This window comes from Leuresthes tenuis, unplaced genomic scaffold, assembly GCF_036924035.1.
Source record: "Leuresthes tenuis unplaced genomic scaffold, fLeuTen1.0.hap1 SCAF_10, whole genome shotgun sequence".
NCBI lineage: Eukaryota > Metazoa > Chordata > Actinopteri > Atheriniformes > Atherinopsidae > Leuresthes > Leuresthes tenuis.
In genome coordinates, this window is record NW_027325364.1 from 25,811,326 (window position 1) to 25,879,992 (window position 68,667).

The 68,667-nt window shown below is 43.8% G+C and overlaps 18 non-coding genes across 18 annotated transcripts; 12 read left to right on the forward strand and 6 right to left on the reverse strand.

The window, feature by feature from the left end:
- The first annotated feature begins 6,676 nt into the window (after positions 1 to 6,676).
- Positions 6,677 to 6,790, forward strand: LOC140317440 (U5 spliceosomal RNA). The gene has a single exon (XR_011917754.1). It is a non-coding gene; the product is annotated as a U5 spliceosomal RNA (small nuclear RNA).
- Positions 6,791 to 7,098: 308 nt separating this feature from the next.
- On the forward strand, positions 7,099 to 7,282 carry LOC140317067 (U2 spliceosomal RNA). The gene has a single exon (XR_011917416.1). It is a non-coding gene; the product is annotated as a U2 spliceosomal RNA (small nuclear RNA).
- A 2,308-nt stretch (positions 7,283 to 9,590) lies between these two features.
- Positions 9,591 to 9,704, forward strand: LOC140317183 (U5 spliceosomal RNA). Its single transcript, XR_011917518.1, has one exon. It is a non-coding gene; the product is annotated as a U5 spliceosomal RNA (small nuclear RNA).
- A 316-nt stretch (positions 9,705 to 10,020) lies between these two features.
- On the forward strand, positions 10,021 to 10,211 carry LOC140317224 (U2 spliceosomal RNA). Its single transcript, XR_011917557.1, has one exon. It is a non-coding gene; the product is annotated as a U2 spliceosomal RNA (small nuclear RNA).
- A 2,635-nt stretch (positions 10,212 to 12,846) lies between these two features.
- Positions 12,847 to 13,037, reverse strand: LOC140317027 (U2 spliceosomal RNA). The gene has a single exon (XR_011917380.1). It is a non-coding gene; the product is annotated as a U2 spliceosomal RNA (small nuclear RNA).
- A 316-nt stretch (positions 13,038 to 13,353) lies between these two features.
- Positions 13,354 to 13,467, reverse strand: LOC140317428 (U5 spliceosomal RNA). The gene has a single exon (XR_011917743.1). It is a non-coding gene; the product is annotated as a U5 spliceosomal RNA (small nuclear RNA).
- Positions 13,468 to 30,406: 16,939 nt separating this feature from the next.
- Positions 30,407 to 30,520, forward strand: LOC140317313 (U5 spliceosomal RNA). Its single transcript, XR_011917638.1, has one exon. It is a non-coding gene; the product is annotated as a U5 spliceosomal RNA (small nuclear RNA).
- A 308-nt stretch (positions 30,521 to 30,828) lies between these two features.
- LOC140317063 (U2 spliceosomal RNA) lies at positions 30,829 to 31,012 on the forward strand. Its single transcript, XR_011917412.1, has one exon. It is a non-coding gene; the product is annotated as a U2 spliceosomal RNA (small nuclear RNA).
- A 2,281-nt stretch (positions 31,013 to 33,293) lies between these two features.
- On the forward strand, positions 33,294 to 33,407 carry LOC140317201 (U5 spliceosomal RNA). Its single transcript, XR_011917535.1, has one exon. It is a non-coding gene; the product is annotated as a U5 spliceosomal RNA (small nuclear RNA).
- A 316-nt stretch (positions 33,408 to 33,723) lies between these two features.
- Positions 33,724 to 33,914, forward strand: LOC140317236 (U2 spliceosomal RNA). Its single transcript, XR_011917568.1, has one exon. It is a non-coding gene; the product is annotated as a U2 spliceosomal RNA (small nuclear RNA).
- A 2,635-nt stretch (positions 33,915 to 36,549) lies between these two features.
- LOC140317250 (U2 spliceosomal RNA) lies at positions 36,550 to 36,740 on the reverse strand. Its single transcript, XR_011917580.1, has one exon. It is a non-coding gene; the product is annotated as a U2 spliceosomal RNA (small nuclear RNA).
- A 316-nt stretch (positions 36,741 to 37,056) lies between these two features.
- On the reverse strand, positions 37,057 to 37,170 carry LOC140317389 (U5 spliceosomal RNA). The gene has a single exon (XR_011917708.1). It is a non-coding gene; the product is annotated as a U5 spliceosomal RNA (small nuclear RNA).
- Positions 37,171 to 60,242: 23,072 nt separating this feature from the next.
- LOC140317315 (U5 spliceosomal RNA) lies at positions 60,243 to 60,356 on the forward strand. The gene has a single exon (XR_011917639.1). It is a non-coding gene; the product is annotated as a U5 spliceosomal RNA (small nuclear RNA).
- Positions 60,357 to 60,664: 308 nt separating this feature from the next.
- LOC140317040 (U2 spliceosomal RNA) lies at positions 60,665 to 60,848 on the forward strand. The gene has a single exon (XR_011917391.1). It is a non-coding gene; the product is annotated as a U2 spliceosomal RNA (small nuclear RNA).
- Positions 60,849 to 63,149: 2,301 nt separating this feature from the next.
- On the forward strand, positions 63,150 to 63,263 carry LOC140317426 (U5 spliceosomal RNA). The gene has a single exon (XR_011917741.1). It is a non-coding gene; the product is annotated as a U5 spliceosomal RNA (small nuclear RNA).
- A 315-nt stretch (positions 63,264 to 63,578) lies between these two features.
- Positions 63,579 to 63,769, forward strand: LOC140317262 (U2 spliceosomal RNA). Its single transcript, XR_011917591.1, has one exon. It is a non-coding gene; the product is annotated as a U2 spliceosomal RNA (small nuclear RNA).
- Positions 63,770 to 66,424: 2,655 nt separating this feature from the next.
- On the reverse strand, positions 66,425 to 66,613 carry LOC140317038 (U2 spliceosomal RNA). The gene has a single exon (XR_011917390.1). It is a non-coding gene; the product is annotated as a U2 spliceosomal RNA (small nuclear RNA).
- Positions 66,614 to 66,929: 316 nt separating this feature from the next.
- On the reverse strand, positions 66,930 to 67,043 carry LOC140317429 (U5 spliceosomal RNA). Its single transcript, XR_011917744.1, has one exon. It is a non-coding gene; the product is annotated as a U5 spliceosomal RNA (small nuclear RNA).
- Positions 67,044 to 68,667: the final 1,624 nt, after the last annotated feature.

A 68,667-nucleotide genomic window follows, 5' to 3' on the forward strand; every position in this document is an offset into this window, starting at 1 on the left:
ACTATTGATTGTGTACAGTCGGGTATTTTATCCTTTTCTTACCCGCTTTTTAGCCAAACAACTCTGATCTTGCTTTTGATGATGTAAGGTTGGGCATTCAGACCTTGCTTCACCTGCTTTTCACCAAATATAGTCGGACATTCACACCTTCTTGCAGCCGAACACTTCCGCTCCACCTTTTAGTGTTCTATCACACCTTTTTTTTCACCGCATTTTATACATTTTGGTTGGAAATTTTCAACCAATTTCATCCGAAGACCTCTCCTCCCGCTTTTGTTAATATATTTGAACTTTAGTTTGACATTCAAACCTTCTTGCAGCTGAACCACCTCCGCTCCCTGTTTTGATCATATATGGTCTGGCAATACTACCTTTTCTTACCCGTTTGTGAGTAATTATGGCTGGACATTCACACCTACTTGCAGCCGAACACAACCTCTCTCGCTTTTGATGATGTATGGACCGGCATTTTTACCTTTTCTAACACATTTTTCAGCAATTATGGTCGGAGATTCACACCTACTCACAGCCGAACAACTCCGCTCCCGCATTTGATGATGTATAGTCGGGCATTCTCACCCTTTCTCATCAGCTTTTTGCAAATTATGATCTGACATTCACACCTACTTGCAGTCGAACAGCTCTGCTCCCGCTTTTGATTATGTTTGGTTGGATATTCGAACCTTTTCTTAACTTCTTTTTACATATTTTGGTTGGACGTTCACACCTTCTTGTAGCTGAACACTTCCACTCCTGCTTTTGATGATGTATGGTTGGGCATTCACACCTTTTTTTTGCCCATTTTTCAGGAATTATGGGTGGACATTCACACCTTGCAGCTGAACACCTCCTATCCCACTTATGATCATGTGCGGTTTGATTTTCGAAAAGTTTCTTTCATGTTTTCTAGCAATTATTGATGGACATGTAGACCTTCTTGCAGCTGAACACCTCCGCTCCCGCTTTTGATCATACATTGTCAGGCATTCGCACTTTGTCTTACCCACTTTTTACAAACTTTAGTCGAACAGTCACACCTTTTTGCAGCCGAACACCATCTCTACCGCTTTTGATGATGTATGGTCCAGCATTCTTACCTTTTCTAACACATTCTTCAGCAATTATGGTCGGACATTCACACCTACTCAGAGCCGAACACCTCCGCTCCCGCATTTGATGGTCTATAGTCGGGCATTCTACAGCGGAAAAGACTCATTCTTATGTTTGGTTAGATATTCGAACCTTTTCTTAACTGCTTTTTACAAACTTTGGTCGGACGTTCAGACCTTCTTGCAGCCGAACACCTCCGCTTCCGCTTTTGATGGTGTATATTCGGGCATACGAACCTTTTCTTACCCGCATTTTACAAACCAAGGTCGGACTTTCACACCTTCTCTTAGCTGAACAACTCCGCTCCCTCTTTTGATTGTGTACAGTCGGGTAATTTAACCTTTTCTTACCCGCTTTTTACCAACTATTGTTGGACATTCACACCGTCTTACAGCGGAACACCTCCGCTCCCTCTTTTGATGGTGTATGTTCGGGCACTCGAACCTTTTCTTACCCGCTTTTTACAAACTATGGTCAGACATTCAAACCTTCTTGTAGCGGAACACATCCACTCCTGCTTTTGATGATGGGTATTCAAACCTACTTGTTGCCCGCTTTTCATTAATTATGGGTGGACATACACACCTTGTCGCAGCCAAACACCTCCGCTCCCTGTTTTGATCATGTATGATTGGACATTCGCACCTTTTCTCACCCGCTTTTTACTATGGTCGGCCATTCACAGCTTCCTCTCCACCATACTTGTATGGTGGGATATTCACACCCACTTGCATCCGAAGACCTCCGCCCCCACTTTTGTTGATATTTAGTCGGTCATTCGCAGCTTACCCGCTTTTGGCAAACTATGGCCTTCTTGCAGCCAAACACCTCTGATCTCGTTTTTGATGATGTAAGGTTGGCCATTCAGACCTTGCTTCACCTGCTTTTCACCAAATATAGTCGAACAGTCACACCTTCTTGCAGCCGAACACTTCTGCTCCACCTTTTAGTGTTCTATGGGGTATTCACACCTTTTTTTTCACCGCATTTTATTGATTATGGTTGGAAATTCTCACCCACTCTTATCCGAAGACCTCTCCTCCTGCTTTTGTTAATATATAGTCGGGCATTCAAACCTTTTCTTACCCGCTTTTTACAAATTATGGTCGAACATTCACACCTACTTGCAGCCGAACACCTCCACTCCCGCTTTTGATGGTGTATAGTCGGGCTTTCGAGCCTTTTCTTCCCCGCTTTTTATAAACTTTAGTCAGACATTCACACCTTGCAGCTGAACCACCTCCGCTCCCTGTTTTGATAATGTATGGTCTGGCAATACTACCTTTTCTTACCGGTTTGTGAGTAATTATGGCTGGACATTCACACCTACTTGCAGCCGAACACCACTTTTCCAGCTTTTGATGATGTATGGTCCGGCATTCTAGTCTTTTCTAACACATTTTTCAGCAATTATGGTTTGACATTCACACCTACTCACAGCCGAACACTTCCGCTCCCGCATTTGATGGTGTATAGTCGGGCATTCTCACCCTTTCTCATCAGCTTTTTGCAAATTATGATCTGACATTCACACCTACTTGCAGTCGAACAGCTCTGCTCCCGCTTTTGATTATGTTTGGTTGGATATTCGAAACTTTTCTTCACTGCTTTTTACAAACTTTGGTTGGACGTTCACACCTTCTTGCAGCCGAACACCTCCGCTTCCGCTTTTGATGGTGTATATTCGGGCATACGAACCTTTTCTTACCCGCTTTTTACAAACCAAGGTCGGACTTTCACACCTTCTCTTAGCTGAACAACTCCGCTCCCTCTTTTGATTGTGTACAGTCGGGTAATTTAACCTTTTCTTACCCGCTTTTTACCATCTATGGTCGGACATTCACACCGTCTTACAGCGGAACACCTCCGCTCCCTCTTTTGATGATGTATGGTTAGGCATTCGCACCTTCTCTTACCCATTTTTCAGTAATTATGGGTAGACATTCACACCTTCTTGCATTTGAACACCTCCTCTCCCGCTTATGATCATGTGCGGTTTGATTTTCGAAAATTCTCTTCCATGTTTTCTAGCAATTATTGATGGACATTCAGACCGTCTTGCAGCTGAACACCTCCGCTCCAGCTGTTGATGGTGTATAGTCGGGATTTCGAGCCTTTTCTTCCCCGATTTTTACAAATTATGGATGGACATTCAGACCTTCTTTCAGCCGAAAACCTCCGCTCCCTCTTTTGATCATACATTGTCGGGCATTCGCACCTTTTCTTACCCGCTTTTTACAATTCATGGTCGGACTTTCACACCTTTTAGTAGCGGAACAACTCTGCTCCCGCTATTGATTGTGTACAATAGGGTATTTTAACCTTTTCTTACCTGCTTTTTGCCAATTATGGTTGGACATTCACACCTTCTTACAGCGGAACACCTCCGCTCCCTCCTTTGATGGTGTATGTTCGGGCATTCGAACCTTTTCTTACCCGCTTTTTACAAACTATGGTCAGACATTCAAACCTTCTTGTAGCCGAACACATCCACTCCTGCTTATGATGATGGGTATTCAAACCTACTTGTTGCCCGCTTTTCATTAATTATGGGTGGACATACACACCTTGTCGCAGCCAAACACCTCCGCTCCCTGTTAGGATCATGTATGGTTGGGCATTCGTACCTTTTCTTACCCATTTTGCAGTAATTATGGGTGGACATTCACACCTTCTTGCATTTGAACACCTCCTCTCCCGCTTATGATCATGTGCGGTTTGATTTTCGAAAATTCTCTTCCATGTTTTCTAGCAATTATTGATGGACATTCAGACCTTCTTGCAGCTGAACACCTCCGCTCCAGCTGTTGATGGTGTATAGTCGGGCTTTCGAGCCTTTTCTTCCCAGATTTTTACAAAATATGGATGGACATTCAGACCTTGTTTCAGCCGAAAACCTCCGCTCCCTCCTTTGATCATACATTGTCGGGCATTCGCACCTTTTCTTACCCGCTTTTTACAAACCATGGTCGGACTTTCACACCTTTTAGTAGCGGAACAACTCTGCTCCCGCTATTGATTGTGTACAATCGGGTATTTTAACCTTTTCTTACCTCCTTTTTGCCAACTATGGTCGGACATTCACACCTTCTTACAGCGGAACACCTCCGCTCCCTCCTTTGATGGTGTATGTTCGGGCATTCGAACCTTTTCTTACCCGCTTTTTACAAACTATGGTCAGACATTCACACCTTCTTGCAGCCGAACACTTCCGCTCTACCTTTTAGTGTTCTATGGGGTATTCACACCTTTTTTTTCACCGCATTTTATAGATTATGGTTGTAAATTCTCACCCACTCTTATCCGAAGACCTCTCCTCCTGCTTTGGTTAATATATAGTCGGGCATTCGAACCTTTTCTTACCCGCTTTTTACAAATTATGGTCGAACATTCACACCTACTTGCAGCCGAACACCTCCGCTCCCGCTTTTGATGGTGTATAGTCGGGCTTTCGAGCCTTTTCTTCCCCGGTTTTTACAAATTATGGTTGGACATTCAGACCTTGCAGCCGAAAACCTCCGCTCCCTCTTTTGATCATACATCGTCAGGCATTCGCACCTACTTGCAGCCGAATACTTCCGCTCCACCTTTTAGTGATGTATGGTTGGCATTTGCACCTTTTCTTACCCTTTCTTACCCTACTGATTGCTTAAGATTAAGTTGTTTTTTCTCAAACTACAACATTTTTTTAATTGTTGAAACTTGATTTGAAGTGGATAAATAAGGAGGACAAACAGTTTTGAGTCAGGCTGATAGAAGGAATTAATTTTATAGCAAAATCTGTATTTCGTCATATGTCGAGAGATGCTTATTGCTGAAGAAGTACAAAGTACAACGTTGTTTATCGTTGAAACTTGATTAGACATGAATAAATATGAAGGACAAAGCAGTCTTAACTTGGTTAGAGTTAAGGTTTTATAGGAGAATCCGAATTCGTGCATAACTCGTAAAATAGAGCTTATTTTCGGATTCCTGAAGAATGAGTCTGGTTCTTTCTCATAATACAAAGTTTGTTGTTTATTGTTGAAACTTCATCAGAAGTGAAGAAATAAATGAATGCCTATCAACAAATGTGGGATCTAAATTCTAGTGCTTCCTCTAAAATAATTTCCTTTCTCAATTCAGAAATGTGTGTGTGTAAGTTACAACACCCGTGACACCAAAACGGCTTTCTTTTCTCTCTTTTCTCTACACTCTGCACTGTGAGAACACACACCAAATCAGAAAGGCTTTTTTCTCTCTTTTCTACATTATGGACTGTGGGGACACAAAACCGCTCTCTCTTTTTTTTTTTGATTGTGTGCCAGGGCGTTGTCTCACGTATTAGATTATGCTTACGATACGAATGGGTTTATCAGTCACATCAGAATCCATACATACTGATCCTCCCGTAATAAAATGGTCGGATCTTATCAAACACACTTTGTTTCTTGTGACAATCAAGTCAGCGAAACAGCGTATACACGTCAAGACACTGAATCAAGTTTGCCACAAGAACTCATAAGTTTGGCAGTATTGCTCTGCCGTCAGCAATCATACACCCATTTTATTTTCGTGAGACATGTGCAGGCACCTGTTCATCTACTGTTCTATCACTATGAATTAGTTTATCTATTATCAATAAGGATACTTCTACAACTACTATCAAAGTATGTCCAGACTTCTTATGTTGTCAGTTGCTATATATGAATAAGTGGGTAGCTACTGACAAGCATTAAGCATGTCACACAGCCCAAACATATAACATTTCAGGACACACCACACAGTTAACAACCACCGTGAAGTGTCAAAGCCCAAACATGTAACATTCAACAGGACACTTACACAAGACATTCTAATCAAACAGTCAGACAACATACAAGAACATATACCCCAGCCGGCATTGCTCCCTGCCTATTTTCCTACAGCTCACTATGTGTGCGCACACCTTTATTCACAAACTCTTCAACTTATACTCTTTTACCAAAGCTGCTACAGCTCGATTGGCCGAATACCCTTAGATCCTATTTCGGTGAATTTGACATCTGCCTTACATGTAACAGATTAGCGGTTTAGCAGTTTTAATTTAGTTTGAGTGAAGGAATTCATTTTATAGCAAAATCCGAAATCGTGAAGAACTCATGAAAGTAAGCTTATTCTCGGATTCCTGAAACTTTAGATTTGCTCTTTCTTTTACTGCAAAGTACAACGTTGTTTTTTTTTTGTTTAAATCTTTCTAGACATGGTAAATATGAAGGACAAAGCAGTTTTAACATAGTTTGAGTGAAGGAATTCATTTTATAGATAAAATCCCAAGAGTCTGCTGAGAAAAGAGAGTGAATGCGAAGTAGACTTTAACACGGCTCTGGGAGCGAGCCGAGTGTGGGCTAACCGGGAGAATTGCTTGAAAGAAACGCGACACCGAATGAGCGGTCAGAACAAAGCCTCAATACGGTGTTCCCGTGGTGTTTTTGTTGCTGCCTTGTCGATTGCACAGGGGCAAGCGTTTCAACCAAGCAACGCTCACCATGGGGAAGGTGGCTATGGCAACTAGCCTGATGCCCTGCTCCCGCAGTGACGGATAATCGGACTCTGGTTTCTCTTCATAACGTACAAGTCTTTCACCTTTTGCTAAAGACTTCTGTGGAGAGCAGCACTAATGAGTTGTTTCTATTTTTGGCAGGCTTTACCTTTGCGGGTGAAGCCCTTTCTGTCTGTGCAAAAGAAATCTTGTTACTGTGCAGAGTGACTTCTCTGAGTAGAGTCGCCTTACTTGTTGCGATTGTGCCGATGTTCGAAGCTGGAGTGCAAAGTTGTTGCTTGAATGGTGCTTGCTGGAGCATGCGGGAGTGCAAAGTTATACCATTTAAAAGGGCTGAAGAGTGCTCAGTGCAGCGGGTGGGCGGAGGTGCAACGTGACACTCTGGCCACCTATGGCCATAAAAAGAACACTGCTACAAGTGCGCATTGTGCCAGCAAGGGCCCTCGGACCTGAAACAGTGGACAGTTATCGCTTCTCGGCCTTTTGGCTAAGATCAAGTGTAGTATCTGTTCTTATCAGTTTAATGTGTCCTCTATACGAGGACTACATATTAAATGTATTTTTAAGAATAGGAGTTGAAAAAGAAGCTTGCTCCGTTCACTCCAAGCATCGACCCAGTACTGCAGTGCCGCTGGGAACGGTGCGCTCTTCTCTGCTCTTGTGAAAAAGCAAACAGCGGTGCAGGATGGAAGTTTCAGGGAGCCCAAGATGAAACTTTCTTTTAATCTGCTGAGAAAAGAGAGTGAATGCGAAGTAGACTTTAACACAGCTCTGGAAGCGAGCCGAGTGTGGGCTAACCGGGAGAATTGCTTGAAAGAAACGCGACACCGAATGAGTGGTCAGAACAAAGCCTCAATACGGTGTTCCCGTGGTGTTTGTGGCTGCCTTGTCTTTTGCACAGAGTAAAAGACAAGGCAGCCATCGAATAGGGCCCGATTGTTCCTACTTGGTCAGCCGAGGAGCAAGGGGGGGGAGCAAGCGTCTCAACCAAGCAAATCCCACCAAGTAGGAACAATCGGGCCCTATTCGATTGCTGCAACACCTGAAAGAGATATTGATGCGAGACCCGATCAAAAGCTTTTTCAAAGTCTAAATTTAAGATGACAAGCCGGGTGTTTCTGTCTCTAGCGTAATCAATGATGTCTCGAATCAGTACGAGGCTGTCGGTGAGTTGTCTCTCTGAGATGGCACAAGCCTGGTCTGGGTGAATTACCTCCTCTAAAACAGAGGACATCCGTGTCGTTAAAACCTTGCTAAAAAGTTTACAGTCAAAGTTTAAAAGTGTGATGGGCCTCCAATTCTTTCGGTCAGTCTTATCATTTTTATCAAAAGTGAAGAAATAAATGAATGCCTATCAACAAATGTTGGATCTAAACTCTAGTGCTTCCTCTAAAATAATTTCCTTTCTCAATTTAGAAATGTGTGTGTGTAAGTCACAACACCCGTGACACCAAAACGGCTTTCTTTTCTCTACACTCTGCACTGTGAGCACACACACCAAATCAGAAAGGCTTTTTTCTCTCTTTTCTACATTATGGACTGTGGGGACACAAAACCGCTCTCTCTTTTTTTTTTTATCGTGTGCCAGGGCGTTGTCTCACGTATTAGATTGTGCTTAAGATACGAATGGGTTTTATCAGTCACATCAGAATCCATACATACTGATCCTCCCGTAATAAAATGGTCGGATCTTATCAAACACACTTTGTTTCTTGTGACAATCAAGTCAGCGAAACAGCGTATACACGTCAAGACACTGAATCAAGTTTGCCACAAGAACTCATAAGTTTGGCAGTATTGCTCTGCCGTCAGCAATCATACATCAATTTTATTTTCGTGAGACATGTGCAGGCACCTGTTCATCTACTGTTCTATCACTATGAATTAGTTTATCTATTATCAATAAGGATACTTCTACAACTACTCTATCAAAGTATGTCCGGACTTCTTACGTTGTCAGTTGCTATATATGAATAAGTGGGTAGCTACTGAGAAGCATTAAGCATGTCACACAGCCCAAACATATAACATTTCAGGACACACCACACAGTTAACAACCACAGTGAAGCGTGTCAAAGCCCAAACATGTAATATTCAACAGGACACTTACACAACACATTCAAATCAAACAGTCAGACAACATACAAGAACATATACCCCAGTCGGCATTGCTCCCTGCCTATTTTCCTACAGCTCACCATGTGTGCGCACACCTTTATTCACAAACTCTTCAACTTATACTCTTTTACCGAAGCTGCTACAGCTCGATTGGCCGAATACCGAATAATCCTAATTCGGTGAATTTGACATCTGCCTTACATGTAACAGATTAGCGGTTTAGCAGTTTTAATTTAGTTTGAGTGAAGGAATTCATTTTATAGCAAAATCCGAAATCGTGAAGAACTCATGAAAGTAAGCTTATTCTCGGATTCCTGAAACTTTAGATTTGCTATTTCTTTTACTGCAAAGTACAACGTTGGTTTTTTTGTTTAAATCTTTCAAGACATGGTAAATATGAAGGACAAAGCAGTTTTAACATAGTTTGAGTGAAGGAATTCATTTTATTGATAAAATCCCAAAAGTCTGCTGAGAAAAGAGAGTGAATGCGAAGTAGACTTTAACACGGCTCTGGGAGCGAGCCGAGTGCGGGCTAACCGGGAGAATTGCTTGAAAGAAACGCGACACCGAATGAGCGGTCAGAACAAAGCCTCAATACGGTTTTCCCGTGGTGTTTTTGTTGCTGCCTTGTCTTTTGCACAGAGTAAAAGACAAGGCAGCCATCGAATAGGGCCCGATTGTTCCTACTTGGTCAGCCGAGGAGCAAGGGGGGGGGGGGGGGGGGGGGGTGGGGGGGGGGGTTTGGGGGGGAAAGCAAGCGTCTCAACCAAGCAAAGCTCACCATGGGGAAGGTGGCTATGCCAACTAGCCTGATGCCCTGCTCCCGCAGTGACGGATAATCGTACTCTGGTTTCTCTTCATAACGTACAAGTCTTTCGCCTTTTACTAAAGACTTCTGTGGAGAGCAGCACTAATGAGTTGTTTCTATTTTTGGCAGTCTTTACCTTTGCGGGTGAAGCCCTTTCTGTCTGTGCAAAAGAAATCTTGTTACTGTGCAGAGTGACTTCTCTGAGTAGAGTCGCCTTACTTGTTGCGACTGTGCCGATGTTTGAAGCTGGAGTGCAAAGTTGTTGCTTGAATGGTGCTTGCTGGAGCGTGCGGGAGTGCAAAGTTATACCATTTAAAAGGGCTGAAGAGTGCTCAGTGCAGCAGGTGGGCGGAGGTGCAAAGTGACACTCTGGCCACCTATGGCCATAAAAAGAACAGGGGTGTTAGCGGACAAGTGCGCATTGTGCCAGGAAGGGCCCTCGGACGTGAACCAGTGGACAGTTGTCGCTTCTCGGCCTTTTGGCTAAGATCAAGTGTAGTATCTGTTCTTATCAGTTTAATATCTGATATGTCCTCTATACGAGGACTACATATTAAATGGATTTTTAGCAATAGGAGTTGAAAAAGTAGCTTGCTCCGTTCACTCCAAGCATTGACCCCGTACTGCAGTGCCGCTGGGAACGGTGCGCTCTTCTCTACTCTTGTGAAAAAGCAAACAGCGGTGCAGGATGCAAGTTTCAGGGAGCCCAAGATGAAACTTTCTTTTAGTCTGCTGAGAAAAGAGAGTGAATGCGAAGTAGACTTTAACACGGCTCTGGGAGCGAGTCGAGTGCGGGCTAACCGGGAGAATTGCTTGAAAGAAACGCCATACCAAATGAGCGGTCAGAACAAAGCCTCAATACGGTGTTCCCGTTGTGTTTTTGTTGCTGCCGCTGTTTGCTTTTTCACAAGAGCGCACCTGTTGAGAGGGGGCCTGGGGGGGCCTGGGTGATGGTGGGTCTCAGGCCCGGGCTGCTGCGACTGGTGTGACCGGGTGGTTTGTTTGTTTGTTTTTTGTTGTTGTTTGTTTGTTTTTTGTAGAGGTCCTCCGGAGTGGGGTTGGGTTGAGTGGGGTGGGGCGGGATGGGTACCTTCTGGGGGTACAGTAGCTCCCAGAATATGGTCGCTGCAGGCCCCGAGCCTGGTGGACATCAGGCCCTCCTGTCCTGTGTTGGCTCCCTTTTAAAAAGTACAGAACTTAGAACAGGTCTAGTCCCTGGCTTTCGGCAGAACTGTCTTCTTTACTTTTTTTTTTTTTCCCCTTATCGTGTTCAGCATTATGGCAGCAGAATTGTAGTCTGAATACCTTTGATGCCAAACAGATTTGCTTTGCCAAGGGAAGTTTTATAAATGTAAAGCTCCCCTTGATGCCCATTTATTTATTTCTGTTTACAATATATGACATGTAATAGAACTGAACCGGACCGGGGGACAAGGAAAGAAGAAGAGGAAAGAAGAGAAAAACAGAACATACATCGCATACAACACAGCTGTGGATATAGATGACCTGAGACGACATGATAATACATCAACTGCTTAGCGACCATGCTACTGGACTAATGAATGTGGTTGTGTGTGTGTGAGAACATGCAACACCCATGGCACAGGACCTACATGATAACCGTGCTTAGTTATGAGTGTATAAGCGTACAGGGCCACAATCCACAGCCCCCCCAAGCAATCAGAAGCAGGCAGAGAGGGCCACAAGACCCAGGCCACCAGCAGCCCCCACAGAGCACAGAACCCAGGAAGCCCACCGCAGGGGCAACCACGCATCCACCCAGAAGACTGCAGAGGAAGCCCCCGGAAAGAGCCCCCATAAGCATAGGGCAGAGGCCCTCCGGGAGCCAGGGGCAACAGCCCACCGACGTCGCCAGGCCCCAGCCGCCCAGACATGGGCCATGCACTGGATCCGGGCCCCAGGAGCCCGAGCGCCCCCAAACCCCCCGACAGAGGCCCCACCCAATACCCAGGAGGGCCAAGCGCCCCAGACAGCCACACAGTGGGTCAGCGCCTGCCCCAGCACCCCTGGCCAAGTGCCCTGGGAGTCAAGACGTGCCCACAGGTGGGTGAAGTCGCGAGCAGCGGAGAGAGGCCACGCCGCCCCCCCCCATCGGGAGAAGCACAGGCAGGCCAGGCGACAGCAAGTCCAAGATCCAGGCCCAATCATTACCACACACACTTTCATGTCCCATACATCCACACGTCCTCCCTCCCTCGACTCCGCTGGGGTGTAGTGCAGCGGGCACACCAGGGGGCCAGCAGCCCCCCAGCCACCACAGACCCCAAACCAGCAGAACAATTAATTAATCCTCCTGGCCCCTCCCGCCCCGAGCAGCAACCAGGAAGCAGGGGTGTGCGAAGAAGACCCCTCCCCTCACCCTTCTGGCTCTTCAATATTTTCTAATAGTGAGCAATTAAAATTGAGGGGCAGCCAAACTTGTAGAACTGGGAGCGTGGCCCTCTGGGCAGCCTACATACCCAAAGAGCCCCGCCCACCAGATGCCACTCAGTGTAACCACCCCCCAAGACCTAATGTGTGTGTGTGAGTGTGTTTGATAAGTAGTAATGTCTAAGGTGTAATTAAAACAGGGGTGGGAACTGCAGAGTGCAACTACTGCAGAGTCCACTACACCCCACCGAACACACACGCCCCCAAAACCCTTCATGTGTGAGTGTGTGCTGTGTACAGGAGCCAGAAGGGAGAATGGGGATATACACTGGGGGCAGCCAGGGACTGGCTGCAATAGGCATCCCCGCTACCAGGGAGCCAACACAGGACAGGAGGGCCTGATGTCCACCAGGCTCGGGGCCTGCAGCGACCATATTCTGGGAGCTACTGTACCCCCAGAAGGTACCCATCCCGCCCCACCCCACTCAACCCAACCCCACTCCGGAGGACCTCTACAAAAAACAAACAAACAACAACAAAAAACAAACAAACAAACCACCCGGTCACACCAGTCGCAGCAGCCCGGGCCTGAGACCCACCATCACCCAGGCCCCCCCAGAGCCCCCCTCAACAGGTGCGCTCTTGTGAAAAAGCAAACAGCGGCAGCAACAAAAACACAACGGGAACACCGTATTGAGGCTTTGTTCTGACCGCTCATTTGGTATGGCGTTTCTTTCAAGCAATTCTCCCGGTTAGCCGACACTCGGCTCGCTCCCATAGCCGGGTTAAAGTCTACATCGCATTCACTCTCTTTTCTCAGCAGACTAAAAGAAAGTTTCATCTTGGGCTCCCTGAAACTTGCATCCTGCACCGCTGTTTGCTTTTTCACAAGAGTAGAGAAGAGCGCACCGTTCCCAGCGGCACTGCAGTACGGGGTCAATGCTTGGAGTGAACGGAGCAAGCTACTTTTTCAACTCCTATTGCTAAAAATCCATTTAATATGTAGTCCTCGTATAGAGGACATATCAGATATTAAACTGATAAGAACAGATACTACACTTGATCTTAGCCAAAAGGTCGAGAAGCGACAACTGTCCACTGGTTCACGTCCGAGGGCCCTTCCTGGCACAATGCGCACTTGTCCGCTAACACCCCTGTTCTTTTTATGGCCATAGGTGGCCAGAGTGTCACTTTGCACCTCCGCCCACCCGCTGCACTGAGCACTCTTCAGCCCTTTTAAATGGTATAACTTTGCACTCCCGCACGCTCCAGCAAGCACCATTCAAGCAACAACTTTGCACTCCAGCTTCGAACATCGGCACAGTCGCAACAAGTAAGGCGACTCTACTCAGAGAAGTCACTCTGCACAGTAACAAGATTTCTTTTGCACAGACAGAAAGGGCTTCACCCGCAAAGGTAAAGCCTGCCAAAAATAGAAACAACTCATTAGTGCTGCTCTCCACAGAAGTCTTTAGCAAAAGGTGAAAGACTTGTACGTTATGAAGAGAAACCAGAGTACTATTATCCGTCACTGCGGGAGCAGGGCATCAGGCTAGTTGGCATAGCCACCTTCCCCATGGTGAGCTTTGCTTGGTTGAAACGCTTGCTCCCCCCCCCCCCCCCCCCCTTGCTCCTCGGCTGACCAAGTAGGAACAATCGGGCCCTATTCGATGGCTGCCTTGTCTTTTACTCTGTGCAAAAGACAAGGCAGCAACAAAAACACCACGGGAAAACCGTATTGAGGCTTTGTTCTGACCGCTCATTCGGTGTCGCGTTTCTTTCAAGCAATTCTCCCGGTTAGCCCGCACTCGGCTCGCTCCCATAGCCGTGTTAAAGTCTACTTTGCATTCACTCTCTTTTCTCAGCAGACTCTTGGGATTTTATCAATAAAATGAATTCCTTCACTCAAACTATGTTAAAACTGCTTTGTCCTTCATATTTACCATGTCTTGAAAGATTTAAACAAAAAAACCAACGTTGTACTTTGCAGTAAAAGAAATAGCAAATCTAAAGTTTCAGGAATCCGAGAATAAGCTTACTTTCATGAGTTCTTCACGATTTCGGATTTTGCTATAAAATGAATTCCTTCACTCAAACTAAATTAAAACTGCTAAACCGCTAATCTGTTACATGTAAGGCAGATGTCAAATTCACCGAATTAGGATTATTCGGTATTCGGCCAATCGAGCTGTAGCAGCTTCGGTAAAAGAATATAAGTTGAAGAGTTTGTGAATAAAGGTGTGCGCACACATAGTGAGCTGTAGGAAAATAGGCAGGGAGCAATGCCGGCTGGGGTATATGTTCTTGTATGTTGTCTGACTGTTTGATTTGAATGTGTTGTGTAAGTGTCCTGTTGAATGTTACATGTTTGGGCTTTGACACTTCACGGTGGTTGTTAACTGTGTGGTGTGTCCTGAAATGTTATATGTTTGGGCTGTGTGACATGCTTAATGCTTGTCAGTAGCTACCCACTTATTCATATATAGCAACTGACAACATAAGAAGTCGGGACATACTTTGATAGTAGTTGTAGAAGTATCCTTATTGATAATAGATAAACTAATTCATAGTGATAGAACAGTAGATGAACAGGTGCCTGAACATGTCTCACGAAAATAAAATGGGTGTATGATTGCTGACGGCAGAGCAATACTGCCAAACTTATGAGTTCTTGTGGCAAACTTGATTCAGTGTCTTGACGTGTATACGCTGTTTCGCTGACTTGATTGTCACAAGAAACAAAGTGTGTTTGATAAGATCCGACCATTTTATTACGGGAGGATCAGTATGTATGGATTCTGATGTGACTGATAAACCCATTCGTATCGTAAGCATAATCTAATACGTGAGACAACGCCCTGGCACACAATAAAAAAAAAAAAGAGAGAGCGGTTTTGTGTCCCCACAGTCCATAATGTAGAAAAGAGAGAAAAAAGCCTTTCTGATTTGGTGTGTGTTCTCACAGTGCAGAGTGTAGAGAAAAGAGAGAAAAGAAAGCCGTTTTGGTGTCACGGGTGTTGTAACTTACACACACACATTTCTGAATTGAGAAAGGAAATTATTTTAGAGGAAGCACTAGAGTTTAGATCCCACATTTGTTGATAGGCATTCATTTATTTCTTCACTTCTGATGAAGTTTCAACAATAAACAACAAACTTTGTATTATGAGAAAGAACCAGACTCATTCTTCAGGAATCCGAAAATAAGCTCTATTTTACGAGTTATGCACGAATTCGGATTCTCCTATAAAACCTTAACTCTAACCAAGTTAAGACTGCTTTGTCCTTCATATTTATTCATGTCTAATCAAGTTTCAACGATAAACAACGTTGTACTTTGTACTTCTTCAGCAATAAGCATCTCTCGACATATGACGAAATACAGATTTTGCTATAAAATTAATTCCTTCTATCAGCCTGACTCAAAACTGTTTGTCCTCCTTATTTATCCACTTCAAATCAAGTTTCAACAATTAAAAAAATGTTGTAGTTTGAGAAAAAACAACTTAATCTTAAGCAATCAGTAGGGTAAGAAAGGGTAAGAAAAGGTGCAAATGCCAACCATACATCACTAAAAGGTGGAGCGGAAGTATTCGGCTGCAAGTAGGTGCGAATGCCTGACAATGTATGATCAAAAGAGGGAGCGGAGGTTTTCGGCTGCAAGGTCTGAATGTCCAACCATAATTTGTAAAAACCGGGGAAGAAAAGGCTCGAAAGCCCGACTATACACCATCAAAAGCGGGAGCGGAGGTGTTCGGCTGCAAGTAGGTGTGAATGTTCGACCATAATTTGTAAAAAGCGGGTAAGAAAAGGTTCGAATGCCCGACTATATATTAACCAAAGCAGGAGGAGAGGTCTTCGGATAAGAGTGGGTGAGAATTTACAACCATAATCTATAAAATGCGGTGAAAAAAAAGGTGTGAATACCCCATAGAACACTAAAAGGTAGAGCGGAAGTGTTCGGCTGCAAGAAGGTGTGAATGTCTGACCATAGTTTGTAAAAAGCGGGTAAGAAAAGGTTCGAATGCCCGAACATACACCATCAAAGGAGGGAGCGGAGGTGTTCCGCTGTAAGAAGGTGTGAATGTCCGACCATAGTTGGCAAAAAGCAGGTAAGAAAAGGTTAAAATACCCGAATGTACACAATCAATAGCGGGAGCAGAGTTGTTCCGCTACTAAAAGGTGTGAAAGTCCGACCATGGTTTGTAAAAAGCGGGTAAGAAAAGGTGCGAATGCCCGACAATGTATGATCAAAAGAGGGAGCGGAGGTTTTCGGCTGAAACAAGGTCTGAATGTCCATCCATATTTTGTAAAAATCTGGGAAGAAAAGGCTCGAAAGCCCGACTATACACCATCAACAGCTGGAGCGGAGGTGTTCAGCTGCAAGAAGGTCTGAATGTCCATCAATAATTGCTAGAAAACATGGAAGAGAATTTTCGAATATCAAACCGCACATGATCATAAGCGGGAGAGGAGGTGTTCAAATGCAAGAAGGTGTGAATGTCCACCCATAATTACTGCAAAATGGGTAAGAAAAGGTACGAATGCCCAACCATACATGATCCTAACAGGGAGCGGAGGTGTTTGGCTGCGACAAGGTGTGTTTGTCCACCCATAATTAATGAAAAGCGGGCAACAAGTAGGTTTGAATACCCATCATCAAAAGCAGGAGTGGATGTGTTCGGCTACAAGAAGGTTTGAATGTCTGACCATAGTTTGTAAAAAGCGGGTAAGAAAAGGTTCGAATGCCCGAACATACACCATCAAAGGAGGGAGCGGAGGTGTTCCGCTGTAAGAAGGTGGGAATGTCCAACAGTAATTGGCAAAAAGCGGGTAAGAAAAGGTTAAAATACCCTATTGTACACAATCAATAGCGGGAGCAGAGTTGTTCCGCTACTAAAAGGTGTCAAAGTCCGACCATGAATTGAAAAAGCAGGTAAGAAAAGGTGCGAATGCCCGACAATGTATGATCAAAAGAGGGAGCGGAGGTTTTCAGCTGAAAGAAGGTCTGAATGTCCATCCATAATTTGTAAAAATCGGGGAAGAAAAGGCTCGAAAGCCCGACTATACACCATCAACAGCTGGAGCGGAGGTGTTCAGCTGCAAGAAGGTCTGAATGTCCATCAATAATTGCTAGAAAACATGGAAGAGAATTTTCGAATATCAAACCGCACATGATCATAAGCGGGAGAGGAGGTGTTAAAATGCAAAAAGGTGTGAATGTCCACCCATAATTACTGCAAAATGGGTAAGAAAAGGTACGAATGCCCAACCATACATCATCAAAAGCAGGAGTGGATGTGTTCGGCTACAAGAAGGTTTTAATGTCCGACCATAGTTTGTAAAAAGCGGGTAAGAAAAGGTTCGAATGCCCGAACATACACCATCAAAAGAGGGAGCGGAGGTGTTCCACTGTAAGAAGGTATGAATGTCTGACCATAGTTGGTAAAAAGCGGGTAAGAAAAGGTGAAAATACCCGACTGTACACAATCAATAGCGGGAGCGGAGTTGTTCGGCTACTAAAAGGTGTGAAAGTCCAACCCTGGTTTGTAAAAAGCGGGTAAGAGAAGGTGCGAATGCCCGACAATGTATGATCAAAAGAGGGAGCGGAGGTTTTCGGCTGCAAGAAGGTCTGAATGTCCAACAATAATTTTGTAAAAACCGGGGAAGAAAAGGCTCGAAAGCCCGACTATACATCATCAAAAGCGGGAGCGGAGGTGTTCAGCTGCAAGAAGGTCTGAATGTCCATCAATAATTGCTAGAAAACATGAAAGAAAATTTTCGAATATCAAAGCACACATCATCATAAGCGGGAGAGGAGGTGTTCAGCTGCAAGAAGGTGTGAATGTCCGACCATAGTTTGTAAAAAATGGGTAAGAAAAAGTGCGAATGCTCAACCATACATCATCAAAAGCAGGAGTGGATGTGTTCGGCTAAAAGAAGTTTTGAATGTCCGACCATAGTTCGTAAAATGCGGGTAAGAAAAGGTTCGAATGCCCGAACATACACCATCAAAAGAGGGAGCGGAGGTGTTCCGCTGTAAGACGGTGTGAATGTCCAACAATAGTTGGTAAAAAGCGGGTAAGAAAAGGTTAAAATACCCGACTGTACACAATCAATAGCGGGAGCGGAGTTGTTCGGCTACAAGAAGGTGTGAAAGTCCGACCATGGTTTGTAAAAAGCGGGTAAGAAAAGGTTCGAATGCCCGAATATATACCATCAAAAGCGGAAGCGGAGGTGTTCGGCTGCAAGAAGGTGTGAATGTCTGACCATAGTTTGTAAAAAGCGGGTAAGAAAAGGTTCGAATGCCCGAACATACACCATCAAAGGAGGGAGCGGAGGTGTTCCGCTGTAAGAAGGTGTGAATGTCCGACCATAGTTGGCAAAAAGCAGGTAAGAAAAGGTTAAAATACCCGAATGTACACAATCAATAGCGGGAGCAGAGTTGTTCCGCTACTAAAAGGTGTGAAAGTCCGACCATGGTTTGTAAAAAGCGGGTAAGAAAAGGTGCGAATGCCCGACAATGTATGATCAAAAGAGGGAGCGGAGGTTTTCGGCTGAAACAAGGTCTGAATGTCCATCCATATTTTGTAAAAATCTGGGAAGAAAAGGCTCGAAAGCCCGACTATACACCATCAACAGCTGGAGCGGAGGTGTTCAGCTGCAAGAAGGTCTGAATGTCCATCAATAATTGCTAGAAAACATGGAAGAGAATTTTCGAATATCAAACCGCACATGATCATAAGCGGGAGAGGAGGTGTTCAAATGCAAGAAGGTGTGAATGTCCACCCATAATTACTGCAAAATGGGTAAGAAAAGGTACGAATGCCCAACCATACATGATCCTAACAGGGAGCGGAGGTGTTTGGCTGCGACAAGGTGTGTTTGTCCACCCATAATTAATGAAAAGCGGGCAACAAGTAGGTTTGAATACCCATCATCAAAAGCAGGAGTGGATGTGTTCGGCTACAAGAAGGTTTGAATGTCTGACCATAGTTTGTAAAAAGCGGGTAAGAAAAGGTTCGAATGCCCGAACATACACCATCAAAGGAGGGAGCGGAGGTGTTCCGCTGTAAGAAGGTGGGAATGTCCAACAGTAATTGGCAAAAAGCGGGTAAGAAAAGGTTAAAATACCCTATTGTACACAATCAATAGCGGGAGCAGAGTTGTTCCGCTACTAAAAGGTGTCAAAGTCCGACCATGAATTGAAAAAGCAGGTAAGAAAAGGTGCGAATGCCCGACAATGTATGATCAAAAGAGGGAGCGGAGGTTTTCAGCTGAAAGAAGGTCTGAATGTCCATCCATAATTTGTAAAAATCGGGGAAGAAAAGGCTCGAAAACCCGACTATACACCATCAACAGCTGGAGCGGAGGTGTTCAGCTGCAAGAAGGTCTGAATGTCCATCAATAATTGCTAGAAAACATGGAAGAGAATTTTCGAATATCAAACCGCACATGATCATAAGCGGGAGAGGAGGTGTTAAAATGCAAAAAGGTGTGAATGTCCACCCATAATTACTGCAAAATGGGTAAGAAAAGGTACGAATGCCCAACCATACATCATCAAAAGCAGGAGTGGATGTGTTCGGCTACAAGAAGGTTTTAATGTCCGACCATAGTTTGTAAAAAGCGGGTAAGAAAAGGTTCGAATGCCCGAACATACACCATCAAAAGAGGGAGCGGAGGTGTTCCACTGTAAGAAGGTATGAATGTCTGACCATAGTTGGTAAAAAGCGGGTAAGAAAAGGTGAAAATACCCGACTGTACACAATCAATAGCGGGAGCGGAGTTGTTCGGCTACTAAAAGGTGTGAAAGTCCAACCCTGGTTTGTAAAAAGCGGGTAAGAGAAGGTGCGAATGCCCGACAATGTATGATCAAAAGAGGGAGCGGAGGTTTTCGGCTGCAAGAAGGTCTGAATGTCCAACAATAATTTTGTAAAAACCGGGGAAGAAAAGGCTCGAAAGCCCGACTATACATCATCAAAAGCGGGAGCGGAGGTGTTCAGCTGCAAGAAGGTCTGAATGTCCATCAATAATTGCTAGAAAACATGAAAGAAAATTTTCGAATATCAAAGCACACATCATCATAAGCGGGAGAGGAGGTGTTCAGCTGCAAGAAGGTGTGAATGTCCGACCATAGTTTGTAAAAAATGGGTAAGAAAAAGTGCGAATGCTCAACCATACATCATCAAAAGCAGGAGTGGATGTGTTCGGCTAAAAGAAGTTTTGAATGTCCGACCATAGTTCGTAAAATGCGGGTAAGAAAAGGTTCGAATGCCCGAACATACACCATCAAAAGAGGGAGCGGAGGTGTTCCGCTGTAAGACGGTGTGAATGTCCAACAATAGTTGGTAAAAAGCGGGTAAGAAAAGGTTAAAATACCCGACTGTACACAATCAATAGCGGGAGCGGAGTTGTTCGGCTACAAGAAGGTGTGAAAGTCCGACCATGGTTTGTAAAAAGCGGGTAAGAAAAGGTTCGAATGCCCGAATATATACCATCAAAAGCGGAAGCGGAGGTGTTCGGCTGCAAGAAGGTGTGAACGTCCAACCAAAGTTTGTAAAAAGCAGTGAAGAAAAGTTTCGAATATCCAACCAAACATAATCAAAAGCGGGAGCAGAGCTGTTCGACTGCAAGTAGGTGTGAATGTCAGATCATAATTTGCAAAAAGCTGATGAGAAAGGGTGAGAATGCCCGACTATACACCATCAAATGCGGGAGCGGAGGTGTTCGGCTGCAAGTAGGTGTGAATGTTCGACCATAATTTGTAAAAAGCGGGTAAGAAAAGGTTCGAATGCCCGACTATATATTTACCAAAGCAGGAGGAGAGATCTTCGGATAAGAGTGGGTGAGAATTTCCAACCATAATCTATAAAATGCGGTGAAAAAAAAGGTGTCAATACCCCAAAGAACACTAAAAGGTGGAGCAGAAGTGTTCGGCTGCAAGAAGGTGTGACTGTTCGACTATATTTGGTGAAAAGCAGGTGAAGCAAGGTCTGAATGCCTAACCTTACATCATCAAAAACTAGATCAGAGGTGTTTGGCTGCAAGAAGGCCATAGTTTGCCAAAAGCGGGTAAGCTGCGAATGACCGACTAAATATCAATAAAAGTGGGGGCGGAGGTCTTCGGATGCAAGTGGGTGTGAATATCCCACCATACAAGTATGGTGGAGAGGAAGCTGTGAATGGCCGACCATAGTAAAAAGCGGGTGAGAAAAGGTGCGAATGTCCAATCATACATGATCAAAACAGGGAGCGGAGGTGTTTGGCTGCGACAAGGTGTGTATGTCCACCCATAATTAATGAAAAGCGGGCAACAAGTAGGTTTGAATACCCATCATCAAAAGCAGGAGTGGATGTGTTCCGCTACAAGAAGGTTTGAATGTCTGACCATAGTTTGTAAAAAGCGGGTAAGAAAAGGTTCGAGTGCCCGAACATACACCATCAAAAGAGGGAGCGGAGGTGTTCCGCTGTAAGACGGTGTGAATGTCCAACCATAGTTGGTAAAAAGCGGGTAAGAAAAGGTTAAAATACCCGACTGTACACAATCAATAGCGGGAGCGGAGTTGTTCGGCTACAAGAAGGTGTGAAAGTCCGACCATGGTTTGTAAAAAGCGGGTAAGAAAAGGTGCGAATGCCCGACAATGTATGATCAAAAGAGGGAGTGGAGGTTTTCGGCTGGAAGAAGGTCTGAATGTCCAACCATAATTTGTAAAAACCGGGGAAGAAAAGGCTCGAAAGCCCGACTATACACCATCAAAAGTGGGAGCGGAGGTGTTCAGCTTCAAGACGGTCTGAATGTCCATCAATAATTGCTAGAAAACATGAAAGAAAATTTTCGAATATCAAACTGCACATGATCATAAGCAGGAGAGGAGGTGTTCAGCTGCAAGAAGGTGTGAATGTCTACCCATAATTACTGAAAAATGGGTAAGAAAAGGTGCGAATGCCTAACCATACATCATCAAAAGAGGGAGCGGAGGTGTTCCGCTGTAAGACGGTGTGAATGTCCGACCATAGATGGTAAAAAGCGGGTAAGAAAAGGTTAAATTACCCGACTGTACACAATCAAAAGAGGGAGCGGAGTTGTTCAGCTAAGAGAAGGTGTGAAAGTCCGACCTTGGTTTGTAAAAAGCGGGTAAGAAAAGGTTCGTATGCCCGAATATACACCATCAAAAGCGGAAGCGGAGGTGTTCGGCTGCAAGATATTGTGAACGTCCGACCAAAGTTTGTAAAAAGCAGTTAAGAAAAGGTTCGAATATCTAACCAAACATAAGAATGAGTCTTTTCCGCTGTAGAATGCCCGACTATAGACCATCAAATGCGGGAGCGGAGGTGTTCGGCTCTGAGTAGGTGTGAATGTCCGACCATAATTGCTGAAGAATGTGTTAGAAAAGGTAAGAATGCTGGACCATAAATCATCAAAAGCGGTAGAGATGGTGTTCGGCTGCAAAAAGGTGTGACTGTTCGACTAAAGTTTGTAAAAAGTGGGTAAGACAAAGTGCGAATGCCTGACAATGTATGATCAAAAGCGGGAGCGGAGGTGTTCAGCTGCAAGAAGGTCTACATGTCCATCAATAATTGCTAGAAAACATGAAAGAAACTTTTCGAAAATCAAACCGCACATGATCATAAGGGTAAGAAAAGGTTAAAATACCCGACTGTACACAATCAATAGCGGGAGCGGATGTGTTTGGCTACAAGAAGGTGTGACAGTCCGACCATGGTTTGTAAAAAGCGGGTAAGAAAAGGTGCGAATGTCCGAAAATGTATGATCAAAAGAGAGAGCGGAGGTTTTCGGATACACGAAGGTTTGAATGTCCTACCATAGTTTGTAAATAGCGGGTAAGAAAAGGTTCGAATGCCCGACTATACACCATAAAAAGCGGGAGCGGAGGTGTTCCGCTGTAAGACGGTGTGAATGTCCGACCATAGTTGGTAAAAAGCGGGTAAGAAAAGGTTAAAATACCCGACTGTACACAATCAATAGCGGGAGCGGAAGTGTTCGGCTACAAGAAGGTGTGAAGAAGATGCAGTAGAAGAAGTTGAAATCCAAATACACATTGATAAATATGAAGGACAAAGCAGTTCCCACTTGCCCATTAGAAAATAAGCTTATTCTCGGATTCCTGATCCTTCAGTGTTGCTCTTTCTTCTACTGCAAAATACAGTGTTGTTCTTTGTTGAAGTCGATCTAGACATTGATAAATATGAAGGTAAAAGCCATTTTAACATAGTTTGAGTGAAGGAATTGATTTTATAGAAAAAATCCCAAATCATGCAGAACTCCTCAAAAGGGGCGTATGGCTTAATCACAAGTGTGGTTCTTTCTCATTCAGGGTAGTATGAGGAAGTTTATGCTTGAAATATATGTAGAAATGGGTACATATGAATGACAAAGCAGTGTTAACTTAGTTTGAGAGAAGGAATTCATTTTATACATAAAATCCCAAATCATGCAGAACGTATGAAAAGAAGCTTATTCTCGGATTCCTGATCCTTCAGTTTTGCTCTTTCTTCTACTGCAAAATACAATGTTGTTCTTTGTTGAAGTCGATCTAGACATTGATAAATATGAAGGAAAAAGCAGTTTTAACTTGGTTTGAGTGAATGAATTCATTTTATACATAAAATCCGAAATCGTGCAGAACTCATGAAAATAAGCTTATTCTCGGATTCCTAAAACTTTTGATTTGCTCTTTCTTTTATTGCAAAGTACAACGTTGTTTTTTTGTTTAAATCTATCGAGACATTGATAAATATGAAGGTAAAAGCCGTTTTAACATAGTTTGAGTGAAGGAATTAATTTTATACATAAAATCCGAAATCGTGCAGAACTCATGAAAATAAGCTAATTCTCGGATTCCTAAAACTTTTGATTTGCTCTTTCTTTTATTGCAAAGTACAACGTTGTTTTTTTGCTTAAATCTATTGAGACATTGATAAATATGAAGGACAAAGCAGTGTTAACTTAGTTTGAGTGAAGAAATTCATTTTATACATAAAATCCGAAATCGTGCAGAACGTATGAAAAGAAGCTTATTCTCGGATTCCTGATCCTTCAGTTTTGCTCTTTCTTCTACTGCAAAATACAATGTTGTTCTTTGTTGAAGTCGATCTAGACATTGATAAATATGAAGGAAAAAGCAGTTTTAACTTGGTTTGAGTGAATGAATTCATTTTATACATAAAATCCGAAATCGTGCAGAACTCATGAAAATAAGCTTATTCTCTGATTCCTAAAACTTTTGATTTGCTCTTTCTTTTATTGCAAAGTACAACGTTGTTTTTTTGTTTAAATCTATCGAGACATTGATAAATATGAAGGTAAAAGCCGTTTTAACATAGTTTGAGTGAAGGAATTAATTTTATAGATAAAATCCCAAATCATGCAGAACTCCTCAAAAGGGAGGTATGGCTTAATCACAAGTGTGGCTCTTTCTCATTCAGGGTAATATGAGGAAGTTTATGCTTGAAATATATGTAGAAATGGGTACATATGAAGGACAAAGCAGTGTTAACTTAGTTTGCGTGAAGAAATTCATTTTATACATAAAATCCGAAATCGTGCAGAACTCATGAAAATAAGCTTATTCTCGGATTCCTAAAACTTTTGATTTGCACTTTCTTTTACTGCAAAGTACAACGTTGTTTTTTGTTGAAATCTATCTAGACATTGATAAATACCAGCCGAAACTCTGCTGCCGCTTTTGATAATTTATGGTTGGGCATTCTTACCTTTTCTTACCCGCTTTTTACAAATTATGATCTTACATTCACACCTACTTGCAGTCGAACACCTTCTCATCCACTTATGATCATGTGCGGTTGGGCTTTCGCACCTTTTCTTACCCATTTTTCAGTAATTATGGGTGGACATTCAGACCTTCTTGCAGCCGAAAACCTCCGCTCCTCTTTTGATCATACATTGTCGGGCATTCACACCTTGTCTTACCCGCTTTTTACAAACTTTAGTCGGACATTCAAACCTTCTTGCAGCTGAACCACCTCCACTCCCTGTTTTGATCATATATGGTCTGGCAATAGTACCTTTTCTTACCCGTTTGTGAGTAATTATGGCTGGACATTCACACCTTCTTGCAGCCAAACACAACCTCTCCCGCTTTTGATGATATATGGTCCGGCATTCTTACCTTTTCTAACACATTTTTCAGCAATTATGGTCGGACATTCACACCTACTCACAGACGAACACCTCCGCTCCCACATTTGATAGTGTATAGTCGGGCATTCTCACCCTTTCTCATCAGCTTTTTGCAAATTATGATCTGATATTCACACCTACTTACAGTCGAACAGCTCTGCTCCCGCTTTTGATTATGTTTGGTTGGATATTCGAACATTTTCTTAATGCTTTTTACAAACTTTGGTCGGACGTTCACACCGTCTTGCAGCCGAACACCTCCGCTTCCGCTTTTGATGGTGTATAGTCGGGCATTCGAGCCTTTTCTTACCCACCTATTACTTACTATGGTTGGACATTCAAACCTTCTTGTAGCCGAACACATCCGCTCCTGCTTTTGATGATGTGTGATTTGGCATTCGCACCTTTTCTTACCCATTTTTCAGTAATTATTGGTCGGACATTCAGACCTTCTTGCACCTGAACACCTCTGCTCCCGCTTTTGATGGTGTATAGTCGGGCTTTCGAGCCTTTTCTTCCCCGATTTTTACAAATTATGGTTGGACATTCAGACCTTGCAGCCGAAAACCTCCGCTCCCTCTTTTGATCATACATTGTCGGGCATTCGCCCCTTGTCTTACACGGTTTTTACAAACTTTAGTCAGACATTCACACCTTGCAGCTGAACCACCTCCATTCCCTGTTTTGATCATGTGTGGTCTGGAAATACTACCTTTTCTTCCCCCGTTTGTGAGTAATTATGGCTGGACATTCACACCTACTTGCAGCCGAAAAACCACCTCTCCCGCTTTTGATGATGTATTGTCCGGCATTCTAGTCTTTTCTATCACATTTTTCAGCAATTATGATCTGACATTCACACCTACTTGCAGTCGAACAGCTCTGCTCCCGCTTTTGATTATGTTCGGTTGGATATTCAAACCTTTTCTTAACTGCTTTTTACAAACTTTGGTCGGACGTTCACACCTTCTTGCAGCCGAACACCCCCGCTTCCGCTTTTGATGGTATATATTCAGGTATTCGAACCTTCTCTTACCCGCTTTTTACAAACCATGGTTGGACTTTCATACCTTCTTGTAGCTGAACAACTCCACTCCTGCTTTTGATGATTTATGGTTGGACATTCGCATCTTTTCCTACCCATTTTTCAGTAATTATGGGTGGATATTCACATCTTCTTGCAGCTGAACACCTCCTCTCCCGCTAATGATCATGTAAGGTTTGATATTCGAAAATTTTCTTTCATGTTTTAAAGCAATTATTAATGGACATTCACACCTACTTGCAGCCGAACACCACCTCTCCCGCTTTTGATGATGTATGGACCGGCATTCTTACCTTTTCTAACACATTTTTCAGCAATTATGGTTGGAGAATCACACCTACTCACAGCCGATCAACTCCGCTACAGCATTTGATGGTGTATAGTCGGGATTTCTCACCCTTTCTCATCAGCTTTTTGCAAATTATTCTCTGACATTCACACCTACTTGCAGTCGAACAGCTCTGCTCCCGCTTTTGATTATGTTTGGTTAGATATTCGAACCTTTTCTTAACTGCTTTTTTACAAACTTTGGTCGGACGTTCACACCTTCTTGCAGCCGAACACCTACGCTTCCGGTTTTGATAGTGTATATTCGGGCATACGAACCTTTTCTTACCCGCTTTTTACAAACCATGGTCGGACTTTCACACCTTCTCTTAGCTGAACAACTCCGCTCCCTCTTTTGATTGTGTACAGTCGGGTATTTTAACCTTTTCTTACCCGCTTTTTACCAACTATGATCGGACATTCACACCGTCTTACAGCGGAACACCTCCGCTCCCTCTTTTGATGGTGTATGTTCGGGCATTCGAACCTTTTCTTACCCGCTTTTTACAAACCAGGGTCGGACTTTCACACCTTTTAGTAGCCGAACAACTCCGCTCCCGCTATTGATTGTGTACAGTCGGGTATTTTAACCTTTTCTTACCCGCTTTTTACCAACTATGGTCGGACATTCACACCGTCTTACAGCGGAACACCTCCTCTCCCGCTTATGATCATGTACGGTTTGATATTCGAAAATTTACTTTCTTATTTTAAAGCAATTATTGATGGACATTCAAACCTTCTTTTTGATGGTGTATAGTCGGGCTTTCGAGCCTTTTCTTCCCGATTTTTACAAACCATGGTGTGACTTTCACACCTTCTTGTAGCCGAACAACTCCGCTCCCGCTATTGATTGTGTACAGTCGGGTATTTTAACCTTTTCTTACCCGCTTTTTACCAACTATGGTCGGACATTCACACCGTCTTACAGCGGAACACCTCTGCTCCCGCTTTTGATCATGTAAGGTTTGATATTCGAAAATTTTCTTTCATGTTTTAAAGCAATTATTAATGGACATTCACACCTACTTGCAGCCGAACACCACCTCTCCCGCTTTTGATGATGTATGGACTGGCATTCTTACCTTTTCTAACACATTTTTCAGCAATTATGGTTGGAGAATCACACCTACTCACAGCCGAACAACTCCGCTACCGCATTTGATGGTGTATAGTCGGGATTTCTCACCCTTTTTCATCAGCTTTTTGCAAATTATTCTCTGACATTCACACCTACTTGCAGTCGAACAGCTCTGCTCCCGCTTTTGATTATGTTTGGTTAGATATTCGAACCTTTTCTTAACTGCTTTTTTACAAACCTTGGTCGGACGTTCACACCTTCTCTTAGCTGAACAACTCCGCTCCCTCTTTTGATTGTGTACAGTCGGGTATTTTAACCTTTTCTTACCCGCTTTTTACCAACTATGATCGGACATTCACACCTTCTTACAGCGGAACACCTCCGCTCCCTCTTTTGATGGTGTATGTTCGGGCATTCGAACCTTTTCTTACCCGCTTTTTACAAACTATGGTCAGACATTCACACCTTCTTGCAGCCGAACACTTCCGCTCTACCTTTTAGTGTTCTATGGGGTATTCACACCTTTTTTTTCACCGCATTTTATAGATTATGGTTGTAAATTCTCACCCACTCTTATCCGAAGACCTCTCCTCCTGCTTTGGTTAATATATAGTCGGGCATTCGAACCTTTTCTTACCCGCTTTTTACAAATTATGGTCGAACATTCACACCTACTTGCAGCCGAACACCTCCGCTCCCGCTTTTGATGGTGTATAGTCGGGCTTTCGAGCCTTTTCTTCCCCGGTTTTTACAAATTATGGTTGGACATTCAGACCTTGCAGCCGAAAACCTCCGCTCCCTCTTTTGATCATACATTGTCAGGCATTCGCACCTACTTGCAGCCGAATACTTCCGCTCCACCTTTTAGTGATGTATGGTTGGCATTTGCACCTTTTCTTACCCTTTCTTACCCTACTGATTGCTTAAGATTAAGTTGTTTTTTCTCAAACTACAAAATTTTTTTAATTGTTGAAACTTGATTTGAAGTGGATAAATAAGGAGGACAAACAGTTTTGAGTCAGGCTGATAGAAGGAATTAATTTTATAGCAAAATCTGTATTTCGTCATATGTCGAGAGATGCTTATTGCTGAAGAAGTACAAAGTACAACGTTGTTTATCGTTGAAACTTGATTAGACATGAATAAATATGAAGGACAAAGCAGTCTTAACTTGGTTAGAGTTAAGGTTTTATAGGAGAATCCGAATTCGTGCATAACTCGTAAAATAGAGCTTATTTTCGGATTCCTGAAGAATGAGTCTGGTTCTTTCTCATAATACAAAGTTTGTTGTTTATTGTTGAAACTTCATCAGAAGTGAAGAAATAAATTAATGCCTATCAACAAATGTGGGATCTAAACTCTAGTGCTTCCTCTAAAATAATTTCCTTTCTCAATTCAGAAATGTGTGTGTGTAAGTTACAACACCCGTGACACCAAAACGGCTTTCTTTTCTCTCTTTTCTCTACACTCTGCACTGTGAGAACACACACCAAATCAGAAAGGCTTTTTTCTCTCTTTTCTACATTATGGACTGTGGGGACACAAAACCGCTCTCTCTTTTTTTTTTTGATTGTGTGCCAGGGCGTTGTCTCACGTATTAGATTATGCTTACGATACGAATGGGTTTATCAGTCACATCAGAATCCATACATACTGATCCTCCCGTAATAAAATGGTCGGATCTTATCAAACACACTTTGTTTCTTGTGACAATCAAGTCAGCGAAACAGCGTATACACGTCAAGACACTGAATCAAGTTTGCCACAAGAACTCATAAGTTTGGCAGTATTGCTCTGCCGTCAGCAATCATACACCCATTTTATTTTCGTGAGACATGTGCAGGCACCTGTTCATCTACTGTTCTATCACTATGAATTAGTTTATCTATTATCAATAAGGATACTTCTACAACTACTATCAAAGTATGTCCAGACTTCTTATGTTGTCAGTTGCTATATATGAATAAGTGGGTAGCTACTGACAAGCATTAAGCATGTCACACAGCCCAAACATATAACATTTCAGGACACACCACACAGTTAACAACCACCGTGAAGTGTCAAAGCCCAAACATGTAACATTCAACAGGACACTTACACAAGACATTCTAATCAAACAGTCAGACAACATACAAGAACATATACCCCAGCCGGCATTGCTCCCTGCCTATTTTCCTACAGCTCACTATGTGTGCGCACACCTTTATTCACAAACTCTTCAACTTATACTCTTTTACCAAAGCTGCTACAGCTCGATTGGCCGAATACCCTTAGATCCTATTTCGGTGAATTTGACATCCGCCTTACATGTAACAGATTAGCGGTTTAGCAGTTTTAATTTAGTTTGAGTGAAGGAATTCATTTTATAGCAAAATCCGAAATCGTGAAGAACTCATGAAAGTAAGCTTATTCTCGGATTCCTGAAACTTTAGATTTGCTCTTTCTTTTACTGCAAAGTACAACGTTGTTTTTTTTTTGTTTAAATCTTTCTAGACATGGTAAATATGAAGGACAAAGCAGTTTTAACATAGTTTGAGTGAAGGAATTCATTTTATAGATAAAATTCCAAGAGTCTGCTGAGAAAAGAGAGTGAATGCGAAGTAGACTTTAACACGGCTCTGGGAGCGAGCCGAGTGTGGGCTAACCGGGAGAATTGCTTGAAAGAAACGCGACACCGAATGAGCGGTCAGAACAAAGCCTCAATACGGTGTTCCCGTGGTGTTTTTGTTGCTGCCTTGTCGATTGCACAGGGGCAAGCGTTTCAACCAAGCAACGCTCACCATGGGGAAGGTGGCTATGGCAACTAGCCTGATGCCCTGCTCCCGCAGTGACGGATAATCGTACTCTGGTTTCTCTTCATAACATACAAGTCTTTCGCCTTTTACTAAAGACTTTCGTGGAGAGCAGCACTAATGAGTTGTTTCTATTTTTGGCAGGCTTTACCTTTGCGGGTGAAGCCCTTTCTGTCTGTGCAAAAGAAATCTTGTTACTGTGCAGAGTGACTTCTCTGAGTAGAGTCGCCTTACTTGTTGCGATTGTGCCGATGTTCGAAGCTGGAGTGCAAAGTTGTTGCTTGAATGGTGCTTGCTGGAGCATGCGGGAGTGCAAAGTTATACCATTTAAAAGGGCTGAAGAGTGCTCAGTGCAGCGGGTGGGCGGAGGTGCAACGTGACACTCTGGCCACCTATGGCCATAAAAAGAACACTGCTACAAGTGCGCATTGTGCCAGCAAGGGCCCTCGGACCTGAAACAGTGGACAGTTATCGCTTCTCGGCCTTTTGGCTAAGATCAAGTGTAGTATCTGTTCTTATCAGTTTAATGTGTCCTCTATACGAGGACTAAATATTAAATGGATTTTTAAGAATAGGAGTTGAAAAAGAAGCTTGCTCCGTTCACTCCAAGCATCGACCCAGTACTGCAGTGCCGCTGGGAACGGTGCGCTCTTCTCTGCTCTTGTGAAAAAGCAAACAGTGGTGCAGGATGGAAGTTTCAGGGAGCCCAAGATGAAACTTTCTTTTAATCTGCTGAGAAAAGAGAGTGAATGCGAAGTAGACTTTAACACAGCTCTGGAAGCGAGCCGAGTGTGGGCTAACCGGGAGAATTGCTTGAAAGAAACGTGACACCGAATGAGTGGTCAGAACAAAGCCTCAATACGGTGTTCCCGTGGTGTTTGTGGCTGCCTTGTCTTTTGCACAGAGTAAAAGACAAGGCAGCCATCGAATAGGGCCCGATTGTTCCTACTTGGTCAGCCGAGGAGCAAGGGGGGGGAGCAAGCGTCTCAACCAAGCAAATCTCACCAAGTAGGAACAATCGGGCCCTATTCGATTGCTGCAACACCTGAAAGAGATATTGATGCGAGACCCGATCAAAAGCTTTTTCAAAGTCTAAATTTAAGATGACAAGCCGGGTGTTTCTGTCTCTAGCGTAATCAATGATGTCTCGAATCAGTACGAGGCTGTCGGTGAGTTGTCTCTCTGAGATGGCACAAGCCTGGTCTGGGTGAATTACCTCCTCTAAAACAGAGGACATCCGTGTCGTTAAAACCTTGCTAAAAAGTTTACAGTCAAAGTTTAAAAGTGTGATGGGCCTCCAATTCTTTAGGTCAGTCTTATCATTTTTATCAGAAGTGAAGAAATAAATGAATGCCTATCAACAAATGTTGGATCTAAACTCTAGTGCTTCCTCTAAAATAATTTCCTTTCTCAATTTAGAAATGTGTGTGTGTAAGTCACAACACCCGTGACACCAAAACGGCTTTCTTTTCTCTGCACTCTGCACTGTGAGCACACACACCAAATCAGAAAGGCTTTTTTCTCTCTTTTCTACATTATGGACTGTGGGGACACAAAACCGCTCTCTCTTTTTTTTTTTATCGTGTGCCAGGGCGTTGTCTCACGTATTAGATTGTGCTTAAGATACGAATGGGTTTTATCAGTCACATCAGAATCCATACATACTGATCCTCCCGTAATAAAATGGTCGGATCTTATCAAACACACTTTGTTTCTTGTGACAATCAAGTCAGCGAAACAGCGTATACACGTCAAGACACTGAATCAAGTTTGCCACAAGAACTCATAAGTTTGGCAGTATTGCTCTGCCGTCAGCAATCATACATCAATTTTATTTTCGTGAGACATGTGCAGGCACCTGTTCATCTACTGTTCTATCACTATGAATTAGTTTATCTATTATCAATAAGGATACTTCTACAACTACTCTATCAAAGTATGTCCGGACTTCTTACGTTGTCAGTTGCTATATATGAATAAGTGGGTAGCTACTGAGAAGCATTAAGCATGTCACACAGCCCAAACATATAACATTTCAGGACACACCACACAGTTAACAACCACAGTGAAGCGTGTCAAAGCCCAAACATGTAACATTCAACAGGACACTTACACAACACATTCAAATCAAACAGTCAGACAACATACAAGAACATATACCCCAGTCGGCATTGCTCCCTGCCTATTTTCCTACAGCTCACCATGTGTGCGCACACCTTTATTCACAAACTCTTCAACTTATACTCTTTTACCGAAGCTGCTACAGCTCGATTGGCCGAATACCGAATAATCCTAATTCGGTGAATTTGACATCTGCCTTACATGTAACAGATTAGCGGTTTAGCATTTTTAATTTAGTTTGAGTGAAGGAATTCATTTTATAGCAAAATCCGAAATCGTGAAGAACTCATGAAAGTAAGCTTATTCTCGGATTCCTGAAACTTTAGATTTGCTATTTCTTTTACTGCAAAGTACAACGTTGTTTTTTTTGTTTAAATCTTTCAAGACATGGTAAATATGAAGGACAAAGCAGTTTTAACATAGTTTGAGTGAAGGAATTCATTTTATTGATAAAATCCCAAAAGTCTGCTGAGAAAAGAGAGTGAATGCGAAGTAGACTTTAACACGGCTCTGGGAGCGAGCCGAGTGCGGGCTAACCGGGAGAATTGCTTGAAAGAAACGCGACACCGAATGAGCGGTCAGAACAAAGCCTCAATACGGTTTTCCCGTGGTGTTTTTGTTGCTGCCTTGTCTTTTGCACAGAGTAAAAGACAAGGCAGCCATCGAATAGGGCCCGATTGTTCCTACTTGGTCAGCCGAGGAGCAAGGGGGGGGGGGGGGGGGGGGGCAAGCGTCTCAACCAAGCAAAGCTCACCATGGGGAAGGTGGCTATGCCAACTAGCCTGATGCCCTGCTCCCGCAGTGACGGATAATCGTACTCTGGTTTCTCTTCATAACGTACAAGTCTTTCGCCTTTTACTAAAGACTTCTGTGGAGAGCAGCACTAATGAGTTGTTTCTATTTTTGGCAGGCTTTACCTTTGCGGGTGAAGCCCTTTCTGTCTGTGCAAAAGAAATCTTGTTACTGTGCAGAGTGACTTCTCTGAGTAGAGTCGCCTTACTTGTTGCGACTGTGCCGATGTTCGAAGCTGGAGTGCAAAGTTGTTGCTTGAATGGTGCTTGCTGGAGCGTGCGGGAGTGCAAAGTTATACCATTTAAAAGGGCTGAAGAGTGCTCAGTGCAGCAGGTGGGCGGAGGTGCAAAGTGACACTCTGGCCACCTATGGCCATAAAAAGAACAGGGGTGTTAGCGGACAAGTGCGCATTGTGCCAGGAAGGGCCCTCGGACGTGAACCAGTGGACAGTTGTCGCTTCTCGGCCTTTTGGCTAAGATCAAGTGTAGTATCTGTTCTTATCAGTTTAATATCTGATATGTCCTCTATACGAGGACTACATATTAAATGGATTTTTAGCAATAGGAGTTGAAAAAGTAGCTTGCTCCGTTCACTCCAAGCATTGACCCCGTACTGCAGTGCCGCTGGGAACGGTGCGCTCTTCTCTACTCTTGTGAAAAAGCAAACAGCGGTGCAGGATGCAAGTTTCAGGGAGCCCAAGATGAAACTTTCTTTTAGTCTGCTGAGAAAAGAGAGTGAATGCGAAGTAGACTTTAACACGGCTCTGGGAGCGAGTCGAGTGCGGGCTAACCGGGAGAATTGCTTGAAAGAAACGCCATACCAAATGAGCGGTCAGAACAAAGCCTCAATACGGTGTTCCCGTTGTGTTTTTGTTGCTGCCGCTGTTTGCTTTTTCACAAGAGCGCACCTGTTGAGGGGGGGCCTGGGGGGGCCTGGGTGATGGTGGGTCTCAGGCCCGGGCTGCTGCGACTGGTGTGACCGGGTGGTTTGTTTGTATGTTTTTTGTTGTTGTTTGTTTGTTTTTTGTAGAGGTCCTCCGGAGTGGGGTTGGGTTGAGTGGGGTGGGGCGGGATGGGTACCTTCTGGGGGTACAGTAGCTCCCAGAATATGGTCGCTGCAGGCCCCGAGCCTGGTGGACATCAGGCCCTCCTGTCCTGTGTTGGCTCCCTTTTAAAAAGTACAGAACTTAGAACAGGTCTAGTCCCTGGCTTTCGGCAGAACTGTCTTCTTTACTTTTTTTTTTTTTTCCCCTTATCGTGTTCAGCATTATGGCAGCAGAATTGTAGTCTGAATACCTTTGATGCCAAACAGATTTGCTTTGCCAAGGGAAGTTTTATAAATGTAAAGCTCCCCTTGATGCCCATTTATTTATTTCTGTTTACAATATATGACATGTAATAGAACTGAACCGGACCGGGGGACAAGGAAAGAAGAAGAGGAAAGAAGAGAAAAACAGAACATACATCGCATACAACACAGCTGTGGATATAGATGACCTGAGACGACATGATAATACATCAACTGCTTAGCGACCATACTACTGGACTAATGAATGTGGTTGTGTGTGTGTGAGAACATGCAACACCCATGGCACAGGACCTACATGATAACCGTGCTTAGTTATGAGTGTATAAGCGTACAGGGCCACAATCCACAGCCCCCCCAAGCAATCAGAAGCAGGCAGAGAGGGCCACAAGACCCAGGCCACCAGCAGCCCCCACAGAGCACAGAACCCAGGAAGCCCACCGCAGGAGCAACCACGCATCCACCCAGAAGACTGCAGAGGAAGCCCCCGGAAAGAGCCCCCATAAGCATAGGGCAGAGGCCCTCCGGGAGCCAGGGGCAACAGCCCACCGACGTCGCCAGGCCCCAGCCGCCCAGACATGGGCCGTGCACTGGATCCGGGCCCCAGGAGCCCGAGCGCCCCCAAACCCCCCGACAGAGGCCCCACCCAATACCCAGGAGGGCCAAGCGCCCCAGACAGCCACACAGTGGGTCAGCGCCTGCCCCAGCACCCCTGGCCAAGTGCCCTGGGAGTCAAGACGTGCCCACAGGTGGGTGAAGTCGCGAGCAGCGGAGAGAGGCCACGCCGCCCCCCCCATCGGGAGAAGCACAGGCAGGCCAGGCGACAGCAAGTCCAAGATCCAGGCCCAATCATTACCACACACACTTTCATGTCCCATACATCCACACGTCCTCCCTCCCTCGACTCCGCTGGGGTGTAGTGCAGCGGGCACACCAGGGGGCCAGCAGCCCCCCAGCCACCACAGACCCCAAACCAGCAGAACAATTAATTAATCCTCCTGGCCCCTCCCGCCCCGAGCAGCAACCAGGAAGCAGGGGTGTGCGAAGAAGACCCCTCCCCTCACCCTTCTGGCTCTTCAATATTTTCTAATAGTGAGCAATTAAAATTGAGGGGCAGCCAAACTTGTAGAACTGGGAGCGTGGCCCTCTGGGCAGCCTACATACCCAAAGAGCCCCGCCCACCAGATGCCACTCAGTGTAACCACCCCCCAAGACCTAATGTGTGTGTGTGAGTGTGTTTGATAAGTAGTAATGTCTAAGGTGTAATTAAAACAGGGGTGGGAACTGCAGAGTGCAACTACTGCAGAGTCCACTACACCCCACCGAACACACACGCCCCCAAAACCCTTCATGTGTGAGTGTGTGCTGTGTACAGGAGCCAGAAGGGAGAATGGGGATATACACTGGGGGCAGCCAGGGACTGGCTGCAATAGGCATCCCCGCTACCAGGGAGCCAAAACAGGACAGGAGGGCCTGATGTCCACCAGGCTCGGGGCCTGCAGCGACCATATTCTGGGAGCTACTGTACCCCCAGAAGGTACCCATCCCGCCCCACCCCACTCAACCCAACCCCACTCCGGAGGACCTCTACAAAAAACAAACAAACAACAACAAAAAACAAACAAACAAACCACCCGGTCACACCAGTCGCAGCAGCCCGGGCCTGAGACCCACCATCACCCAGGCCCCCCCAGAGCCCCCCTCAACAGGTGCGCTCTTGTGAAAAAGCAAACAGCGGCAGCAACAAAAACACAACGGGAACACCGTATTGAGGCTTTGTTCTGACCGCTCATTTGGTATGGCGTTTCTTTCAAGCAATTCTCCCGGTTAGCCGACACTCGGCTCGCTCCCATAGCCGGGTTAAAGTCTACATCGCATTCACTCTCTTTTCTCAGCAGACTAAAAGAAAGTTTCATCTTGGGCTCCCTGAAACTTGCATCCTGCACCGCTGTTTGCTTTTTCACAAGAGTAGAGAAGAGCGCACCGTTCCCAGCGGCACTGCAGTACGGGGTCAATGCTTGGAGTGAACGGAGCAAGCTACTTTTTCAACTCCTATTGCTAAAAATCCATTTAATATGTAGTCCTCGTATAGAGGACATATCAGATATTAAACTGATAAGAACAGATACTACACTTGATCTTAGCCAAAAGGCCGAGAAGCGACAACTGTCCACTGGTTCACGTCCGAGGGCCCTTCCTGGCACAATGCGCACTTGTCCGCTAACACCCCTGTTCTTTTTATGGCCATAGGTGGCCAGAGTGTCACTTTGCACCTCCGCCCACCCGCTGCACTGAGCACTCTTCAGCCCTTTTAAATGGTATAACTTTGCACTCCCGCACGCTCCAGCAAGCACCATTCAAGCAACAACTTTTCACTCCAGCTTCGAACATCGGCACAGTCGCAACAAGTAAGGCGACTCTACTCAGAGAAGTCACTCTGCACAGTAACAAGATTTCTTTTGCACAGACAGAAAGGGCTTCACCCGCAAAGGTAAAGCCTGCCAAAAATAGAAACAACTCATTAGTGCTGCTCTCCACAGAAGTCTTTAGTAAAAGGTGAAAGACTTGTACGTTATGAAGAGAAACCAGAGTACGATTATCCGTCACTGCGGGAGCAGGGCATCAGGCTAGTTGGCATAGCCACCTTCCCCATGGTGAGCTTTGCTTGGTTGAAACGCTTGCTCCCCCCCCCCCCCCCCCCTTGCTCCTCGGCTGACCAAGTAGGAACAATCGGGCCCTATTCGATGGCTGCCTTGTCTTTTACTCTGTGCAAAAGACAAGGCAGCAACAAAAACACCACGGGAACACCGTATTGAGGCTTTGTTCTGACCGCTCATTCGGTGTCGCGTTTCTTTCAAGCAATTCTCCCGGTTAGCCCGCACTCGGCTCGCTCCCAGAGCCGTGTTAAAGTCTACTTCGCATTCACTCTCTTTTCTCAGCAGACTCTTGGGATTTTATCAATAAAATGAATTCCTTCACTCAAACTATGTTAAAACTGCTTTGTCCTTCATATTTACCATGTCTTGAAAGATTTAAACAAAAAAACCAACGTTGTACTTTGCAGTAAAAGAAATAGCAAATCTAAAGTTTCAGGAATCCGAGAATAAGCTTACTTTCATGAGTTCTTCACGATTTCGGATTTTGCTATAAAATGAATTCCTTCACTCAAACTAAATTAAAACTGCTAAACCGCTAATCTGTTACATGTAAGGCAGATGTCAAATTCATCGAATTAGGATTATTCGGTATTCGGCCAATCGAGCTGTAGCAGCTTCGGTAAAAGAGTATAAGTTGAAGAGTTTGTGAATAAAGGTGTGCGCACACATAGTGAGCTGTAGGAAAATAGGCAGGGAGCAATGCCGGCTGGGGTATATGTTCTTGTATGTTGTCTGACTGTTTGATTTGAATGTGTTGTGTAAGTGTCCTGTTGAATGTTACATGTTTGGGCTTTGACACTTCACGGTGGTTGTTAACTGTGTGGTGTGTCCTGAAATGTTATATGTTTGGGCTGTGTGACATGCTTAATGCTTGTCAGTAGCTACCCACTTATTCATATATAGCAACTGACAACATAAGAAGTCTGGACATACTTTGATAGTAGTTGTAGAAGTATCCTTATTGATAATAGATAAACTAATTCATAGTGATAGAACAGTAGATGAACAGGTGCCTGCACATGTCTCACGAAAATAAAATGGGTGTATGATTGCTGACGGCAGAGCAATACTGCCAAACTTATGAGTTCTTGTGGCAAACTTGATTCAGTGTCTTGACGTGTATACGCTGTTTCGCTGACTTGATTGTCACAAGAAACAAAGTGTGTTTGATAAGATCCGACCATTTTATTACGGGAGGATCAGTATGTATGGATTCTGATGTGACTGATAAACCCATTCGTATCTTAAGCATAATCTAATACGTGAGACAACGCCCTGGCACACAATCAAAAAAAAAAAAGAGAGAGCGGTTTTGTGTCCCCACAGTCCATAATGTAGAAAAGAGAGAAAAAAGCCTTTCTGATTTGGTGTGTGTTCTCACAGTGCAGAGTGTAGAGAAAAGAGAGAAAAGAAAGCCGTTTTGGTGTCACGGGTGTTGTGACTTACACACACACATTTCTAAATTGAGAAAGGAAATTATTTTAGAGGAAGCACTAGAGATTAGATCCCACATTTGTTGATAGGCATTCATTTATTTCTTCACTTCTGATGAAGTTTCAACAATAAACAACAAACTTTGTATTATGAGAAAGAACCAGACTCATTCTTCAGGAATCCGAAAATAAGCTCTATTTTATGAGTTATGCACGAATTCGGATTCTCCTATAAAACGAATTCATTAACTCAAACCAAGTTAAGACTGCTTTGTCCTTCATATTTATTCATGTCTAATCAAGTTTCAACGATAAACAACGTTGTACTTTGTAGAATGAGAAAGAACTTCTTCAGCAATAAGCATCTCTCGACATATGACGAAATACAGATTTTGCTATAAAATTAATTCCTTCTATCAGCCTGACTTAAAACTGTTTGTCCTCCTTATTTATCCACTTCAAATCAAGTTTCAACAATTAAAAAAAATTTGTAGTTTGAGAAAGAACAACTTAATCTTCAGCAATCAGTATAAAAAGAGGTGCAAATGCCAACCATACATACCTAAAAGGTGGAGCGGAAGTATTCAGCTGCAAGTAGGTGTGAATGTTCGACCATAATTTGTAAAAAGCGGGTAAGAAAAGGTTCGAATGCCCGACTATATATTAACAAAAGCGGGAGGAGAGGTCTTCGGATGAGAGTGGGTGAGAATTTCCAACCATAATCTATAAAATACGGTGAAAAAAAATATGTGAATGCCTCATAGAACACTAAAAGCGGAAGTGTTTGGCTGCAAGAAGGTGTGAATGTCCGACTATATTTGGTGAAAAGCAGGTGAAGCAAGGTCTGAATGCCCAACCTTACATCATCAAAAGCGAGATCAGAGGTGTTTGGCTGCAAGAAGGCCATAGTTTGCCAAAAGCGGGTAAGCTGCGAATGACCGACTAAATATCAACAAAAGTGGGGGCGGAGGTCTTCGGATGCAAGTGGGTGTGAATATCCCACCATACAAGTATGGTGGAGAGGAAGCTGTGAATGGCCGACCATAGTAAAAGGCGGGTGAGAGAAGGTGCGAATGTCAAACCATACATAATCAAAAAAGGGAGCGGAGGTGTTCTGCTGTAAGAAGGTGTGAATGTCCAACCATAGTTGGTAAAAAGCGGGTAAGAAAAGGTTAAAATACCCGACTGTACACAATCAATAGCGGGAGCGGAGTTGTTCGGCTACTAAAAGGTGTGAAAGTCCGACCATGGTTTGTAAAAAGCGGGTAAGAAAAGGTGCGAATGCCCGACAATGTATGATCAAAAGAGGGAGTGGAGGTTTTCGGCTGCAAGAAGGTCTGAATGTCCAACCATAATTTGTAAAAACCGGGGAAGAAAAGGCTCGAAAGCCCGACTATACACCATCAAAAGTGGGAGCGGAGGTGTTCAGCTGCAAGAAGGTGTGAATGTCTACCCATAATTACTGAAAAATGGGTAAGAAAAGGTGCGAATGCCTAACCATACATCATCAAAAGAGGGAGCGGAGGTGTTCCGCTGTAAGACAGTGTGAATGTCCGACCATAGATGGTAAAAAGCGGGTAAGAAAAGGTTAAATTACCCGACTGTACACAATCAAAAGAGGGAGCGGAGTTGTTCAGCTAAGAGAAGGTGTGAAAGTCCGACCTTGGTTTGTAAAAAGCGGGTAAGAAAAGGTTCGTATGCCCGAATATACACCATCAAAAGCGGAAGCGGAGGTGTTCGGCTGCAAGATATTGTGAACGTCCGACCAAAGTTTGTAAAAAGCAGTTAAGAAAAGGTTCGAATATCTAACCAAACATAATCAAAAGCGGGAGCAGAGCTGTTCGACTGGAAGTAGGTGTGAATGTCAGATCATAATTTGCAAAAAGCTGATGAGAAAGGGTGAGAATGCCCGACTATACACCATCAAATGCGGTAGCGGAGTTGTTCGGCTGTGAGTAGGTGTGAATCTCCAACCATAATTGCTGAAAAATGTGTTAGAAAAGGTAAAAATGCCGGTCCATACATAATCAAAATCGGGAGAGGTGGTGTTCAGCTGCAAGAAGGTCTAAATGTCCATCAATAATTGCTAGAAAACATGAAAGAAAATTTTCGAAAATCAAACCACACATGATCATAAGTGGGAGAGGAGGTGTTCAGCTGCAAGAAGGTGTGAATGTCCACCCATAATACCTGAAAAATGGGTAAAAAAAAGGTGCGAATGCCCAACCATACATCATCAAAAGCAGGAGTGCATGTGTTCGGCTACAAGAAGGTGTGAACGTCCAACCAAAGTTTGTAAAAAGCAGTTAAGAAAAGGTTCGAATATCCAACCATACATAATCAAAAGCGGGAGCAGAGCTGTTCGACTGCAAGTAGGTGTGAATGTCAGATCATAATTTGCAAAAAGCTGATGAGAAAGGGTGAGAATGCCCGACTATACACCATCAAATGCGGGAGCGGAGTTGTTCGGCTGTGAGTAGGTGTGAATCTCCGACCATAATTGCTGAAAAATGTGTTAGAAAAGGTAAGAATGCCGGTCCATACATCATCAAAAGCGAGAGAGGTTGTGTTCGGCTGCAAGTAGGTGTGAATGTCCAGCCATAATTACTCACAAACGGGTAAGAAAAGGTAGTATTGCCAGACCATATATGATCAAAACAGGGAGCGGAGGTGGTTCAGCTGCAAGAAGGTTTGAATGTCCGACTAAAGTTCAAATATATTAACAAAAGCGGGAGGAGAGGTCTTCGGATGAGAGTGGTTGAAAATTTCCAACCATAATGTATAAAATGCGGTGAAAAAAAGGTGTGATAGAACACTAAAAGGTGGAGCGGAAGTGTTCGGCTGCAAGAAGGTGTGAATGTTCGACTATATTTGGTGAAAAGCAGGTGAAGCAAGGTCTGAATGCCCAACCTTACATCATCAAAAGCGAGATCAGAGGTGTTTGGCTGCAAGAAGGCCATAGTTTGCCAAAAGCGGGTAAGGTGCGAATGTCCGACTAAATATCAACAAAATTTGGGGCGGAGGTCTTCGGATGCAAGTGGGTGTGAATGTCCGACTATATTTGGTGAAAAGCAGGTGAAGCAAGGTCTGAATGCCCAACCTTACATCATCAAAAGCGAGATCAGAGGTGTTTGGCTGCAAGAAGGCCATAGTTTGCCAAAAGCGGGTAAGGTGCGAATGACCGACTAAATATCAACAAAAGTGGGGGCGGAGGTCTTCGGATGCAAGTGGGTGTGAATATCCCACCATACAAGTATGGTGGAGAGGAAGCTGTGAATGGCCGACCATAGTAAAAGGCGGGTGAGAGAAGGTGCGAATGTCAAACCATACATAATCAAAACAGGGAGCGGAGGTGTTCTGCTGTAAGAAGGTGTGAATGTCCAACCATAGTTGGTAAAAAGCGGGTAAGAACAGGTTAAAATTCCCGACTGTACACAATCAATAGCGGGAGCGGAGTTGTTCGGCTACTAAAAGGTGTGAAAGTCCGACCATGGTTTGTAAAAAGCGGGTAAGAAAAGGTGCGAATGCCCGACAATGTATGATCAAAAGAGGGAGTGGAGGTTTTCGGCTGCAAGAAGGTCTGAATGTCCAACCATAATTTGTAAAAACCGGGGAAGAAAAGGCTCGAAAGCCCGACTATACACCATCAAAAGTGGGAGCGGAGGTGTTCAGCTGCAAGACGGTCTGAATGTCTATCAATAATTGCTAGAAAACATGAAAGAAAATTTTCGAATATCAAACTGCACATGATCATAAGCGGGAGAGGAGGTGTTCAGCTGCAAGAAGGTGTGAATGTCTACCCATAATTACTGAAAAATGGGTAAGAAAAGGTGCGAATGCCTAACCATACATCATCAAAAGAGGGAGCGGAGGTGTTCCGCTGTAAGACGGTGTGAATGTCCGACCATAGATGGTAAAAAGCGGGTAAGAAAAGGTTAAATTACCCGACTGTACACAATCAAAAGAGGGAGCGGAGTTGTTCAGCTAAGAGAAGGTGTGAAAGTCCGACCTTGGTTTGTAAAAAGCGGGTAAGAAAAGGTTCGTATGCCCGAATATACACTATCAAAACCGGAAGCGTAGGTGTTCGGCTGCAAGAAGGTGTGAACGTCCGACCAAAGTTTGTAAAAAGCAGTTAAGAAAAGGTTCGAATATCTAACCAAACATAATCAAAAGCGGGAGCAGAGCTGTTCAACTGGAAGTAGGTGTGAATGTCAGATCATAATTTGCAAAAAGCTGATGAGAAAGGGTGAGAATGCCCGACTATACATCATCAAATGCGGGAGCGGAGTTGTTCGGCTGTGAGTAGGTGTGAATCTCCGACCATAATTGCTGAAAAATGTGTTAGAAAAGGTAAAAATGCCGGTCCATACATCATCAAAATCGGGAGAGGTGGTGTTCAGCTGCAAGAAGGTCTAAATGTCCATCAATAATTGCTAGAAAACATGAAAGAAAATTTTCGAAAATCAAACCACACATGATCATAAGTGGGAGAGGAGGTGTTCAGCTGCAAGAAGGTGTGAATGTCCACCCATAATACCTGAAAAATGGGTAAAAAAAAGGTGCGAATGCCCAACCATACATCATCAAAAGCAGGAGTGCATGTGTTCGGCTACAAGAAGGTGTGAACGTCCAACCAAAGTTTGTAAAAAGCAGTTAAGAAAAGGTTCGAATATCCAACCAAACATAATCAAAAGCGGGAGCAGAGCTGTTCGACTGCAAGTAGGTGTGAATGTCAGATCATAATTTGCAAAAAGCTGATGAGAAAGGGTGAGAATGCCCGACTATACACCATCAAATGCGGGAGCGGAGTTGTTCGGCTGTGAGTAGGTGTGAATCTCCGACCATAATTGCTGAAAAATGTGTTAGAAAAGGTAAGAATGCCGGTCCATACATCATCAAAAGCGAGAGAGGTTGTGTTCGGCTGCAAGTAGGTGTGACTGTTCGACTAAAGTTTATAAAAAGTGGGTAAGACAAGGTGCGAATGCCTGACAATGTATGATCAAAAGCGGAAGCGGAGGTGTTCAGCTGCAAGAAGGTCTAAATGTCCATCAATAATTGCTAGAAAACATGAAAGAAACTTTTCCAAAATCAAACCGCACATGATCATAAGTGGGATAGGAGGTGTTCAGCTGCAAGGTGTGAATGTCCACCCATAATTCCTGAAAAATGGGCAAAAAAAAGGTGTGAATGCCCAACCATACATCATCAAAAGCAGGAGTGGAAGTGTTCGGCTACAAGAAGGTGTGAACGTCCAACCAAAATATGTAAAAAGCAGTTAAGAAAAGGTTCGAATATCCAACCAAACATAATCAAAAGCGGGAGCAGAGCTTTTCGACTGCAAGTAGGTGTGAATGTCAGATCATAATTTGCAAAAAGCTGATGAGAAAGGGTGAGAATGCCCGACTATACATCATCAAATGCGGGAGCGGAGTTGTTCGGCTGTGAGTAGGTGTGAATCTCCGACCATAATTGCTGAAAAATGTGTTAGAAAAGGTAAAAATGCCGGTCCATACATCATCAAAAGCGAGAGAGGTTGTGTTCGGCTGCAAGTAGGTGTGAATGTCCAGCCATAATTACTCACAAACGGGTAAGAAAAGGTAGTATTGCCAGACCATATATGATCAAAACAGGGAGCGGAGGTGGTTCAGCTGCAAGAAGGTTTGAATGTCTCCGACTAAAGTTCAAATATATTAAAGAAAGCGGGAGGAGAGGTCTTCGGATGAGAGTGGTTGAAAATTTCCGACCATAATGTATAAAATGCGGTGAAAAAAAGGTGTGATAGAACACTAAAAGGTGGAGCGGAAGTGTTCGGCTGCAAGAAGGTGTGAATGTCCGACTATATTTGGTGAAAAGCAGGTGAAGCAAGGTCTGAATGCCCAACCTTACATCATCAAAAGCGAGATCAGAGGTGTTTGGCTGCAAGAAGGCCATAGTTTGCCAAAAGCGGGTAAGCTGCGAATGACCGACTAAATATCAACAAAAGTGGGGGCGGAGGTCTTCGGATGCAAGTGGGTGTGAATATCCCACCATACAAGTATGGTGGAGAGGAAGCTGTGAATGGCCGACCATAGTAAAAGGCGGGTGAGAGAAGGTGCGAATGTCAAACCATACATAATCAAAAAAGGGAGCGGAGGTGTTCTGCTGTAAGAAGGTGTGAATGTCCAACCATAGTTGGTAAAAAGCGGGTAAGAAAAGGTTAAAATACCCGACTGTACACAATCAATAGCGGGAGCGGAGTTGTTCGGCTACTAAAAGGTGTGAAAGTCCGACCATGGTTTGTAAAAAGCGGGTAAGAAAAGGTGCGAATGCCCGACAATGTATGATCAAAAGAGGGAGTGGAGGTTTTCGGCTGCAAGAAGGTCTGAATGTCCAACCATAATTTGTAAAAACCGGGGAAGAAAAGGCTCGAAAGCCCGACTATACACCATCAAAAGTGGGAGCGGAGGTGTTCAGCTGCAAGAAGGTGTGAATGTCTACCCATAATTACTGAAAAATGGGTAAGAAAAGGTGCGAATGCCTAACCATACATCATCAAAAGAGGGAGCGGAGGTGTTCCGCTGTAAGACGGTGTGAATGTCCGACCATAGATGGTAAAAAGCGGGTAAGAAAAGGTTAAATTACCCGACTGTACACAATCAAAAGAGGGAGCGGAGTTGTTCAGCTAAGAGAAGGTGTGGAAGTCCGACCTTGGTTTGTAAAAAGCGGGTAAGAAAAGGTTCGTATGCCCGAATATACACCATCAAAAGCGGAAGCGGAGGTGTTCGGCTGCAAGATATTGTGAACGTCCGACCAAAGTTTGTAAAAAGCAGTTAAGAAAAGGTTCGAATATCTAACCAAACATAATCAAAAGCGGGAGCAGAGCTGTTCGACTGGAAGTAGGTGTGAATGTCAGATCATAATTTGCAAAAAGCTGATGAGAAAGGGTGAGAATGCCCGACTATACACCATCAAATGCGGTAGCGGAGTTGTTCGGCTGTGAGTAGGTGTGAATCTCCAACCATAATTGCTGAAAAATGTGTTAGAAAAGGTAAAAATGCCGGTCCATACATAATCAAAATCGGGAGAGGTGGTGTTCAGCTGCAAGAAGGTCTAAATGTCCATCAATAATTGCTAGAAAACATGAAAGAAAATTTTCGAAAATCAAACCACACATGATCATAAGTGGGAGAGGAGGTGTTCAGCTGCAAGAAGGTGTGAATGTCCACCCATAATACCTGAAAAATGGGTAAAAAAAAGGTGCGAATGCCCAACCATACATCATCAAAAGCAGGAGTGCATGTGTTCGGCTACAAGAAGGTGTGAACGTCCAACCAAAGTTTGTAAAAAGCAGTTAAGAAAAGGTTCGAATATCCAACCATACATAATCAAAAGCGGGAGCAGAGCTGTTCGACTGCAAGTAGGTGTGAATGTCAGATCATAATTTGCAAAAAGCTGATGAGAAAGGGTGAGAATGCCCGACTATACACCATCAAATGCGGGAGCGGAGTTGTTCGGCTGTGAGTAGGTGTGAATCTCCGACCATAATTGCTGAAAAATGTGTTAGAAAAGGTAAGAATGCCGGTCCATACATCATCAAAAGCGAGAGAGGTTGTGTTCGGCTGCAAGTAGGTGTGAATGTCCAGCCATAATTACTCACAAACGGGTAAGAAAAGGTAGTATTGCCAGACCATATATGATCAAAACAGGGAGCGGAGGTGGTTCAGCTGCAAGAAGGTTTGAATGTCCGACTAAAGTTCAAATATATTAACAAAAGCGGGAGGAGAGGTCTTCGGATGAGAGTGGTTGAAAATTTCCAACCATAATGTATAAAATGCGGTGAAAAAAAGGTGTGATAGAACACTAAAAGGTGGAGCGGAAGTGTTCGGCTGCAAGAAGGTGTGAATGTTCGACTATATTTGGTGAAAAGCAGGTGAAGCAAGGTCTGAATGCCCAACCTTACATCATCAAAAGCGAGATCAGAGGTGTTTGGCTGCAAGAAGGCCATAGTTTGCCAAAAGCGGGTAAGGTGCGAATGTCCGACTAAATATCAACAAAATTTGGGGCGGAGGTCTTCGGATGCAAGTGGGTGTGAATGTCCGACTATATTTGGTGAAAAGCAGGTGAAGCAAGGTCTGAATGCCCAACCTTACATCATCAAAAGCGAGATCAGAGGTGTTTGGCTGCAAGAAGGCCATAGTTTGCCAAAAGCGGGTAAGGTGCGAATGACCGACTAAATATCAACAAAAGTGGGGGCGGAGGTCTTCGGATGCAAGTGGGTGTGAATATCCCACCATACAAGTATGGTGGAGAGGAAGCTGTGAATGGCCGACCATAGTAAAAGGCGGGTGAGAGAAGGTGCGAATGTCAAACCATACATAATCAAAACAGGGAGCGGAGGTGTTCTGCTGTAAGAAGGTGTGAATGTCCAACCATAGTTGGTAAAAAGCGGGTAAGAACAGGTTAAAATTCCCGACTGTACACAATCAATAGCGGGAGCGGAGTTGTTCGGCTACTAAAAGGTGTGAAAGTCCGACCATGGTTTGTAAAAAGCGGGTAAGAAAAGGTGCGAATGCCCGACAATGTATGATCAAAAGAGGGAGTGGAGGTTTTCGGCTGCAAGAAGGTCTGAATGTCCAACCATAATTTGTAAAAACCGGGGAAGAAAAGGCTCGAAAGCCCGACTATACACCATCAAAAGTGGGAGCGGAGGTGTTCAGCTGCAAGACGGTCTGAATGTCTATCAATAATTGCTAGAAAACATGAAAGAAAATTTTCGAATATCAAACTGCACATGATCATAAGCGGGAGAGGAGGTGTTCAGCTGCAAGAAGGTGTGAATGTCTACCCATAATTACTGAAAAATGGGTAAGAAAAGGTGCGAATGCCTAACCATACATCATCAAAAGAGGGAGCGGAGGTGTTCCGCTGTAAGACGGTGTGAATGTCCGACCATAGATGGTAAAAAGCGGGTAAGAAAAGGTTAAATTACCCGACTGTACACAATCAAAAGAGGGAGCGGAGTTGTTCAGCTAAGAGAAGGTGTGAAAGTCCGACCTTGGTTTGTAAAAAGCGGGTAAGAAAAGGTTCGTATGCCCGAATATACACTATCAAAACCGGAAGCGTAGGTGTTCGGCTGCAAGAAGGTGTGAACGTCCGACCAAAGTTTGTAAAAAGCAGTTAAGAAAAGGTTCGAATATCTAACCAAACATAATCAAAAGCGGGAGCAGAGCTGTTCAACTGGAAGTAGGTGTGAATGTCAGATCATAATTTGCAAAAAGCTGATGAGAAAGGGTGAGAATGCCCGACTATACATCATCAAATGCGGGAGCGGAGTTGTTCGGCTGTGAGTAGGTGTGAATCTCCGACCATAATTGCTGAAAAATGTGTTAGAAAAGGTAAAAATGCCGGTCCATACATCATCAAAATCGGGAGAGGTGGTGTTCAGCTGCAAGAAGGTCTAAATGTCCATCAATAATTGCTAGAAAACATGAAAGAAAATTTTCGAAAATCAAACCACACATGATCATAAGTGGGAGAGGAGGTGTTCAGCTGCAAGAAGGTGTGAATGTCCACCCATAATACCTGAAAAATGGGTAAAAAAAAGGTGCGAATGCCCAACCATACATCATCAAAAGCAGGAGTGCATGTGTTCGGCTACAAGAAGGTGTGAACGTCCAACCAAAGTTTGTAAAAAGCAGTTAAGAAAAGGTTCGAATATCCAACCAAACATAATCAAAAGCGGGAGCAGAGCTGTTCGACTGCAAGTAGGTGTGAATGTCAGATCATAATTTGCAAAAAGCTGATGAGAAAGGGTGAGAATGCCCGACTATACACCATCAAATGCGGGAGCGGAGTTGTTCGGCTGTGAGTAGGTGTGAATCTCCGACCATAATTGCTGAAAAATGTGTTAGAAAAGGTAAGAATGCCGGTCCATACATCATCAAAAGCGAGAGAGGTTGTGTTCGGCTGCAAGTAGGTGTGACTGTTCGACTAAAGTTTATAAAAAGTGGGTAAGACAAGGTGCGAATGCCTGACAATGTATGATCAAAAGCGGAAGCGGAGGTGTTCAGCTGCAAGAAGGTCTACATGTCCATCAATAATTGCTAGAAAACATGAAAGAAACTTTTCCAAAATCAAACCGCACATGATCATAAGTGGGATAGGAGGTGTTCAGCTGCAAGGTGTGAATGTCCACCCATAATTCCTGAAAAATGGGCAAAAAAAAGGTGTGAATGCCCAACCATACATCATCAAAAGCAGGAGTGGAAGTGTTCGGCTACAAGAAGGTGTGAACGTCCAACCAAAATATGTAAAAAGCAGTTAAGAAAAGGTTCGAATATCCAACCAAACATAATCAAAAGCGGGAGCAGAGCTTTTCGACTGCAAGTAGGTGTGAATGTCAGATCATAATTTGCAAAAAGCTGATGAGAAAGGGTGAGAATGCCCGACTATACATCATCAAATGCGGGAGCGGAGTTGTTCGGCTGTGAGTAGGTGTGAATCTCCGACCATAATTGCTGAAAAATGTGTTAGAAAAGGTAAAAATGCCGGTCCATACATCATCAAAAGCGAGAGAGGTTGTGTTCGGCTGCAAGTAGGTGTGAATGTCCAGCCATAATTACTCACAAACGGGTAAGAAAAGGTAGTATTGCCAGACCATATATGATCAAAACAGGGAGCGGAGGTGGTTCAGCTGCAAGAAGGTTTGAATGTCTCCGACTAAAGTTCAAATATATTAAAGAAAGCGGGAGGAGAGGTCTTCGGATGAGAGTGGTTGAAAATTTCCGACCATAATGTATAAAATGCGGTGAAAAAAAGGTGTGATAGAACACTAAAAGGTGGAGCGGAAGTGTTCGGCTGCAAGAAGGTGTGAATGTCCGACTATATTTGGTGAAAAGCAGGTGAAGCAAGGTCTGAATGCCCAAACTTACATCATCAAAAGCGAAATCAGAGGTGTTTGGCTGCAAGAAGGCAATAGTTTGCCAAAAGCGGGTAAGGTGCGGATGTCCGACTAAATATCAACAAAATTTGGGGCAGAGGTCTTCGGATGCAAGTGGGTGTGAATATCCAACCATACAAGTATGGTGGAGAGGAAGCTGTGAATAGCCGACCATAGTTTGGAAAAAGCGGGTAAGAAAAGGTTTGAATACCCGAACATACACCATCAATAGCGGGAGCGGATGTGTTCGGCTACAAGAAGGTGTGAAAGTCCGATCATGGTTTGTAAAAACCGGGAAGAAAAGGCTCGAAAGCCCGACTATACACCATCAAAAAGAAGGTTTGAATGTCCATCAATAATTGCTTTGAAACAAGAAAGTAAATTTTCGAATATCAAACCGTACATGATCATAAGCGGGAGAGGAGGTGTTCCGCTGTAAGACAGTGTGAATGTCCGACCATAGTTGGTAAAAAGCGGGTAAGAAAAGGTTAAAATACGCGACTGTACACAATCAATAGCGGGAGCGGAGTTGTTCGGCTACTAAAAGGTGTGAAAGTCCGACCCTGGTTTGTAAAAAGCGGGTAAGAAAAGGTTCGAATGCCCGAACATACACCATCAAAAGAGGGAGCGGAGGTGTTCCGCTGTAAGACGGTGTGAATGTCCGATCATAGTTGGTAAAAAGCGGGTAAGAAAAGGTTAAAATACCCGACTGTACACAATCAAAAGAGGGAGCGGAGTTGTTCAGCTAAGAGAAGGTGTGAAAGTCCGACCATGGTTTGTAAAAAGCGGGTAAGAAAAGGTTCGTATGCCCGAATATACACTATCAAAACCGGAAGCGTAGGTGTTCGGCTGCAAGAAGGTGTGAACGTCCGACCAAAGTTTGTAAAAAAGCAGTTAAGAAAAGGTTCGAATATCTAACCAAACATAATCAAAAGCGGGAGCAGAGCTGTTCGACTGCAAGTAGGTGTGAATGTCAGAGAATAATTTGCAAAAAGCTGATGAAAAAGGGTGAGAAATCCCGACTATACACCATCAAATGCGGTAGCGGAGTTGTTCGGCTGTGAGTAGGTGTGATTCTCCAACCATAATTGCTGAAAAATGTGTTAGAAAAGGTAAGAATGCCGGTCCATACATCATCAAAAGCGGGAGAGGTGGTGTTCGGCTGCAAGTAGGTGTGAATGTCCATTAATAATTGCTTTAAAACATGAAAGAAAATTTTCGAATATCAAACCTTACATGATCATTAGCGGGAGAGGAGGTGTTCAGCTGCAAGAAGATGTGAATATCCACCCATAATTACTGAAAAATGGGTAGGAAAAGATGCGAATGTCCAACCATAAATTATCAAAAGCAGGAGTGGAGTTGTTCAGCTACAAGAAGGTATGAAAGTCCAACCATGGTTTGTAAAAAGCGGGTAAGAGAAGGTTCGAATACCCGAATATATACCATCAAAAGCGGAAGCGGGGGTGTTCGGCTGCAAGAAGGTGTGAACGTCCGACCAAAGTTTGTAAAAAGCAGTTAAGAAAAGGTTTGAATACCCAACCGAACATAATCAAAAGCGGGAGCAGAGCTGTTCGACTGCAAGTAGGTGTGAATGTCAGATCATAATTGCTGAAAAATGTGATAGAAAAGACTAGAATGCCGGACAATACATCATCAAAAGCGGGAGAGATTGTTTTTCGGCTGCAAGTAGATGTGAATGTCCAGCCATAATTACTCACAAACGGGGGAAGAAAAGGTAGTATTTCCAGACCACACATGATCAAAACAGGGAGCGGAGGTTTTCGGCTGCAAGGTCTGAATGTCCAACCGTAATTTGTAAAAATCGGGGAAGAAAAGGCTCGAAAGCCCAACTATACACCATCAAAAGCGGGAGCAGAGGTGTTCAGGTGCAAGAAGGTCTGAATGTCCGACCAATAATTACTGAAAAATGGGTAAGAAAAGGTGCGAATGCCAAATCATACATCATCAAAAGCAGGAGCGGATGTGTTCGGCTACAAGAAGGTTTGAATGTCCAACCATAGTAAGTAATAGCTGGGTAAGAAAAGGCTCGAATGCCCGACTATACACCATCAAAAGCGGAAGCGGAGGTGTTCGGCTGCAAGACGGTGTGAACGTCCGACCAAAGTTTGTAAAAAGCATTAAGAAAATGTTCGAATATCCAACCAAACATAATCAAAAGCGGGAGCAGAGCTGTTCGACTGCAAGTAGGTGTGAATATCAGATCATAATTTGCAAAAAGCTGATGAGAAAGGGTGAGAATGCCCGACTATACACTATCAAATGTGGGAGCGGAGGTGTTCGTCTGTGAGTAGGTGTGAATGTCCGACCATAATTGCTGAAAAATGTGTTAGAAAAGGTAAGAATGCCGGACCATATATCATCAAAAGCGGGAGAGGTTGTGTTCGGCTGCAAGAAGGTGTGAATGTCCAGCCATAATTACTCACAAATGGGTAAGAAAAGGTACTATTGCCAGACCATATATGATCAAAACAGGGAGCGGAGGTGGTTCAGCTGCAAGAAGGTTTGAATGTCCGACTAAAGTTTGTAAAAAGCGGGTAAGACAAGGTGTGAATGCCCGACAATGTATGATCAAAAGAGGAGCGGAGGTTTTCGGCTGCAAGAAGGTCTGAATGTCCACCCATAATTACTGAAAAATGGGTAAGAAAAGGTGCGAAAGCCCAACCGCACATGATCATAAGTGGATGAGAAGGTAGTAAGTAGTGCAAGTAGGTGTGAATCTAAGATCATAATTTGTAAAAAGCGGGTAAGAAAAGGTAAGAATGCCCAACCATAAATTATCAAAAGCGGCAGCAGAGTTTCGGCTGGTATTTATCAATGTCTAGATAGATTTCAACAAAAAACAACGTTGTACTTTGCAGTAAAAGAAAGTGCAAATCAAAAGTTTTAGGAATCCGAGAATAAGCTTATTTTCATGAGTTCTGCACGATTTCGGATTTTATGTATAAAATGAATTTCTTCACGCAAACTAAGTTAACACTGCTTTGTCCTTCATATGTACCCATTTCTACATATATTTCAAGCATAAACTTCCTCATACTACCCTGAATGAGAAAGAGTCACACTTGTGATTAAGCCATACCTCCCTTTTGAGGAGTTCTGCATGATTTGGGATTTTATCTATAAAATTAATTCCTTCACTCAAACTATGTTAAAACGGCTTTTACCTTCATATTTATCAATGTCTCAATAGATTTAAACAAAAAAACAACGTTGTACTTTGCAATAAAAGAAAGAGCAAATAAAAAGTTTTAGGAATCCGAGAATAAGCTTATTTTCATGAGTTCTGCACGATTTCGGATTTTATGTATAAAATGAATTCATTCACTCAAACCAAGTTAAAACTGCTTTTTCCTTCATATTTATCAATGTCTAGATCGACTTCAACAAAGAACAACATTGTATTTTGCAGTAGAAGAAAGAGCAAAACTGAAGGATCAGGAATCCGAGAATAAGCTTCTTTTCATACGTTCTGCATGATTTGGGATTTTATGTATAAAATGAATTCCTTCTCTCAAACTAAGTTAACACTGCTTTGTCCTTCATATGTACCCATTTCTACATATATTTCAAGCATAAACTTCCTCATACTACCCTGAATGAGAAAGAGCCACACTTGTGATTAAGCCATACCTCCCTTTTGAGGAGTTCTGCATGATTTGGGATTTTATCTATAAAATTAATTCCTTCACTCAAACTATGTTAAAACGGCTTTTACCTTCATATTTATCAATGTCTCAATAGATTTAAGCAAAAAAACAACGTTGTACTTTGCAATAAAAGAAAGAGCAAATCAAAAGTTTTAGGAATCCGAGAATAAGCTTATTTTCATGAGTTCTGCACGATTTCGGATTTTATGTATAAAATTAATTAATTCACTTAAACCAAGTTAAAACTGCTTTTTCCTTCATATTTATCAATGTCTAGATCGACTTCAACAAAGAACAACATTGTATTTTGCAGTAGAAGAAAGAGCAAAACTGAAGGATCAGGAATCCGAGAATAAACTTCTTTTCATACGTTCTGCATGCTTTGGGATTTTATGTATAAAATGAATTCCTTCTCTCAAACTAAGTTAACACTGCTTTGTCCTTCATATGTACCCATTTCTACATATATTTCAAGCATAAACTTCCTCATACTACCCTGAATGAGAAAGAACCACACTTGTGATTAAGCCATACGCCCCTTTTGAGGAGTTCTGCATGATTTGGGATTTTTTTCTATAAAATCAATTCCTTCACTCAAACTATGTTAAAACGGCTTTTACCTTCATATTTATCAATGTCTCGATAGATTTAAACAAAAAAAACAACGTTGTACTTTGCAGTAAAAGAAAGAGCCAATCAAAAGTTTTAGGAATCCGAGAATAAGCTTATTTTCATGAGTTCATCACGATTTCGGATTTTATGTATAAAATGAATTCATTCACTCAAACCAAGTTAAAACTGCTTTTTCCTTCATATTTATCAATGTCTAGATCGACTTCAACAAAGAACAACACTGTATTTTGCAGTAGAAGAAAGAGCAACACTGAAGGATCAGGAATCCGAGAATAAGCTTATTTTCTTATGGGCAAGTGGGAACTGCTTTGTCCTTCATATTTATCAATGTGTAGATGGATTTCAACTTCTTCTACTGCATCTTCTTCACACCTTCTTGTAGCCGAACACTTCCGCTCCCGCTATTGATTGTGTACAGTCGGGTATTTTAACCTTTTCTTACCCGCTTTTTACCAACTATGGTCGGACATTCACACCGTCTTACAGCGGAACACCTCCGCTCCCGCTTTTTATGGTGTATAGTCGGGCATTCGAACCTTTTCTTACCCGCTATTTACAAACTATGGTAGGACATTCAAACCTTCGTGTATCCGAAAACCTCCGCTCTCTCTTTTGATCATACATTTTCGGACATTCGCACCTTTTCTTACCCGCTTTTTACAAACCATGGTCGGACTGTCACACCTTCTTGTAGCCGAACACATCCACTCCCACTATTGATTGTGTACAGTCGGTTATTTTAACCTTTTCTTACCCGCTTTTTACCAAGTATGGTCGGACATTCACACCTTCGTACAGCGGAACACCTCCGCTCCCTCTTTTGATGGTGTATGTTCGGGCATTCAAACCTTTTCTTACCCGCTTTTTCCAAACTATGGTCGGCTATTCACAGCTTCCTCTCCACCATACTTGTATGGTGGGATATTCCCACCCACTTGCATCCGAAAACCTCTGCCCCAAATTTTGTTGATATTTAGTCGGACATTCGCACCTTACCCGCTTTTGGCAAACTATGGCCTTCTTGCAGCCAAACAACTCTGATCTTGCTTTTGATGATGTAAGGTTGGGCATTCAGACCTTGCTTCACCTGCTTTTCACCAAATATAGTCGGACATTCACACCTTCTTGCAGCCGAACACTTCCGCTCCACCTTTTAGTGTTCTATCACACCTTTTTTTTCACCGCATTTTATACATTATGGTTGGAAATTTTCAACCAATTTCATCCGAAGACCTCTCCTCCCGCTTTTGTTAATATATTTGAACTTTAGTTTGACATTCAAACCTTCTTGCAGCTGAACCACCTCCGCTCCCTGTTTTGATCATATATGGTCTGGCAATACTACCTTTTCTTACCCGTTTGTGAGTAATTATGGCTGGACATTCACACCTACTTGCAGCCGAACACAACCTCTCTCGCTTTTGATGATGTATGGACCGGCATTTTTACCTTTTCTAACACATTTTTCAGCAATTATGGTCGGAGATTCACACCTACTCACAGCCAAACAACTCCGCTCCCGCATTTGATGATGTATAGTCGGGCATTCTCACCCTTTCTCATCAGCTTTTTGCAAATTATGATCTGACATTCACACCTACTTGCAGTCGAACAGCTCTGCTCCCGCTTTTGATTATGTTTGGTTGGATATTCAAACCTTTTCTTAACTTCTTTTTACATATTTTGGTTGGACGTTCACACCTTGCAGCCGAACACCTCCGCTTCCGCTTTTGATGGTATATATTCGGGCATTTGAACCTTTTCTTACCCGCTTTTTACAAACCATGGTCGGACATTCACACCTTCTTGTAGCCGAACAACTCCGCTCCCGCTATTGATTGTGTACAGTCGGGTATTTTAACCTTTTCTTACCCGCTTTTTACCAACTATTGTTGGACATTCACACCGTCTTACAGCGGAACACCTCCGCTCCCTCTTTTGATGGTGTATGTTCGGCCATTCGAACCTTTTCTTACCCGCATTTTACGAACTATGGTCGGACATTCAAAACTTCTTTTAGCCGAACACATCCACTCCTGCTTTTGATGATGTATGGTTGAGCATTCGCACCTTTTCTTACCCATTTTTTACAAACTATGGTCGGACATTCACACCTTCTTGCAGCTGAACACCTCCTCTCCCGCTTATGATGATGTGTGGTTTGATATTCGAAAATTTTCTTTCATGTTTTCTAGCAATTATTGATGGACATTCAGACCTTCTTGCAGCTGAACACCTCCGCTCCCGCTTTTGATGATGTATAGTCGGGCTTTCGAGCCTTTTCTTCCCCGGTTTTTACAAAATTATTATTGGACATTCAGACCTTCTTGCAGCCGAAAACCTCCGCTCCCTCTTTTGATCATACATTGTCGGGCATTCGCACCTTCTCTTACCCGCTTTTTACAAACCAGGGTCGGACTTTCACACCTTTTAGTAGCCGAACAACTCCGCTCCCGCTATTGATTGTGTACAGTCGGGTATTTTCACCTTTTCTTACCCGGTTTTTACCAACTATGGTCAGACATTCATACCTTCTTACAGTGGAACACCTCCGCTCCCTCTTTTGATGGTGTATGTTCGGGCATTCGAACCTTTTCTTACCCGCTTTTTACAAACTATGGTCGGACATTAAAACCTTCTTGTAGCCGAACACATCCACTCCTGCTTTTGATGATGTATGGTTGGGCATTCGTACCTTTTCTTACCCATTTTGCAGTAATTATGGGTGGACATTCACACCTTTTTGCATTTTAACACCTCCTCTCCCGCTTATGATCATGTGCGGTTTGATATTCGAAAATTCTCTTCCATGTTTTCTAGCAATTATTGATGGACATTCAGACCTTCTTGCAGCTGAACACCTCCGCTCCAGCTGTTGATGGTGTATAGTCGGGCTTTCGAGCCTTTTCTTCCCCGATTTTTACAAATTATGGATGGACATTCAGACCTTCTTTCAGCTGAAAACCTCCGCTCCCTCTTTTGATCATACATTGTCGGGCATTCGCACCTTTTCTTACCTGCTTTTTCAATTCATGGTCGGACTTTGACACCTTTTAGTAGCGGAACAACTCTGCTCCCGCTATTGATTGTGTACAATAGGGTATTTTAACCTTTTCTTACCCGCTTTTTGCCAATTACTGTTGGACATTCCCACCTTCTTACAGCGGAACACCTCCGCTCCCTCCTTTGATGGTGTATGTTCGGGCATTCGAACCTTTTCTTACCCGCTTTTTACAAACTATGGTCAGACATTCAAACCTTCTTGTAGCCGAACACATCCACTCCTGCTTTTGATGATGGGTATTCAAACCTACTTGTTGCCCGCTTTTCATTAATTATGGGTGGACAAACACACCTTGTCGCAGCCAAACACCTCTGCTCCCTGTTAGGATCATGTATGGTTGGGCATTCGTACCTTTTCTTACCCATTTTGCAGTAATTATGGGTGGACATTCACACTTTCTTGCATTTGAACACCTCCTCTCCCGCTTATGATCATGTGCGGTTTGATATTCGAAAATTCTCTTCCATGTTTTCTAGCAATTATTGATGGACATTCAGACCTTCTTGCAGCTGAACACCTCCGCTCCAGCTGTTGATGGTGTATAGTCGGGCTTTCGAGCCTTTTCTTCCCAGATTTTTACAAAATATGGATTGACATTCAGACCTTGTTTCAGCCGAAAACCTCCGCTCCCTCTTTTGATCATACATTGTCGGGCATTCGCACCTTTTCTTACCCGCTTTTTACAAACCATGGTCGGACTTTCACACCTTTTAGTAGCGGAACAACTCTGCTCCCGCTATTGATTGTGTACAATCGGGTATTTTAACCTTTTCTTACCTGCTTTTTGCCAACTATGGTCGGACATTCACACCTTCTTACAGCGGAACACCTCCGCTCCCTCCTTTGATGGTGTATGTTCGGGCATTCGAACCTTTTCTTACCCGCTTTTTACAAACTATGGTCAGACATTCACACCTTCTTGCAGCCGAACACTTCCGCTCTACCTTTTAGTGTTCTATGGGGTATTCACACCTTTTTTTTCACCGCATTTTATAGATTATGGTTGTAAATTCTCACCCACTCTTATCTGAAGACCTCTCCTCCTGCTTTGGTTAATATATAGTCGGGCATTCGAACCTTTTCTTACCCGCTTTTTACAAATTATGGTCGAACATTCACACCTACTTGCAGCCGAACACCTCCGCTCCCGCTTTTGATGGTGTATAGTCGGGCTTTCGAGCCTTTTCTTCCCCGGTTTTTACAAATTATGGTTGGACATTCAGACCTTGCAGCCGAAAACCTCCGCTCCCTCTTTTGATCATACATTGTCAGGCATTCGCACCTACTTGCAGCCGAATACTTCCGCTCCACCTTTTAGTGATGTATGGTTGGCATTTGCACCTTTTCTTACCCTTTCTTACCCTACTGATTGCTTAAGATTAAGTTGTTTTTTCTCAAACTACAACATTTTTTTAATTGTTGAAACTTGATTTGAAGTGGATAAATAAGGAGGACAAACAGTTTTGAGTCAGGCTGATAGAAGGAATTAATTTTATAGCAAAATCTGTATTTCGTCATATGTCGAGAGATGCTTATTGCTGAAGAAGTACAAAGTACAACGTTGTTTATCGTTGAAACTTGATTAGACATGAATAAATATGAAGGACAAAGCAGTCTTAACTTGGTTAGAGTTAAGGTTTTATAGGAGAATCCGAATTCGTGCATAACTCGTAAAATAGAGCTTATTTTCGAATTCCTGAAGAATGAGTCTGGTTCTTTCTCATAATACAAAGTTTGTTGTTTATTGTTGAAACTTCATCAGAAGTGAAGAAATAAATGAATGCCTATCAACAAATGTGGGATCTAAACTCTAGTGCTTCCTCTAAAATAATTTCCTTTCTCAATTCAGAAATGTGTGTGTGTAAGTTACAACACCCGTGACACCAAAACGGCTTTCTTTTCTCTCTTTTCTCTACACTCTGCACTGTGAGAACACACACCAAATCAGAAAGGCTTTTTTCTCTCTTTTCTACATTATGGACTGTGGGGACACAAAACCGCTCTCTCTTTTTTTTTTTGATATTGTGCCAGGGCGTTGTCTCACGTATTAGATTATGCTTACGATACGAATGGGTTTATCAGTCACATCAGAATCCATACATACTGATCCTCCCGTAATAAAATGGTCGGATCTTATCAAACACACTTTGTTTCTTGTGACAATCAAGTCAGCGAAACAGCGTATACACGTCAAGACACTGAATCAAGTTTGCCACAAGAACTCATAAGTTTGGCAGTATTGCTCTGCCGTCAGCAATCATACACCCATTTTATTTTCGTGAGACATGTGCAGGCACCTGTTCATCTACTGTTCTATCACTATGAATTAGTTTATCTATTATCAATAAGGATACTTCTACAACTACTATCAAAGTATGTCCAGACTTCTTATGTTGTCAGTTGCTATATATGAATAAGTGGGTAGCTACTGACAAGCATTAAGCATGTCACAGAGCCCAAACATATAACATTTCAGGACACACCACACAGTTAACAACCACCGTGAAGTGTCAAAGCCCAAACATGTAACATTCAACAGGACACTTACACAAGACATTCTAATCAAACAGTCAGACAACATACAAGAACATATACCCCAGCCGGCATTGCTCCCTGCCTATTTTCCTACAGCTCACTATGTGTGCGCACACCTTTATTCACAAACTCTTCAACTTATACTCTTTTACCAAAGCTGCTACAGCTCGATTGGCCGAATACCCTTAGATCCTATTTCGGTGAATTTGACATCTGCCTTACATGTAACAGATTAGCGGTTTAGCAGTTTTAATTTAGTTTGAGTGAAGGAATTCATTTTATAGCAAAATCCGAAATCGTGAAGAACTCATGAAAGTAAGCTTATTCTCGGATTCCTGAAACTTTAGATTTGCTCTTTCTTTTACTGCAAAGTACAACGTTGTTTTTTTTTTGTTTAAATCTTTCTAGACATGGTAAATATGAAGGACAAAGCAGTTTTAACATAGTTTGAGTGAAGGAATTCATTTTATAGATAAAATCCCAAGAGTCTGCTGAGAAAAGAGAGTGAATGCGAAGTAGACTTTAACACGGCTCTGGGAGCGAGCCGAGTGTGGGCTAACTGGGAGAATTGCTTGAAAGAAACGCGACACCGAATGAGCGGTCAGAACAAAGCCTCAATACGGTGTTCCCGTGGTGTTTTTGTTGCTGCCTTGTCGATTGCACAGGGGCAAGCGTTTCAACCAAGCAACGCTCACCATGGGGAAGGTGGCTATGGCAACTAGCCTGATGCCCTGCTCCCGCAGTGACGGATAATCGTACTCTGGTTTCTCTTCATAACATACAAGTCTTTCGCCTTTTACTAAAGACTTTCGTGGAGAGCAGCACTAATGAGTTGTTTCTATTTTTGGCAGGCTTTACCTTTGCGGGTGAAGCCCTTTCTGTCTGTGCAAAAGAAATCTTGTTACTGTGCAGAGTGACTTCTCTGAGTAGAGTCGCCTTACTTGTTGCGATTGTGCCGATGTTCGAAGCTGGAGTGCAAAGTTGTTGCTTGAATGGTGCTTGCTGGAGCATGCGGGAGTGCAAAGTTATACCATTTAAAAGGGCTGAAGAGTGCTCAGTGCAGCGGGTGGGCGGAGGTGCAACGTGACACTCTGGCCACCTATGGCCATAAAAAGAACACTGCTACAAGTGCGCATTGTGCCAGCAAGGGCCCTCGGACCTGAAACAGTGGACAGTTATCGCTTCTCGGCCTTTTGGCTAAGATCAAGTGTAGTATCTGTTCTTATCAGTTTAATATGTCCTCTATACGAGGACTACATATTAAATGGATTTTTAAGAATAGGAGTTGAAAAAGAAGCTTGCTCCGTTCACTCCAAGCATCGACCCAGTACTGCAGTGCCGCTGGGAACGGTGCGCTCTTCTCTGCTCTTGTGAAAAAGCAAACAGCGGTGCAGGATGGAAGTTTCAGGGAGCCCAAGATGAAACTTTCTTTTAATCTGCTGAGAAAAGAGAGTGAATGCGAAGTAGACTTTAACACAGCTCTGGAAGCGAGCCGAGTGTGGGCTAACCGGGAGAATTGCTTGAAAGAAACGCGACACCGAATGAGTGGTCAGAACAAAGCCTCAATACGGTGTTCCCGTGGTGTTTGTGGCTGCCTTGTCTTTTGCACAGAGTAAAAGACAAGGCAGCCATCGAATAGGGCCCGATTGTTCCTACTTGGTCAGCCGAGGAGCAAGGGGGGGGGAGCAAGCGTCTCAACCAAGCAAATCCCACCAAGTAGGAACAATCGGGCCTATTCGATTGCTGCAACACCTGAAAGAGATATTGATGCGAGACCCGATCAAAAGCTTTTTCAAAGTCTAAATTTAAGATGACAAGCCGGGTGTTTCTGTCTCTAGCGTAATCAATGATGTCTCGAATCAGTACGAGGCTGTCGGTGAGTTGTCTCTCTGAGATGGCACAAGCCTGGTCTGGGTGAATTACCTCCTCTAAAACAGAGGACTATCCGTGTCGTTAAAACCTTGCTAAAAAGTTTACAGTCAAAGTTTAAAAGTGTGATGGGCCTCCAATTCTTTAGGTCAGTCTTATCATTTTATCAAAAGTGAAGAAATAAATGAATGCCTATCAACAAATGTTGGATCTAAACTCTAGTGCTTCCTCTAAAATAATTTCCTTTCTCAATTTAGAAATGTGTGTGTGTAAGTCACAACACCCGTGACACCAAAACGGCTTTCTTTTCTCTACACTCTGCACTGTGAGCACACACACCAAATCAGAAAGGCTTTTTTCTCTCTTTTCTACATTATGGACTGTGGGGACACAAAACCGCTCTCTCTTTTTTTTTTTATCGTGTGCCAGGGGCGTTGTCTCACGTATTAGATTGTGCTTAAGATACGAATGGGTTTTATCAGTCACATCAGAATCCATACATACTGATCCTCCCGTAATAAAATGGTCGGATCTTATCAAACACACTTTGTTTCTTGTGACAATCAAGTCAGCGAAACAGCGTATACACGTCAAGACACTGAATCAAGTTTGCCACAAGAACTCATAAGTTTGGCAGTATTGCTCTGCCGTCAGCAATCATACATCAATTTTATTTTCGTGAGACATGTGCAGGGCACCTGTTCATCTACTGTTCTATCACTATGAATTAGTTTATCTATTATCAATAAGGATACTTCTACAACTACTCTATCAAAGTATGTCCGGACTTCTTACGTTGTCAGTTGCTATATATGAATAAGTGGGTAGCTACTGAGAAGCATTAAGCATGTCACACAGCCCAAACATATAACATTTCAGGACACACCACACAGTTAACAACCACAGTGAAGCATGTCAAAGCCCAAACATGTAACATTCAACAGGACACTTACACAACACATTCAAATCAAACAGTCAGGACAACATACAAGAACATATACCCCAGTCGGCATTGCTCCCTGCCTATTTTCCTACAGCTCACCATGTGTGCGCACACCTTTATTCACAACTCTTCAACTTATACTCTTTTACCGAAGCTGCTACAGCTCGATTGGCCGAATACCGAATAATCCTAATTCGGTGAATTTGGAACATCTGCCTTACATGTAACAGATTAGCGGTTTAGCAGTTTTAATTTAGTTTGAGTGAAGGAATTCATTTTATAGCAAAATCCGGAAATCGTGAAGAAACTCATGAAAGTAAGCTTATTCTCGGATTCCTGAAACTTTAGATTTGCTATTTCTTTTACTGCAAAAGTTTGAACAAAGTTGTTTAAATCTTTCAAGACATGGTAAATATGAAGGACAAAGCAGTTTTAACATAGTTTGAGTGAAGGAATTCATTTTATTGATAAAATCCCAAAAGTCTGCTGAGAAAAGAGAGTGAATGCGAAGTAGACTTTAACACGGCTCTGGGAGCGAGCCGAGTGCGGGCTAACCGGGAGAATTGCTTGAAAGAAACGCGACACCGAATGAGCGGTCAGAACAAAGCCTCAATACGGTTTTCCCGTGGTGTTTTTGTTGCTGCTTGTCTTTTGCACAGAGTAAAAGACAAGGCAGCCATCGAATAGGGCCCGATTGTTCCTACTTGGTCAGCCGAGGAGCAAGGGGGGGGGGGGGGGGTGGGGGGGGGGGGGGGGGGGAGAAGCAAGCGTCTCAACCAAGCAAAGCTCACCATGGGGAAGGTGGCTATGCCAACTAGCCTGATGCCCTGCTCCGCAGTGACGGATAATCGTACTCTGGTTTCTCTTCATAACGTACAAGTCTTTCGCCTTTACTAAAGACTTCTGTGGAGAGCAGCACTAATGAGTTGTTTCTATTTTTGGCAGTCCTTTACCTTTGCGGGTGAAGCCCTTTCTGTCTGTGCAAAAGAAATCTTGTTACTGTGCAGAGTGACTTCTCTGAGTAGAGTCGCCTTACTTGTTGCGACTGTGCCGATGTTCGAAGCTGGAGTGCAAAGTTGTTGCTTGAATGGTGCTTGCTGGAGCGTGCGGGAGTGCAAAGTTATACCATTTAAAAGGGCTGAAGAGTGCTCAGTGCAGCAGGTGGGCGGAGGTGCAAAGTGACACTCTGGCCACCTATGGCCATAAAAAGAACAGGGGTGTTAGCGGACAAGTGCGCATTGTGCCAGGAAGGGCCCTCGACGTGAACCAGTGGACAGTTGTCGCTTCTCGGCCTTTTGGCTAAGATCAAGTGTAGTATCTGTTCTTATCAGTTTAATATCTGATATGTCCTCTATACGAGGACTACATATTAAATGGATTTTTAGCAATAGGAGTTGAAAAAGTAGCTTGCTCCGTTCACTCCAAGCATTGACCCCGTACTGCAGTGCCGCTGGGAACGGTGCGCTCTTCTCTACTCTTGTGAAAAAGCAAACAGCGGTGCAGGATGCAAGTTTCAGGGAGCCCAAGATGAAACTTTCTTTTAGTCGTCTGCTGAGAAAAGAGAGTGAATGCGAAGTAGACTTTAACAACGGCTCTGGGAGCGAGTCGAGTGCGGGCTAACCGGGAGAATTGCTTGAAAGAAACGCCATAGCCAAATGAGCGGTCAGAACAAAGCCTCAATACGGTGTTCCCGTTGTGTTTTTTGTTGCTGCCGCTGTTTGCTTTTTCACAAGAGCGCACCTGTTGAGGGGGGGGCCTGGGGGGGCCTGGGTGATGGTGGGTCTCAGGCCCGGGCTGCTGCGGACTGGTGTGACCGGGTGGTTTGTTTGTTTGTTTTTTGTTTGTGTTGTTTGTTTGTTTTTTGTAGAGGTCCTCTCCGGAGTGGGGTTGGGTTGAGTGGGGTGGGGCGGGATGGGTACCTTCTGGGGGGTACAGTAGCTCCCAGATATGGTCGCTAGCAGGCCCCGAGCCTGGTGGACATCAGGCCCTCCTGTCCTGTGTTGGCTCCTTTAAAAAGTACAGAACTGTAGAACAGGGTCTAGTCCCTGGCTTTCGGCAGAACTGTCTTCTTTACTTTTTTTTTTTTTTCCCCTTATCGTGTTCAGCATTATGGCAGCAGAATTGTAGTCTGAATACCTTTGATGCCAAACAGATTTGCTTTGCCAAGGGAAGTTTTATAAATGTAAAGCTCCCCTTGATGCCCATTTATTTATTTCTGTTTACAATATATGACATGTAATAGAACTGAACCGGACCGGGGGACAAGGAAAGAAGAAGAGGAAAGAAGAGAAAACATGAACATACATCGCATACAACACAGCTGTGGATATAGATGACCTGAGACGACATGATAATACATCAACTGCTTAGCGACCATACTACTGGACTAATGAATGTGGTTGTGTGTGTGTGAGAACATGCAACACCCATGGCACAGGACCTACATGATAACCGTGCTTAGTTATGAGTGTATAAGCGTACAGGGCCACAATCCACAGCCCCCCCAAGCAATCAGAAGCAGGCAGAGAGGGCCACAAGACCCAGGCCACCAGCAGCCCCCACAGAGCACAGAACCCAGGAAGCCACACGCAGGGGCAACCACGCATCCACCCAGAAGACTGCAGAGGAAGCCCCCCGGAAAGAGCCCCCATAAGCATAGGGCAGAGGCCCTCCGGGAGCCAGGGGGCAACAGCCCACCGACGTCGCCAGGCCCCAGCCGCCCAGACATGGGGCCGTGCACTGGATCCGGGCCCCAGGAGCCCGAGCGCCCCCAAACCCCCCGACAGAGGCCCCACCCAATACCCAGGAGGGCCAAGCGCCCCAGACAGCCACACAGTGGGTCAGCGCCTGCCCCAGCACCCACTGGCCAAGTGCCCTGGGAGTCAAGACGTGCCCACAGGTGGGTGAAGTCGCGAGCAGCGGAGAGAGGCCACGCCGCCCCCCCCCATCGGGAGAAGGCACAGGCAGGCCAGGCGACAGCAAGTCCAAGATCCAGGCCCAATCATTACCACACACACTTTCATGTCCCATACATCCACACGTCCTCCCTCCCTCGACTCCGCTGGGGTGTAGTGCAGCGGGCACACCAGGGGGCCAGCAGCCCCCCCAGCCACCACAGACCCCAAACCAGCAGAACAATTAATTAATCCTCCTGGGCCCTCCAGCCCCGAGCAGCAACCAGGAAGCAGGGGTGTGCGAAGAAGACCCCTCCCCTCACCCTTCTGGCTCTTCAATATTTCTAATAGTGAGCAATTAAAATTGAGGGGCAGCCAAACTTGTAGAACTGGGAGCGTGGCCCTCTGGGCAGCCTACATACCCAAAGAGCCCCCGCCACCAGATGCCACTCAGTGTAACCACCCCCCCAAGACCTAATGTGTGTGTGTGAGTGTGTTTGATAAGTAGTAATGTCTAAGGTGTAATTAAAACAGGGGTGGAACTGCAGAGTGCACTACTGCAGAGTCCACTACACCCACCGAACACACACTCGCCCCCAAAACCCTTCATGTGTGAGTGTGTGCTGTGTACAGGAGCCAGAAGGGAGAATGGGGATATACACTGGGGGCAGCCAGGGACTGGCTGCAATAGGCATCCCCGCTACCAGGGAGCCAACACAGGACAGGAGGGCCTGATGTCCACCAGGCTCGGGGCCTGCAGCGACCATATTCTGGGAGCTACTGTACCCCCAGAAGGTACCCATCCCGCCCCACCCCACTCAACCCAACCCCACTCCGGAGGACCTCTACAAAAAACAAACAAACAACAACAAAAAACAAACAAACAAACCACCCGGTCACACCAGTCGCAGCAGCCCGGGCTGAGACCCACCATCACCCAGGCCCCCCAGAGCCCCCCCTCAACAGGTGCGCTCTTGTGAAAAAGCAAACAGCGGCAGCAACAAAAACACAACGGGAACACCGTATTGAGGCTTTGTTCTGACCGCTCATTTGGTATGGCGTTTCTTTCAAGCAATTCTCCCGGTTAGCCGACACTCGGCTCGCTCCCATAGCCGGGTTAAAGTCTACATCGCATTCACTCTCTTTTCTCAGCAGACTAAAAGAAAGTTTCATCTTGGGCTCCCTGAAACTTGCATCCTGCACCGCTGTTTGCTTTTTTCACAAGAGTAGAGAAGAGCGCACCGTTCCCAGCGGCACTGCAGTACGGGTCAATGCTTGGAGTGAACGGAGCAAGCTACTTTTTCAACTCCTATTGCTAAAAATCCATTTAATATGTAGTCCTCGTATAGAGGACATATCAGATATTAAACTGATAGAACAGATACTACACTTGATCTTAGCCAAAAGGTCGAGAAGCGACAACTGTCCAATGGTTCACGTCCGAGGGCCCTTCCTGGCACAATGCGCACTTGTCCGCTAACACCCCTGTTCTTTTTATGGCCATAGGTGGCCAGAGTGTCACTTTGCACCTCCGCCCACCCGCTGCACTGAGCACTCTTCAGCCCTTTTAAATGGTATAACTTTGCACTCCCCGCACGCCTCCAGCAAGCACCATTCAAGCAACAACTTTGCACTCCAGCTTCGAACATCGGCACAGTCGCAACAAGTAAGGCGACTCTACTCAGAGAAGTCACTCTGCACAGTAACAAGATTCTTTGCACAGACAGAAAGGGCTTCACCCGCAAAGGTAAAGCCTGCCAAAAATAGAAACAACTCATTAGTGCTGCTCTCCACAGAAGTCTTTAGCAAAAGGTGAAAGACTTGTACGTTATGAAGAGAAACCAGAGTACGATTATCCGTCACTGCGGGAGCAGGGCCATCAGGCTAGTTGGCATAGCCACCTTCCCCATGGTGAGCTTTGCTTGGTTGAAACGCTTGCCCCCCCCCCCCCCCCTTGCTCCTCGGCTGACCAAGTAGGAACCAATCGGGCCTATTCGATGGCTGCCTTGTCTTTTACTCTGTGCAAAAGACAAGGCAGCAACAAAAACACCACGGGAAAACCGTATTGAGGCTTTGTTCTGACCGCTCATTCGGTGTCGCGTTTCTTTCAAGCAATTCTCCCGGTTAGCCCCGCACTCGGCTCGCTCCCAGAGCCGTGTTAAAGTCTACTTCGCATTCACTCTCTTTTCTCAGCAGACTCTTGGGATTTTATCAATAAAATGAATTCCTTCACTCAAACTATGTTAAAACTGCTTTGTCCTTCATATTTACCATGTCTTGAAAGATTTAAACAAAAAAAACCAACGTTGTACTTTGCAGTAAAAGAAATAGCAAATCTAAAGTTTCAGGAATCCGAGAATAAGCTTACTTTCATGAGTTCTTCACGATTTCGGATTTTGCTATAAAATGAATTCCTTCACTCAAACTAAATAAAACTGCTAAACCGCTAATCTGTTACATGTAAGGCAGATGTCAAATTCACCCGAATTAGGATTATTCGGTATTCGGCCAATCGAGCTGTAGCAGCTTCGGTAAAAGAGTATAAGTTGAAGAGTTTGAGAATAAAGGTGTGCGCACACATAGTGAGCTGTAGGAAAATAGGCAGGGAGCAATGCCGGCTGGGGTATATGTTCTTGTATGTTGTCTGACTGTTTGATTTGAATGTGTTGTGTAAGTGTCCCTGTTGAATGTTACATGTTTGGGCTTTGACACTTCACGGGTGGTTGTTAACTGTGTGGTGTGTCCTGAAATGTTATATGTTTGGGCTGTGTGACATGCTTAATGCTTGTCAGTAGCTACCCACTTATTCATATATAGCAACTGACAACATAAGAAGTCGGGACATACTTTTGATAGTAGTTGTAGAAGTATCCTTATTGATAATAGATAAACTAATTCATAGTGATAGAACAGTAGATGAACAGGTGCCTGCACATGTCTCACAAAAATAAAATGGGTGTATGATTGCTGACGGCAGAGCAATACTGCCAAACTTATGAGTTCTTGTGGCAAACTTGATTCAGTGTCTTGACGTGTATACGCTGTTTCGCTGACTTGATTGTCACAAGAAACAAAGTGTGTTTGATAAGATCCGACCATTTTATTACGGGAGGATCAGTATGTATGGATTCTGATGTGACTGATAAACCCATTCGTATCGTAAGCATAATCTAATACGTGAGACAACGCCCTGGCACACAATAAAAAAAAAAAAGAGAGAGCGGTTTTGTGTCCCCACAGTCCATAATGTAGAAAAGAGAGAAAAAAGCCTTTCTGATTTGGTGTGTGTTCTCACAGTGCAGAGTGTAGAGAAAAGAGAGAAAAGAAAGCCGTTTTGGTGTCACGGGTGTTGTAACTTACACACACACATTTCTGAATTGAGAAAGGAAATTATTTAGAGGAAGCACTAGAGTTTAGATCCACATTTGTTGATAGGCATTCATTTATTTCTTCACTTCTGATGAAGTTTCAACA